Source organism: Macrobrachium rosenbergii, chromosome 33 (genome assembly GCF_040412425.1).
Source record: "Macrobrachium rosenbergii isolate ZJJX-2024 chromosome 33, ASM4041242v1, whole genome shotgun sequence".
Taxonomy (NCBI): domain Eukaryota; kingdom Metazoa; phylum Arthropoda; class Malacostraca; order Decapoda; family Palaemonidae; genus Macrobrachium; species Macrobrachium rosenbergii.
The window spans coordinates 6,119,480-6,181,287 of NC_089773.1; the positions used below are offsets into that span (position 1 = coordinate 6,119,480).

Here is a 61,808-nt window from a genome sequence, read left to right on the forward strand (position 1 = left end):
ACCCATAAGAGTGAGAGACCGATAATCATTATCGCTATCTTTAACCTCCTCCAGATAAACAGCTCTTGACCAAAGACACATTAATGGAACCGCCTAACGAACTTTTTCGTTCTTTCGCAAGTAGACGTCTGGTCTGATATCAAGGTTCTCTCTCTTGTCTCAATTTGTCTAGACTGCTTCATCGCTGAGCAGTTAGGCATATCGTGGGTTGTACTGTATAATGAATTGTATCTTCTTTCTCCGAAGTGTGAAAATTTTGTATAAATATACATTTACTAGATGAGCTGTTACAGGAAAGGTCGGGGAACTTTCTTATGTGCAAGTCTACTGCATTATACAAAGCTTTTTTTCAAGCAGGTAAAATTAAGCTTTACATTAAATTTCATAGTTATTTTGACTGTAGTTATTTAGATGTTCAGTATTACATGGAAACTAAAGTTTTGGGTATAGTCTGTGAAACTACAATTTATATCAACATTTTCATTTTGAAAAGCGAACGTAAAGTCACGTTTAACTTTATAAAGTTAGCCAAGAGCGTCTCCGTCCACATTCTCTTTCTTCCTTCTTACTTTCCTTCCACCCTCTCCTAACAATTGTTTCATAGTACAACTGCGATATTTTCCTCCTGTTACACCTTTCAAACCTTTCAACTATCAATTTCCCTCTCAGCGCTGAATGACTTCATAGGTTCCAGCGCATGGCCTTGGGCCAAAATTCTATATTCCATTCCATTCCATAAGTAAGTCCATCGTTGAAGTCAAGTTTTACCTTACAACAAGGACTAAAAACTTCCAATAAGTTTGGTAACGTGAACAAGCCCCCAGGGGAGGGGGGATGGAGACCAATGATTGGCCTAACAAGATTGGTAAATTTTCAACGCCAATTTCCACACCCCTTCCCCAGCTTGTATCTCTGTACAGTACCAGGAGAATTTCTCTCTCTCTCTCTCTCTCTCTCTCTCTCTCTCTCTCTCTCTCTCTCTCTCTCTCTCTCTCTCTCTCTCTCTCTCTCAACTCCTATGCTGATATTTTTTCCTCTCACTCAGTCGGCGGAGTGGTGCTGTTCTATTTGAAATTTAGTAAAATTAGTCAAACTTAAAGCTGGTCCGACCCTGCTATACAGTGGGATTAATAAAGTCGAACGAAGAAGAAGAAGAGGTCAAATTTAAAGCCAGCTAATTATTTGTTCAGCTTAAAATGCAACAAAACTAGATCAGTCGATGAGGTATTCTGTCGAGAATAAGCGTAGTAAGATGCAGACAAGTCACAAAAAACACGTAAATCGTTTCAGTGATTTATCAGAAGCTATATTCCTTCGGCTACGACACTCATATAGAGCATGAAAAGAGCAATTTGTGTATTTATGAAGATTTGAAAGTGCACGAATCGATAAAACAGCTTTCTGTAATTTCAAAAACATTGGATAAAGAAAAAGGAAGCGTCAAATATTTTAACCCCCAATGACAAAAACAAATAACGAGATAGTTGACGAATAAAAGGTGACAATTAGACCAATGCTTAGCCCTCACGATTTTTTCTTTTTTACAAATCCAGTTAGATTCTGGTTTCGTTATTTTTGTGCATCTTGACTCCAGTTGGTTTCTGTTATTGAAAAAGAGCGTAGTGGGAATTTTTTTGTTAGCATTTTTGTGCAAATAAGTTATTTTTTATATTTTTAACAAAAAATTGGTAAAGATCGAAGCCTACTGAAAGTTTGGGGAGATTGAAAATAAACTATTTAAGACCAACTTATATGTCATACACACACACACACACACACACACACACACACACACACACACACACACATATATATATATATATATATATATATATATATATATATATATATATATATATATATATATATATATATATATATATATAATCATAAGCCCCAAGGAGTGAGTAAAAGTGTTTTGTTATTCGACCCATCTGGGTGGCCAGCGATTAGGCTGATGTCTGTTATCTTGAAAGGTAATTGGTCCGTGACTCTCGAAATAGTTATTTATAATTACATCTGGACTTTCATCGAGGCCTTTCCCAGTCAGATTTTCCCCGAAGATATCCGAAGATTGATAATGGCTTGGGTTTACCATCACACACACACGCACGCGAGCGCGCGCAGAGGGAGAGAGATATTGTATAGATTTAGGAGTATTACGTAAGTAAAGAGATCATTTTTAGCTAATACCGTGTTATGCAAATTTATGGCAGTAACCCAATTAATAAAACGTTCATATATCAATGAGATGTTTTTCGTGACATCTCCAGTTGCCAGGTAAACTAAACGAGACCTTGGACACGTATGAATAAATAAAATTAATAAAAAAACATCAGCTACTATAAACCGCGCAATATCAGTTAATCTGTGGAGAGCTTGCGTATGCCAAGGTCATGTTGTTGAAAAGAGTGCTTCATGCAAGGGCCCTATTGAGTCACTGTGATTGTTACAATCGCAAACAATTACTCGCTCAGGGGGCAAACAGACATACATATCGCAAGTAAAAGTTCCAGTTCTTAACCTTGTGAGTTTACGGTAACCATAAAATGGCAAATAATTACGCCGTGGAGAGATAAAGAAACAAACTGGCAAGTGTTGTTCCTCTGATGCAGAGCTTTTGAATGATTTGATCAATATTTTAAAAACGAAGAAATGACATGCAGGGAATCTACTTTTTTCTTATCGTATTGTGTCTGCTCCTTTTGTCATTGGCCCTCCCGTTTGTTATATATAAAAATTAAGACGGTGGGCAAGAAATTATTTAATCAATGATTCCTTGGTTCGTCTTCATTGACCTTGGGCGTCGACCTTCCATCTGTTCGGATAGTTGATGTCCAATGGTGGTTTTATTTTGAGTTTATAGCTAATTAAATATCAAAATTATTTATTTATTTTTGTAAATAATAACATAAATATAATACTTCCACCAATATATAATATGAATAACCATTAAATGTGCCAAAACTACATATTTTATAAAGTTATAGACTTTAAAATAGAATACGGACAAACACTTTCTGCCACCTTATAGGGTATCGTTCGAATGTTGTACTAAGTGACGTGTTAAATTTATATTGATTATAATTTAAAAATTACACTAAAATAAAAATATTACACTTATTCACGAGCTAATACTTTTATTTTCCATAATAAATCACATAAATAACTCCATAACCGTCAAAATCTCAACAAAAGAAACACATCCCAAGCCAATCGATGCCATTCGAACACGGAAATCAGCTGGCTGGTTGACCGTAGTAACATTCAGGTCCTCACATCTCCTGTTGCCACTAAGGATAACGTGAGTTGTCCCCCTCGCTGTGTAATAACTTGACCCCTAGCCTCTGAAAGATGACCCTGACAGGCGTGACGAAGGCAACCAAACCCTATGAGGGACAAAAACCTGGTACAAGTGGTTTGAGGAAGGCTGTCAAAGTATTTCAGCAGGTTAGTGGGTTTGCCGGTAACGTTGATTAGTCTGGTGATTGAGACTCGAGTGATGTGTTTTGTTTATTTTTTGTTTTATTATGGTTTGTCTTCCTTATTCTACCCTGTTTTTTTATATTATATTATATTCTAAAGGCATGAGTGATTATAGCTTAGGACAGTTTATCTAAACGAGGATATTTAGGTTATAGCGTATAGGGAACGGGAAATTCAATGTTTTATATCTGTATATATTTATTTAACCTTATTAAAATACTCACGGTAAAATATTCAGAGAAACATCAGTTTAATCTTTAGAATTAAAATACTAAAATACTCAAAGTAAAATATTCAGAGAAACGTCAGTTTAATCGGTAGAATTAAAATACTCACAGTAAAATATTCAGAGAAACATCAGTTTAATTGGTAGAAATATGGAACAACTCTGCGTGGGGTATTACCTTAGAAATTTACATTTTCTACAGTATTTTGGTTGCTTATCAAGAATTTACTTCCAGTTTTTGTCAGTCGACTGTAATTAACCTTTAATTAACCTCAGAACTGATATGTTATTGTATGCTGGCCATTATGGAATGCTATCGCGCTTGTGTAACGTTATAGGGGAACTTTTGGTAAAAAGTGGAGTTTCCCTCACTGGGGATCCAGGGGCGAAGCCTCCCGGCTAAGTATCACGGCCTACTAAGTTAGGTTAGGTTAGTTTAGGGTACATTAGGTTAGTATGGTTCTTTTTATAATAGACTTCATTAGCCAATCCCTTCTTGAACATATGGCTCCCTCATTACTTGTGAATGCGTGGAACCATTCCATACGACCAACATGACAGTACGGTTTTCTCCCAGTGTATTTCCCCACCCAAAACCCCAAGTTCCCACAGGGTCCCCAACATTGTTGGGTAGAGTTGTTTGTTAATAATAGTTGACCGACAATAAACAACACCACCTCCTTTATCGGCAAATTAAAGTATAGGAAAAATTAGTTTCCAAGGTAAAAATCATGCTCAGTTATGTAGAAATACTGTTTAATCTATCGAGACGGAAAAATTAAAAAAATCTAGCAGAAAACTAGCCTAGTGTTTATTTAATATTGATATATATATATTTTTAATTATTTATTTAATATTGATGAATAGGGTTGCTTTTGAGTAGAAATGAAATTTTTTTGACATAGACTTAACAAATATAATTTTCCAATGTATTCATGTGAGCTTTGAACATTTCTGACATTCGTTTCATTGAGAACATTTCTGACATTCGTCTCATTAACAAATGAGTATTTTTAAGAGCTATTGCACCCCACCCTTTACCGTACAATCAGGGGATCAGAGGGGGAAAGCAAGGCTTATGGGTAGGGGAATACACAAAATGAGTGACGTACAAAGCCCTTAATCCCTTTGATAGTTCTTGTTCAGGTTAAGGTAAGTAGGTCAAGGTAATTAGCCTACATAAATGTTTGCAAACTTATATCATGCAAGGCTAGGTTAGGTGTGATTTGTCAGGCAATTTGCTACTGAATTAAATATCAGAAATGTTCAAGGCACATATAACAACATAGGCAAATTATATTTTTAAGTCCTAGATGTTGTACTGTTTCAAGGTGAAATTTAAAGTTTCTCCTCAAGGAAAGCCAACCCTTCCTAATTCATCTTACAGGAACCTACAAAAATCTACCAGGACGGAGCTAGCGATAATTAAAAAATATATATATATATATCAATATTAACATACAACTGTAGCCAACAATGTCGGGGACCCTGTGGGAACTCGGGGTTTTGGGTGGGGAATTACATTAGGAAATAATACTGTAGAAGCTGCTAAACAGTTAGTCAAGGTTAGTAGGTTTTAGATGAGAAGTTTGTCATTTTTTAAGTTAATCTAAATTTCATTTCATGAGAGATATATTGAAAGTTTCAATTTTATTTATAAGTGTCCAGTGTTTTTCCCTGCATTCCCATGAAAATGTTTATTTTGAAGTGGTAAATTTTTCACATTCCCACAAGTTTATTTTCTGAAAGAATCCTCCCAGAAGCGAATGTTTTTTACACAAAAAAAAAATTTCTGTACTCCAGCTTTATGTGCAAGACATTTTGCCTTTATTTTTTGTATATTGCAACAATGGCCTAGCAACATTCACTTAAACCTACATATCTAATAGTTTCATTATTTTCATTAACCTTCAAAAAGGAAAAATAAAAAATTGATAATTACAGCATTGGAACAGGGTTTTTGTCAAGGATTTCAGGGAAATGTGAACATTGATTTATCCATACTAGACATATTTAAAAGTTCTTAACCTTTTGGAACAGGTAAAAGTTTGTTAATACCTTGATCACAGAGTTATTGTCAGCCTGGTAACTGTTTGTTCTTTTAAAAGCTAATCACAGTTCTGTGGCCTTGTAAAAGTATTTTTTATTAAGAGTATTGTTGTTCCGAAGTGCACGTTTTAATTAGAACTGTAATTTGTTGATAGCTCACCCTGTCACAAGACTGTACTGGTAGGAGCCAGTTGATGTGAAATTATATCATCTTTAGAGAAATTTTATAAAAATCAGTGGGATGTATTTATCATGTTTTATATCATCTTAAAAAAAAAAAGAATCAGTAAGATGTATTTATCATGGTTTGGGAAGGCCCAACAAAGTAATGAGTATTTTATCATAAGAGATAACTATAACTGTCGGTCAAAGTGAATGATTATTAAAAGAGAGTTCAGTATGAAGTGGGGCCAGACATTGGCACGGTGCCAAGTCGGAAAGAAAAATGAATGTACTATAAATGTAGTTGTGCCTGACATTTTTTGGACACGAGTATTGCTCCCCAAAATTTGTCACCTTACTTTGACCTTGGTTACTGACTTGTTACTTAGAAGCCCTCTTCCCAGCCAACAGTCATGCTATATTTAGTTTGTATTTATGAGATCGCAGGAAGGACAAAGAGAAAAGATTTCCATTGATGTTCAACTTAGTTACAGACAAGATTGAATGATATTACCCTTGAAAACAATTAGAAATTTTATTGCAGTGTATGTGTAAATGATTTATTGGTACTGAAGATAACTTAGTGTAACTATCTTTCATTAGGATGAAATTAAACATTTGTTATGTAAAACAGTAGCTATATTTTCAAGAAGCGATAGTAATATTTTCTGCTTGTATAGTCAACCCCCGCTTATTGGCGGTTCCGGATTTACGGACTCGCCTGTTGACTGATTTCTCTGTGGAACTTAAGTACACATTATTCGTGGAAAATTCGCCTATTCGCTGTATTTTTCATAGAGAAACGTTCACAAATTACTGTATTGTCATATAATTTTTGTGACTGAATGCACTTTTTGTGATAAAACTATTAAAATACTATTCAGGTATAAGGGGTTTTAGAGGGTTTTTTGGTGTTTTGAAATATCAGAATAGGCAGTTATAAGCATTTTCAGAGGGGTTTTAAGTGTTCGCGGATTTTAGTTATTCGTGGGGGATAGCGGTATGCATCCCCCGCGAATACCGGGGGTCGATTGTACTTGTATCTTACTCTTAGAATTGCTGCCTCTTGTAAAAAAAAAAATGTAATAAGTTACAGTTAAATTTATGCTGTTAGAATTTTTATCTTTTCCGTAAATGCCATACAAACTTTGACATAACAAATGGAAATTAGATGGGAAAATTTATATTTTTTTAATATAAATGATTTCTATCAATAGAAGATTTATGATTAAATATCTTTGCAGGAGAACTACACAGAAAATTTTGTGCAATGTATCCTAAGCGCAATGGAAGGAGCCTTGCATGGGTGCACGCTGGTGGTTGGAGGTGACGGCCGATTCTTCGGAAAAGAAGCAGTGGCCATCATTATCAAAATGTGTGCAGCTAATGGGGTAAGATACTTAATTTTTTAAGTATCTTATAAGTCATTCAGCGATGCAGACACCACCCTACTTAGAAACGAGCTACATTCTGGATGGCCATTCGTATGTTGAATTGTTTTTAAGTTGGTTACTGTACTCTTCACATGTAAAGTCAATACAGTACTGTACTTTTTTTCATCTTAAAACACAGTTCACTGTACATACAGTACTGTATTTTATAGAATAGGCTCACAGAAAAAAATCTAAACTTACCGGTGGCCAAGGGGACTGCTCTGAACACAATTTTAATTTGCGATCCCGTTTGTTTGTACCTGTGATTGTTTGTAAGTTGAATGTCTGTAAGTAGGGTGGTGTCTTTATTAACTTATATGGAAAGGACACCATGGTTCATTGGTAGAGGACTGAGCTAATGTACTAGAGGTCTAAGAGTTCATTTCTCACTCCCACTGATTCAGTTGGCCTTGCTGTAAATTGTTTCCAGTGCTTAGCTTAAGGTAACTGGGGATACCTGTCTATCATGAGGAAGTTTTGATTCTGTTACTCTTCCATGTTTTAGTCTTCAGTGCTTGAGTCTAATAAAAAATATAGTTCTCTGAAATTTTTTATCCCTTGTCTTCGGCATGGTTATACAGTGACCTCATTGTGCATTTTATAAAAGAAATTTCATAATTTTCATCATCCGTTGCATTCAGCTCTTCCAAGGCATAATAGTAGATATGCATTTTGTTGTGACAACCCTGCCTTTCTTCTTGAGGTTTAATAACAGTTTTCTGGAAGTTTTATTTGTGCCCTTACCAAATTGTGGACTGGTTGTCTTAATCCTGCAGTTGAATCATTGGAGCTTCACAAGTACAAACTCTGTACAGATGCCTTATTTTTTCTTGAACAGGCTGACTTGAGTATCACATTATAGTTTATTTATTTGTCTAATTAATGTACTTATTTATAGTATTTTCAGTTATCTTATTTGTTTTTATTTCTTATTTATCTTTTATAGTTTGTTCCATACTTCTCAGTATCCATTTCTGCAGTGGGCTACTTTTTCTATGGGGACCCTTAGGCTTCCTGCACTTCAGTTTTCTAAATAGGTTTGCAGCTTGGCTGGTACAGCATTGATAATACAGTGGTTTTCAGACAGATCACATTGGTCCATCTTGTAGCACAAGTACTAGGCTTATTTACTGGTGCTTTATTAAAGCGCTTCTCTTTGCAGGCAAATGTATCACGCTGCCTTGTAAATGTATACATTAAGTGGCTTGACTAGTGCTGCATCTGTTTTTCTTAAATGTTTGAGGTTTCATAATAGTGATTTTTTGGGATTGAATTATAAAATTGTTGGCCAAGGTTTTTGAAATGACTTGTGATTTGCTCTTGAAAAATTTTCGGCCATGTTAGATTTTAAGCGGTGAAGTCCCTGATGAGATGAAAATTCAGTAACATTTTGTTTTTCGTATAAGAATGATCTCTTGTCAGATCTGTTACTGATATATATTTTTAGAGCAGAATGTGAAAGGATTTTGTGGCCTGTTGATGCTTGTATCAGTCAAGTTTTTAAGAATTTTTTTTTTTTTCAAGGTTTAGACATTAACACTACTATTAGCCCTCCTTCTTGATATACAGGCAGTCCCCGGTTATCAGCAGGGGTTCCGTTCCGACAGTGTGACGATGAGTGAAAATTGCCGATAACCGAAAATCGGTGACGCTCGGGGCTTTTTCAGCAATTTTTGGCACTTATCAGCACCGATAAGCTCTGAAAATGACTGATTTTCGTCGCTAGACAAGCCCCGGAAAACCGGACCACCAATAACTGAGCCCGCCGATAACTGGGGACTGCCTGTAATGTACTGTATATACAAATTGTCAACAGGTAGTTTAGTACTTTCATGGATTTGATGTTTGTCATTTAAACAAAGATGGTTTCATTTTACAAAATTATGGATCAGTCAGAAGTTGAATTTAATGGTAGGGGTTTATGAGGAATTAACATTAGATTTAACATGAACATTCACTTCCCTGATTTAGGTGCGTAAACTGTTAGTGGGTCAGAATGGCATCCTCTCTACCCCGTGCGTGTCCTGCATCATCCGCAAGTACAAAACTGCTGGAGGAATTGTTCTTACAGCTAGCCACAATCCTGGTGGCCCTAATGCTGACTTCGGCATCAAATTTAATATCTCCAATGGAGGTGAGGAATTTAGAATGTGCCCTTTTTAGAAAGATGATTTTCATATAAGTAACTTACTAAGTAATGACAAAGCTATAGTTCTAACTCATGTGGCAGCCTTCATTTTAAAAATTGGAGTAGCGCTTAGATAGTTTAGCGTAGGTGATAAGCCCCGCCCACCAACGGGAGTACTAGAAACGACTTAGCAGAACCTCATTCTGTTTCCTCCAGTTCTCGAGTAACAGAGGGGGTTTGCTGCAGCTATTGTTTACTGATTTTCAGTATATGGCTGGATTTCGGTGAAATATTATTGCTTTTTTGAGTAGCCTTCAAGCCTTAATAGCTTTCAGGATCGTTTTTTCTAGTTCTTTGGTTGTTATGATGTTTGATTCAAGTTCACCTGTTTTCACTATTGTAGCGAAAGTTGCAAACCAGATTATTCAATCTTCATATGATTCTCATACAGTTTGCAGTATTTGTAGTGGGCAGAAATATAGTAGGGAGAAAACTTGTGCTAAATGTAATGGTTAGCAAGAGTAGAAGTTACAAGTTAGAGAGGGATAGAAAGGAAAGCGGCCTTCAGAGCTGAGAAACGATCTTCCCTTATCCTAGAATTCTGCCCTAGCCTAGGTTAGAAGATAGCTCTGCTATTCCCTCTTCTCTCCTTCCCATCCTTTTTCCTCCTGCTTCTAGCCCTCCTATTTTTAATCCACCTGCTCCTGCACCTGGCTCCCTTGCTTCCGACCCTTGCCATTGCCAGTCTTGAGTCTAGGTTTAACAAGAATTTAATGTACTAGTGTTACAGTGAAGTGGAGGAGGTGGCTACTTGTCCCTTCGGTTCTCTTAGACCAAGGTCACTGTCATACTCCCCTAAACCTGGGAGAAGACATATCGAAAGTCCAATGGAGGCCAGGGGGTTGGCCCACAGGTAGTTGCCCCCTCAGTCAAACCTGTTGCATGTTCCCAGGTATTGGCAGACAGCCACTGGAAAGGCATCTTGACAGGAGAAAATGTGCAAGTGGAGGGGGTGGCTGCTCATCCCGCCAATTCTCTTAGGTAAAGGTCCTTGTCATACTCCCCTAAACCTGGCAGGAGTCATACTGGAGGTCCAAGGGAGGTCAGTGGGGTTTGCCATGGGTAGTCGCCTCCTTGGTTGAGCCTGTCAATCAGTCCCAGGCTTCGACAGACAGCCATTGGAAAGGCATCTCTGTGGATGTGCATCAGTTGTTGTTTGACTCTCAAGACTCCAGCCTGGACTTGGAAGCGCCATAAGCACTTTCTAGATTCGTCTCATCTATTGAAGAGGCAAGCAGGCAATGCTGGCTGCTTTTCTCCGCTGCCCAGTTAGCAGTTTAAGGAGCCGGGCACAGTCCTCAACCTTCCTGCAGCACGTGGGACAGTCCTGATTATTCCTCTCCTGAGCGTACTTCTTAGCTCCTACCAAACAAGGAAACGACAAGCATTGTCTTCAGTGAGGGCATCTTTTCTATTTCTAAGTCATTACCATAACTTAATGTTTCGTAGTAGAATGTGTCCGTGCATCCCGCCTCCTGTTAATGTGGGATTCAGTTATGTAATTACTTGGTAAGTTACTTATATGAAAATGTTATTTTCTCTCTCCTCCGACATAGCGCACAAACAGAATGAGGTTTTTTGCTAAGTCATTTCCAGTACTCCTGTTGGTGGTCAGGGCTTGTCACCTGCACCAAACTATCGAAGCACTACAACGATTTTTTAAATAAAGGCTGCCGCGCGAGTTCCAACTAAAGCTATGTAATTACTTGTTAAGTATATATGAAACTTAATTTTATCACAAAAATAACATGTTTTGCACTATTGGTCTGTTGCTGTTGGGTCACCCCAAGTTAATTGAGACATAGTGTTTTAGGATAGATTAAGAAATAAACAAAAGGCAACAGGAGATCTGTAGACACCCCTGATCAGCTGATGGCACTAACAGTCATTGTATTATGTAACTTTTATGTAAAGTAGTTTTGAGAGTACCAAAACTTTAGCCCTTAAACAGGTTCCACCTATAGATCATGCTCAAGTTCCTTTCTGTATCCTTGTGGCCCTCAGCAGTGTCACTTCTCACCTTTATTTTGTCCTACCTTGCTGTCCAACTCCCTTAAAGATAACCGTGCTTTAATCTTCACCTCTTACTAAAAAATAAGATAAATAATTCTGGCAAACTTTGTGTTTCTTACAAAGGAATAATCTAAAGCAATCTTTGAAGAAACAGATAAAGAATGAAAACGTTTTTCATTATGGACCTTTGTTCCAAGTCTTAAGTTATCTTTGCCAGTTTTCTCTGCAGTACATCTTGAGGAGTTTGGAATTATTAGGTATAATACCAGACCACTGATTAAGAATATAAGACTCACAGGATTAGCCAATAAAATAACTCTCAGTTCTTTCAGGGTTCAGCCAATTTCCAAGCCTTTCTGTACCATATGCTTAGCCATAATGTGATTTGGAGGGGCACAAAGTTATTACATAAAGAATTCAATATGTCGTGGTTTGGTCCTCACTAGTAAAGCTGTGTGTGTAATATAAAAAATTGTATATTGTATTCAAAAAATATTTTCAGTGAATTTTAAAATATTTCCACAGATTACTTAATTTTATGCCATTGCAATTTGAAAGATTTAAATAAGCTTGGAAATTAAAAATTTCTGTGGTTGAGGCCCCAGAAGGCAGAGGGAATGGGTGAAGAGTCAGTGCTGATAACTTTGCCCATAGGGGGAAGGAACTTGGTTCTGGCATTCTTCTTTCACTTATGGAATCTCTTTGGATAAAAAGTATTACCTGACACAGGGTCTTGTCTTTCACTTTGAGAATCATTAAGATTCTCGTTTGCATGTGGTCTCCACTTTCATCGATTCTCGCTTGCGTAAGATCCCCACTTTCATCGTGAAGGCTGAACCAACCTCTAAATCTTGAAAGCTGCTTAAATATGTTTCAGTCCAAACATGATCTTCTGATCATATTTGGAAATGAGTTAATTGTGCTAAATCTGTTTTCACTATTTAAGATTGCTGTATTACCCAAAACACTCGGCCAGTTAATTGTGCTAAATTTGTTATCACTATGTAAGATTGCTGTATTACCTTAAACACTCAGCCAGTTGTCACAAGATTTTTCAGATTTTTCAAGTGTTGTATGCTGTGCTTATATCATTGTGGAATAGTTTAACCAGGCAATTGTACAAAAAGCAAGTTGGTAATGAAAGTCACTGGTATATTTCAGGTCCTGCACCCGATGGCGTTACAAATAAGATATATGGTCTTTCCCAGTCTATCAGTGAGTACAAAATATGCCCAGATCTCCAGTGTGATATTTCCAAGATCGGCACCCAGGAATACGTTGTGAGTAACAAGTCCTGTGTTACTGTTTTTAAGTATAGCTGCATAAGTCTTTCTGGCAATGTTGGGGACACAGATGCTCATACGTTCAAAATAGGTTTTGATGCTACCCTTAAGTACTATACCATGTTGTGGTAGTGTTTGGAGAGTGGGTTTGTGTGATTGAATTTTTGTTTTGCTGTTGTGATGTTTTTTCTGTTATGTTTATTTTATGTCCCTTTGCCAGATCTGATTTTACAAGGCTGGGGTTGACTATCATTTTTCCCTCCCTTCGTCTGCTTGTTTTCTGTATGTCATATTTACATTGTCATTGTAACTCCTCGTAAATGATTGAAACGATTCTGGTCAAACTTGGACAATAGTAGAGCATCGTGTATAGATATTTATGAAATGGGATCACCCATTTGTCTGTCCGTCCATTGGTGTGTCCGTCAAACTGGCCTTGTTTCTTCTGTCTTTTCAGTAAGAAGAATAGAGAAGACTTTATATAAATTGAATGTCGTAGACACAGCTGTTATTTTCAATAACAATAATAATAATAATGATTCACTTTCAGTAAAAAAAAAAACACATTCAATAGTTTGCTGTAAGTTTTACCAATGCTACTAAAAGCTTAGTTTTTGAAAGGATCTTTTAAGAAGACAGTAATTTGATGGTTTAGGTTTTTCATCTCCTTTCTTAGTGGGTATTTGACTGCAAGTTGATCGATTGCATATTTGACAGGTTGATGGTAATCCATTTACAGTGGAAATAGTTGATTCAGTCAAAGATTATGTGGAGTACATGAAAGAAATATTTGACTTCGGAGCCATCAAAGATCTTCTTCACGGAGCGGGTGGTCAGCCACCTCTTAAGGTCCTCATCAACTCTATGCATGGTGGTAAGATTCTTCTTTTGTATGTAATCAAGAATACATATGCTGTTACTGGGAAAAAATGAAGCTTTGAAATTACAGTACTTTCTACCTTCTAGTAGTTTATAGACATTTGCTGAATGATGTAAACCATACACATTACTGGTCACTATTTTATTTCATAGTGGTTTCCTCATGACATCCAACTGCAGATTCATGTATTTTCAACTTCATTATCATAATTAAATAGTGTCCTTCAGCATAGTGGTTGTCTTTACAGTCACTGGTCCATACGTCAGACGAATTTTCCTCGAAGAACTTGGAGCGAGTGAAGACTGTGTTGTGAACATTGTCCCACTTGAGGACTTTGGAGGTACTGTATTGCAATGTTTTTTTTATATGGTTTTGAACTGTAAAATTGAAATTTACCAATGAAAGAGCATTTTTAATGACTTACAATAATGAAGTAGACCATCTTGGGAGAATTGTACAATATTTTGCTTATTGTGCCACCCGTTTTGTTTGAGTTGCTTCTGTGGTTTTCAGCCACATTAATCTGAATCTGAGATTGTTTTTAATGCTAGTTTTGTCAGCCTTAGACTAGTATGATAAGATTTGTGGTTTAAAATGCAATCATTTTAGAGAGTACAAGTTTTAGGTATTGATCATTGCATTTCACTAAAATGTAAGTACTGTTGGAATTCTTGTTTTCATGCTATTGTGTTATTTTGTTTGAAGTTGAAATACTGTTGTTTTTTGTAATTTTTTTATCACTTACAAAATTTAGATTCATCTCCGTATAATTTTCAGTCACGAGATATTTTAAACGAATGTCCTACAGAATATCATAAAGATAATTTATATATTTATTGCTTCCTCCAAGAAGATACACACCCCTTGTCTTCCACTCTGCATTACCCGTAAAATGGGGTTTTGTGTAGCCTTTTAATTTCATGGCCAAATTCTGTACTTCCATTAATTGTTACCCTTCTTATCTTCAGGTCACCATCCAGATCCCAACCTTACCTATGCAGCAGACTTGGTGAATGCCTTAAAAGCTGGGGATTATGGCTTTGGCGCAGCTTTTGACGGAGATGGTGTAAGTTTATGGGGAGACTTGAATTTTTTGGCTTCAGAAAGATGGGCTGCATAGGGAGGCGGTGCCATCAGTGCACCTCACGTGGTGCACTGTAGGCATTACTTAGGTGTTTTGCAGCTTCCCCTTGGCCCTTAGCTGAAACCCCTTTCATTCCTTTTACTGTGTCTCCGTTCATATTCTCTTTTTTCCTTCTTTCTTTCCACCCTCTCTTAACAATTTTCAACATTACTGTATTTCCAGCAGTGAATGACTTCATAGGTCCTAGCACTTGGCTTTTGGCTTAAATCTTATGATCCAGTTCCAGTTCAGAGAGACAGGGTGAATTATTAACCTTGTGAGGATTTGTTGCGGGGGAGGGGGGAGAGTTAAAATCTGTCTGCACCAGAAGACTCGCCCTTCACTGACTGAGTTAAAATGTTTAGCAATAATTTTCTTTGATTGCTCTTGTGATTGAGTTTCATGTTATGTTAGTGAATTTTGTGTCATTTTAAAGGTAAAGAGTTGAACTTCTTCATATTCTGAAAAATGCTAAAAAAATAATAAAAAAATGCATTGATATCACAAGTACAGTACAGTTAGTCCCTGGTTATTGGTGGGGGTTCTGTTCCAACAGTGTGATGATAAGCGAAAATCGCTGATAACTGAAAATCGGCTATTTTCGGCGCTAATAACCGGGTATAGGTGCCAATAACTGGAGATCGGCACCCCTCTGTTAGGTATGTATCAGCACCAATAACCAATTATCGGCACTGATAAGCGGAAATCGGGAAAATTGCTGATTTTCGTCACTAGACAAGCCCCTTAAAACCGGATTGCCGATAACCAAACCTGCTGATAACCTGGGACTACCTGCAATAGGTAGTTGTAATGAAAAAAAAAAAAATGATCAATCTGAGAGAATAGATAACCAGTTTCTGTTTACACATCATAAAAGTGTGATAAATTGCCTTTTTGATTAGTACATGAAATTCATTACTGTTTGAGCCACATCTGATAACACAAAGTGCATTAAAAAAATGCATAAAATATACTTCATTGGCATAATTGCACCTCGCAGAATAGCTGTTGCTTTTTAAGACTGCGCAGTCGGTGAAGGGCGAGTGTACCAGTCTTCATGAAGCATCCATACGCACCGTATTCGTATTTTGTCACGACACTTTTACAATTTATTGTGATTAAAAAATATCTTTCGCTGACGATTTAAGTCATCAAAATCTCAGTTTGGAAATAAAGATATTTTCACAGAAGTGTTGGTAATGAAGTTGTCTCAGTATTTGTAATATTTTCCAGCTTTGTGTTTTCTTTCAAGATTAATCTTAGAATGTCATACACCAGAAAGAACTCAGTGTCTGGTATCTTCTTAAGTTTTTATAATTTTGGTAAAGTGCAATAAATTGTGTTAGTTTTTTCTTGTTTAATCTAACTTAAATTTTATACTGTAGTTAAATCTTTAATGATTAGTATTTTAGCAAGATTTTATACTGTATTCGTTAAGTATAAACCCCTCAGGTCAACCCTATGAGAAAGAAAGTTAAATTAATGGTCAAATTAAACTATTAACAAATACAGACACCACCCTACATACAAACCTTCAACTTAAAAGCATTCATAGATACAAACAAATGGAATTGCAAATTAAAATTGTGTTCAGAGCTTGCTACCCATACATTCAAATTTTGTTTTGCTTGCCTATTCTGGATGTACAGTGTGTTGTATTTTATGATGAAAAAATATGCAGTACTCTATTGATTTTATATCATACTATACTTAAATATTGATGAAGAGTACAGTAACCCACTAACAAACAATTCAGCATACAAATGACTGTTCGTAACTTAACTTCTTTGTAAATAAGTAGGGTGGTGTCTGTAGTAATCGTAATTAGATTTACATCCACATAGACTCATTATTACTTTATATTTACTACTTGCTTTATTTTCCAGGATCGTAATATGATTTTGGGACACAAAGCTTTCTTCGTGACGCCCTCCGATTCCGTAGCTGTCATTGCAGATAACACGGACTGCATTCCATACTTCAAGAAGAACGGTGTAAAAGGCCTTGCACGCAGCATGCCCACTGGCTGTTCCATTGACAGGTACCTAAAGATTTTAGTGTGCCTTATGTCATGCACAGTATTAGGCCTCATGTTAGTACCCATCACCTTCATTAAGTGGCAGGCTTTGTCCACTAATGAAATTGACCATAAATTGAAAAAAATGAAACCTACTTTTGTAGTTCCTCATTCTCAAAAGGATGCTGCACTGAAGTAATGTTATCCTGCCTTAAAAATAGTCGAGCATCTTTGACCCTTGGGTGTTTGGTGAATGACAGTACAAGAACTCAGAGAAAGGATAATCCTTGCAATGAAGCATAATTGGGCAATTAATATAGTTGCCAAGTTTTCAACTAACAACTTAGACCAAAGTTTGTAAAAACAAATGCTTGAGATTGCAGACATAGTCAACATTTTCAGTTCATCCACTTGTTAAAATTTAAGCTGTTCCAATTTATTTCTAATGATCATCATTAACATTTTTATGTTAGCCTTTTTCTTTATAGGGTTAACAATTGTAATATATCAACAAATCTTTTAAATCTTTTAGGCAAGCCCTATGAGAAGCATCCATGTTAAGGCAGTGGTGTTCTTCAGCTAAAGTATTTAAATTGGTAGTAATAATGTGCACTGCATATGTTAAGCGTATTTGGAATAATTATGAAATTCAAGACCTTGATCATATCATCAGTAATAAGGTATCTTCGGACTGTCCTTCCAGTTTTGAGTTTGAATTATGAAATCAAAGCCATTTTAACAAGAAATTAAGTAATTCAGTGTGCTTTCAGCCCCAACCGTACTTTTTGCAACCATCGGTTTACTTTGGAATATTCTCTTTTTGCCGTCAAACTTCTCTAAAGTTTTCTTTCCTCAAAGTTTCACCTTATTTCAAAAAATTCTGTGAGGTAAGACTTTTGATGGTATGGAAGCGACTCGTTTGTCTCATTTGTACGAAAGAATTGTTTGATTAGATCTCTGATTAGTCGTGCAAACATAATTAAGAATGAAATTATCAAGGAATTGAAAAAATATGGCGTAAAGAATATATGTTGATTATGTATAGCTCCAATTATCAAGGAATTGAAAAAATATGGCTTAAAGAATACATATATGTTGATTGTGCACAGCTCCAAATTACTCGTTAAACGATAATCTCTTGGCAAATGACACAAATATTTTTTCCTTGCTTTCAGAGTAGCAGCAAAGAAGAATGTAGAGGTATTTGAAGTTCCAACTGGTTGGAAGTACTTCGGAAATCTGATGGATGCTGGCAGACTCTCAATTTGTGGTGAAGAAAGTTTCGGGTAATTATTTTTAAATGTTTTTTGTAGACTAAACTTGACAGAGTTGAGTCAACCTACTTCAAATTTAGAAAATGAAATACACTTCAGTAAATGCTTTAATCCCTTGTGGATGGGTAACATACATATATGTTTACTTATAGCTTTGGGGTGGATTCCGGTTAACATAGTGTGCGCTGGCGCATATCCATGTTCAAGATTTTGCACCAGCGCACACTGCCATGAGACAGTTTTACCCTCCCTATTCACCCGATCTTGCTCCCGTGAATTTGCCCGAATGAAGAAAGGAAAATGGCCATAAATTTTGAATGGCAACAAGATTTTGCACCATACAGTTTTAGCGAATTTGCAGGAAAATGGCCATAAATTTTGAATGGCAACTTTTACTCCAACTGTAACAGCTAGTCTCTGTAGGAGAGAGAGATCAGTTTGTCTTGAGATGTCAAAGGGGAGTGTTGTCCAAAATTCCCATCTCATAAATATTTTACAATAATTATACTCAGAATTTGTTACTTCTTCTAGTTCTTATCTGTTATGATATTGTGTGAGCTGTAATTATAATTTTACAAAATAAAATTTAAAAATATTAGAAAAAACTCTTAGACTTGGTAAAATTAGCATATGTTTATGACTGTCGTTTGGAATATTCACTTTCGACTTTGTCTGGAAGGTACAGAAAATTTTATTAGAATCTTTTTATCTTATACCATGTGCATATGCATATCTTCCTCTTTCCATAGATGAGTTTTTTTTTTTAAATTGGCCATCCTTAAATTTAGCCCGGTGTAGGGGTGTGCTTAATGTACATTTGTCCTGGAATTTTAGGGAAATGGAAAGAGAAACCCACAAGATTCTTGTGTATAACTTGTTTACTGGTAAATATTTACATATATTATTTTGATCTCGAGTACTTTCAGGTCCTAACTGTGACCCTTTTTCGAGAGATGAGGTAGTCAGGCTGGTTCAAGGCCCAGCAAGAATCTTGTGGGTTTCTCTTTCCATCTTCAGAAGAAAACTGAAAGAAGTTTTTTTTTTTTTTGGGGGGGGTGTTAATGTCGATGCTGGTAAAGTTAACCTGTTAATATTGGGATAATATATGTTAAATATTATTCCAGAACTGGAAGTGACCATATCCGAGAGAAGGACGGCATCTGGGCAGTATTAGCATGGCTCTCAATCCTTGGTGTTAAGAAGACAACTGTTGAGAAGGCTTTGCACAATCACTGGCAGACTTACGGACGAAACTTCTTCACAAGGTACGTACAACCCCTGTCTACATGTGACAAACTACTGTATAAATAAGAGTACCCAAAGAAGTAGGCATTGCCTTAATCTAGAAACGTAACTTTGTTAATTACTGTTTTAACAAAAGTAAAACTAATAATACATACTATATAAATAAGAATCCACCGTGCAAAACATGTTAAACTGTATATTTATGTTTTCAGATATGATTACGAGAATTGTGAAGCAGACCCTTGCAATGCCATGATGGCAGAACTCGATGCTTTGTCAAATGATCCGTCCATGATTGGAAAGGAACTGTCCCATGGAAGCAAGACTTACAAGGTTGCCAAAGTGGACAACTTCGAGTACAAAGACCCTATTGATGGGGCTGTTGCCAAAAAGCAGGTAAGAATTAGCATATTCCTTATTGAATAGGGTTTTATGTTCTAATGAGTAGAGAGCACATTTTACCACAGCAATGTTTATAAATTGTTGTAATAATTCTTAAAAGACTTCCAGCCTTTAAGTGAATGAAATATATCAATGGTTTTCTTATGTTGATGTGAACATGAAACTTTAATCTTTGATGTATCATTATAGTACAACTATTGTAATTATAGTGTCCCATGTAAGGTACTTAACTGCAGCTTCTTTAATGTACCTATCAACGGTTTTTACTCTTCACTCATGAGTCCAGAAATGAGAATTGGCAAGTGTACCAGACTGCTCTATAATCATTTGCTTGAAGTCACAACATTGTTATTTTACTTAAGCATGCTTGGGAGAATGGGTTGGCAGACTTGAATTGGTAATTACAGCAAGCAGAACTGGGTCATGCCTCCTATTTTGTAATGTGGTTTTTATACCTTATCTCAGTTTTTTGGTTTTAGTTCTCTAAGTAGAATTTTCAGTGAAATGATTATGTGAACTGCAGCTGCTTAACAGGAACAGTAATAGCAGAAAGGTCCATGGTTCATTAATTGATGTCTTCTCAGAATATTTCATACTGCAGTCTTTGGAAGACCAAGGTAGACAGTGCTGGTTTCTTTGCAGGGTTCCATCATCACTGAGCTGCACTGGTACCCATTTTAGTTTCAATCGTTTCACGTTGTTCTCTTTACATTTTGCTGTCCATCTTGAAAATTGTTTTATTTTAGTTTTTGCCCCTCACTTTGGAACAGATACTCTGGGCCAGCCTCAAGTCAATAAATTTGACTGTAGTTTGGTCAGTGAAATACTTTACCCTGCAAAAGGGTGCCTAGTTTGGTTAAACTATTGAATAATATAATAATAATGTAGTGTGCATTGCACTGCAAACTGGAGACATTACTAAACATTTTTATCATCTCTTAGACCTGAGCTACATTGATTTTTCTGATGCACTATACCATTCCACTGATCTCCCATATCAGTTTTGTTGTCATGACTTTTCTTGGTCCAGTCGCCAGACCTATTTTAAGAGCAAGTCTTTTGTGCCAAAAGCACAAGCATCTAGAAGGGATTCAGTGATGATCAGAAAACTATGACATGATTTATTGCATAGCTTGATACCAGTTTGCCTAGTCTGATGAAAAGACAGTGTCTTCTCATCACATTTCGTACTGCTACGTTTAGAAGACTAGTGTAGACAGTACTAGTTTCTCTGTGGGAGTCCATCATCAGTGAGCTGTGTTGGTATCCAGTTTACTCCATTCACCTTGCTCTCTTCACATTTTGCTTCCCATTTTGAAAATGTTTCATTTGCTTTGGTTTTTGCCCTTCTCTCTGCAACAGATGCTTAATTTCAGCCATAAATCAATAAATTTGACTATATGAGTGTGGTCAGGGAATCACTTTACCCCACAAAGACTTGGCAAGTCTGGTAATTGAACTATTTTACCCAACAAAGGGGTTCCTGTTTGGTTAAAAAATGTAATAATAATACTATACAAGTATTCCTTGCATTGCACACTTTAGACAGTACTAAACATTTGTATCATCTCCTTGACCTGAGCTGCATTGCGTTTTGTCTTGCACTATGCTATTCCAGTTACTCTTTTTCTATGTGGCTGTCATTGTCCTTTTATTGGTTCAGTTGCCAGACCACAGTTAAGAGCAAGGCTGTTGTGCCAGCTTCATGAGTGTAGCAGGGATTAAGTGATGATAATCAGAATTATTTCATCATATTTGATTATGCACCTTGATACCGGTCGGCCTTCTCTGATGAAATGAAGTAGTTATTAACTTCAATCAAAATCTAGGCATTAGGAATTGTAGTGACCTTAAAGTTTTCTCATGCAAAACATTAAATTTGGAATACAATTGAGTCATACACAAAATATAATTGTAGCTAGTTGAAAGAAGTATAAATTGTTACATCAACTGAATAGTGCTAGTTTGACTGCTATCTCGAGTCAGATGCACATACCTACAGTACATCCTGTTTATTTTTAATTTTATACATTTTGAAATTGATCTCCCATATCTGTCAGTCTGTTTAGAAATAACAAACAGAATATGGATCTCTGTATGAGTCACTTTTACATCTCCAAGTGGCTCTGTGGTTGATGTGGGCTACAGTATTCTATCCTTGCATGGAAGATTGTTGTTATATCTAGGGAGATACATCATGCAACAGTCTTCTTGAATCAGAGGTTTTTATATGCTGTGTGACCCTGCTCTTCCTTTTAACTTGTACTTCAACTTTGTCATGATGGCACTGTAGTTGCATTTTTGTATTTATGCTTGGGACATTACACTCATGACCTTCTGAATTGTACTTCGCTTTCATTGTCATTTTTGATGTAACCTAGATGTTGTAATGCCAGGTTTAATAGAGATAATCAATCAATCAATCACATAACCTTCCTCCATTTTATGCTTTCATATAAGGAGAGGGTTCCTGTGCACTTTGTTACTTTCTCCAGAGCCCTCCTTGTTACTCAGTTGTGTGGCATTTTAGTCAGGATAAACCACTTTATAACAGTCCCTGTAGGAGGGAGAGTGCTGTCACCGCACATCACACGGTGCACTGTAGGCATTATTAAAGGCTGTTTGCACCATCCCGTCCTCCCCTGGCTGCATCACTTTCTTCAGTCAAGATGTCCAACCTCTCAAACTATTACTCTGTAGTGTAGCTGTGGGGTTTTCTCTCTGGTCAACCATTAGATCCTTGCATTTCATTTCCGTTACTTTCAGGACCTGTTTATCTTGCTGCCCAACCACTCCAGCATAAGCCCTGGATGGCCAAAAATGCCCAAGTTCTTGGCTTGATAGCCCAAATTTCAATAAATTAAACAATAGCAGTATTTCTAATTATAATATTGTATCCCTAATTTGGTGATTGTCAGTTTTTTAAAAATTAAGTTTTTTTCTTTTTTTTAATGTGTGGGATCTCTTCCTTTTGTGTTTTCCTTTACCATGAACACCTTAATATTCTTTGGAAGCTTAGAGAATTTCAAGTCAGTGGCCCCTTTGGTGGGCTTGTTCCATATGAATAGGTTTCATCTTCTGAATAATAATAATAATTAACTTGACACTACAATGTTCACCCGTTTTCAGGGAGTGCGGATTCTGATGAGCGATGGGTCCCGAGTCGTTTTCAGGTTAAGTGGCACAGGTAGTTCTGGTGCTACCGTCCGGCTGTATATTGAAAGCTACGAGTCTGACCCAAGCACTTATGCCAAAGATGCTCAGGTAAGACCTTATCCCCTTTTATAAAACTTCCAACATAAAGTACAGTAACTTTTAATTTTGTAGATTTCGTATCCACCTTTGTTCCTATTAACTCACAGAAATTAACATTTTAATGAAGAACGAGACAAATATTACTGCCCAGAGCATTTTAGTTATGCGTAGAGGGAAAGTTGTACAGTACTATTTCATGCAATTTTATAGGCACAAAGTATAGTACTGGCTGCTCATCTACAGTGGACTTATAAGTTTCTGTTGAGTGAATGCCAAATTGTTAGAACTGTCAGTGAATGATTTTTCTGGTATATAGAAGTCTGTTATTGTTGATGAAAGACATTGTAGAAGTATTTTAATGAAAGATAGACTAAATGAAAAGTACAAATTATTAAAGCAAAAATGACTACACATGGACCAAGAGTCTTTTGGAGACCTAAATATTAGCTTAATTTCAGGGGGCTGTTTCATATGCTTAGTATTAAATCATGAAATGTGATAAATTGAAGTATTTAACATTTTATTACTGACATAAATACTCTGTGCATGTGGGAAGTCGCCAGATATAATTAGGAAACCTTGCCAACTAGTGAATATTAAAAGTAGCATTTTTAGTTCAAATGTCTAACAATATTTATTAGAACTTGAATAGGTTTATTTGTATGGGTCACCACCATGCAGCCTCAGAATTGGAATCATCCCATGGTGCATTTTAAATCATTTAATCTCTGGTTTTCAAGTTATGGCAAAATAACATTTTTTGAATTTATGTATTCAGTGGTGAGATTATTTAGTAGTTTTGCTGAGCAAAGAATACAGTACTGTTACAGATTTGGTCCTTAGGTGCAATCTCTTTTATCCCCTTTACTGTACTTCCATTCATATTTTCTTTCTTCCATCTTACTTACCACCCTCTCTAACAATTGTTTCATTGTGCAATTGCGAGGTTTTCCTACTGCTACACCTTTGAAACTGTTTTACTCTCAATTTCTCTTTCAGTGCTGACCTCAGAAGTCCCAGCACTTGGCCTCTGGTCTAAATTTTATATTCACTCCATTCCAGTACTATATATAGTAATGCTGTAACAGCATATAGTGAAAATACACTTAGGGTATTTCTTTTGCTTTTCAGGAAATGTTGAAACCTCTCGTTGAAATCGCTCTCCAGTTGTCCAAGCTTCGAGAGCGCACTGGCCGTCAAGAACCAACTGTTATTACTTAAAGAATCTGTCTTCATCTGTAGAAAGTGTGACTGGATAGTGTTTAAGAAACAAAGAGTTCTAGGGAAGCAATAAGGTCTTTTTTTATTTTATAATTTCATTTAAAGTTCCCGTTCCTATTTTTGTATTTTTTTTTCCAGTCTATTGTCAGTGCTCTTTTCTCTGAAGTCTTCCAACATCTCAAAAGTTTTTGAAACCTGGTTACATTCAACTGGCCTGTTAACCTTCAGGTTGGCTGCATACTCAAAAACAGAGGTGCATCTTTAGTTTGTTTTTTTACATCGTCAACTTTTTAAATTTAAAAATGAAGTTTGGGATGAATTTGTTTTGATTTTGAGGTCACTTGGACAAAAACTGTAACTTGTAAATTAAAGCGAAGTGTTTGTGTGACCTTTGCAACTCTTGAAAGCCTGTTGGCATGTGTGTGCTAATGCGATAAAAATTGCATTCTTGTTCAACTACATAAAAAAATAGGATACAATACAACCAAAAGGAAATCTGTGGCTTGGTACGTGGTTCCCAGTTTTTTAGTCTTGTTGCCGGTGGATAGTTTAGTGGTTAATGTGTAGCAACGCACAGTTGTCTGCGATAGGAATTGGATGGGTGGTTCAAGTGCTCATTTTTTCTTTAGATTTTGGCTGGAGGCATTTTTTGTATTGAGTGAGTTTATACGCTTGCAGTGTATCACATGGGGGTGAAATGTTTTTACTACGAAAGATCAAAGTATACTTTGGAATATTCATGTATATTTTATAAATAATCAATCCTAGGAAAAGATTTTCTTGGAACGCATAGTTACATGTTCTTAATTATTACATTTTTGTACTTAAATCAGTTAATGTGTTAAGGTATTCCTTGCCACAACTGACAAGTCTTAAAAGTATTGGCAACTTTTTTCAGGTGTTCAGATTATGCTATGTTTAGGCCTTAATGCTTACATGCAAAGAAATTCAGGTCCCTTCTGGAAATCGAAGCCATTCTGTAGTCATTTGAGTTCCATGGAGAATGTGGCATTAGTAAATTAATTATGTATCAAGTTAAGAGCACGATGCCAGTATTGTGTGGCTAACTGTAGTACAGTATTAGATGAAATTATGGCATACAGTATTAGATGAAATTATTGCATTTAATAAGTAAATTACTGTAATTCATAACGAGGTACAGTACATTTACGTATTGTGTTCATACTGTTTGATGCATTTTTTTGGGAAGCTCTAAAATTAAATGGTCACCAAGCAAGAGTTTCTGTAGCTTCATTTACTTTGGAAAGTTTTCTTTATGACCTACAGACAGTTGGAATATAGTCACTGACATCATGCTGTAGGTAGCCTGCATGTGACATTTCTTTGTTGCCATACTTATTGTAAAGTCACTGGTTTTCTTGTACATCACATACATTCTAGTCTTTGAAACATCAAGTATTTTTGAAGATTGTTTTTTATGAAATTATTTATAGAGGATTTAGTTACATTGCCCATGTACACTGCCAGAATAAAAAAAGAAAATCTTGATACAATGTCAGTTTCATATCCTAAAATCAAGTTCAGGCCACAAGGTGTTTGTTGTGTATGTAAACTTCAGCCAAAGATACTTATTATTTTTGACCTTCATCTGAATGGAAAACCTGCTTCATAAGGCAAACAGGTAACAGATGGAAATTAATTCACTCTGTTTTCTTCCGACTAGTATACCTTCAGATTGAAATAACTTTACCGGACTGTCTTCCGCAATGACTTTCTGGGCCTCAGTGACTTCTCCCTGCTACTTCATGTTCTATTCTGACTGAATGCTGTTCTCTGAGCAAACCATCACTACCTTGCGAGAAGACCTCAGTCCTCTTTCCAGACTCTGACCACTACTGCCTCTCCAAAATTCATTTGTGATCCTCTCTCCCCCATGCCCTTCAGTAACAAATCTTGGCAGTTTGCAGTCACACTCTTGAAAATTTCCTTATTCACTTTTAGTGACCATATGTCTAGTGCATAAAGAACTGCCAGCATCAGCCAGTACTTCAAGGAGCCCTGTAACTATATATGATAACAAGACTCCATTTGAATAGGAAGAAAATTACATGAAAAAATTTTTGGTACAATATTTTCTACAAAAGAACACTGTCAAACCATAAAGGACTTGATTATCAATACATTTGGAATATCAGAATGATAAAAAATACTTGTAAACTATCAATTATTTTGAAAAATGTAGAGGAATAATTAAGCATGGCAACAAAATTTTACAGTACAATTCATAACCTTCAATGCAACAAATTTTCACTTCCCCAAGATTTAAAACTTATTCCACTAACTACTCTCCCACCAACATACCCTAGGGGTAAAACTCAATATGCTTTTACAACATTCTGACTATTTTTATTAAGTCTTGACATACAAAAAACAATAATTCATCGTCACACAAAGCCAAACGTCATGATTCAGTCGTTACCACACGTTCCACCCGAGAGAATTGATGAATTAAACTCCTGTATTTGTAGTCTGTAAGAAACTCTTAAATACTGTACTCTTTTATAAAAAATAATCATTACAGCACTTGCAACTCAGTAACCACCCTCTCAATTGAATAGAAAAATTCCCTTTCTGAAAAGTTTTAGAATCTCAAAAAATAATAAAAGATAAAATCAGTTCCAAAGATCAACACACTCATACTTAGCTTCTTTGAACATTCACACACCACTGATTTAGATATACACAACATGAATGTAAAGGTCTCGCGCGCAACTCACTCGAAACAACTAACTCTGTATATACAGATCTCTGCACAGCCAAAAATGACCGAAGCTCAATCTAAAGAAAGTGGAAATGGTTTTTTAAAAATGCAATAAAACGAAGTAAGCTCCATACAATATACCCACTGATTGCTTACGAGCAAAGAAGAAAAAAATGACTTTTCGGGAATAGTTGATACAACTGACCCAGAGATAACATTCAGGCAGTCAGCAACTCATGAAAAGCATTGTTACATCCTAGTATTCTAATTAGATAAAAGTTTCATACATGATCCTGTCATCAACACAAAGACCAGTAGGATTTTGAACTGATACCACACTTTGGCTGGTGTCTCTGTGCCACACAAAATTAGTTGTGGAATCTCAGTGGGTTTTCCCAAGAGGTCTAAAGTCGTCAAAAACGCAAGAACATTTGCTGCCTTCAGATGAAATTAAATACTGGTTGATAAATAGCAAAGCAGATACGATAACAAATATAAATTACAATGGTGTAAAGAACTGACTTCGTTAATGTGCAGCCACAAATATAGTCTTTCTTGATCAAATATGATAGGCTCGATGGAACAACCTTGTCAACAAGAGATCAAGGCCACTAAGAGGCCTGGGTTGCCTACAAAACCAGCTTGGAGCCATGGGAAGCCGGTGTAACGTAGTGCCAACACTTTTAACTTTCTTCACACGATATAGTTCGCAGCTAGAGAATGCTGTCCCTGACACCACAGACTGCATAAATACAATTAAAACCTACTCAATACGAGGCTTGATTGCTCTTCTTATCAGCAAAGAAATTCTTGAGAATCATGACCTGCCCGACAGCAATGACCAAAATTCCCAGAGTTTCTCCCATAGCCCAGAAGAGGACGCGCTCGTTGAGGTCCTCTGCTCTCTTGCGCCCCTGTGCTTCCCGCAGCCGATGATGGGTCTGGTAGTCTAAGATGGAATTCAAGTTTTCGTGGATCTTTTGAGACGATGACTCCATCTGAAAGATGTAAACAAACTTCAATTTCTGCCATCTTACCTGTTGGGGATGAAGGGCCCTGTAGGTGGTACAGTATTTGAGGTTTTCACAAAATACACAAGGTCCTCAACTGCATCGCTTTCTGCCTTTTACTTTTTATTTACTCATTCTCTCTGGTCTCCCTCAACCTAGTTGTCCATCTTCTCTAACAAATGTATGTAATATCTTAAAGGTCATTAATATAATTTCTATGCTTATACAGCTTGCACAAAAGCTTAGTTCTCTGACAAGAGGCAAACACTAAAACTAATAGTACTTACTGAAGTTGGACAACTTTGTAATTGGTAAAACCATGTACATTTTACAGTTTATCACTATGGAACACTAGGAAAATTTTATTCATATTTTGCAAGGATAATCAAAGGAATTGATAGTATGTCTGTGTGCATGTATGTTAGAGAGAGAGAGAGAGAGAAAACAATCCCTCAGGCGTGTATGACTGTCGACATGTTTTTTACACTTGGATCTTGAGTGCAAGCAAGGAGATTAATTATGCCATTATGCCACAACACATTAACTTACTATTGGCAAACGGCAGAATTTAAAATTATAACCCAACTTTTCACAAGGAAGTCGTTTAAACAAACAATCCAAGGCATGTGTTTGTTTCCTGACATGCAGATGAGTTACTTTTACAGTGCTAAAAAATCGTAAAAAGCAGGTGTCACTCGATAGCTATTTTACTGTAACAAAAATAAGTGATTCGGCTAATCGAGTGTAAGTGAAAGAACCAGGCAAAACGTAGTGAAATAGAAAAATCATGTGAGCCCGGCCCCAGCTGGGAAATCAATGGGAAGCAGACCCCACCTCTCAACCAATAGTAACCCACCACCATCCCCTCCCTCCCCTCTCTACCGTCTAAATCCGTGCAGTCCCGAACACTCGCTCAAGTACGACTCTTTCGATTTTTTATTGTTACTGTATTGCATAGACAAGTCCCAAGGTTGCCAGATACTTAAATTCATAGAGGATTGTGAAAATTATAGTTTGGAATGTCTTGCTTGTCTTTGAGAATAAATCTGGTGATCTTGCTAGTTACCATATTTATATCAAGTAACTTAAAAAGTTGGTGGGGGTGGCATGCCTCAGTGGAAATTCACTGGGCTCACACTTGAAAGATCTGCAGTTCACCCAATCTACCAACCCCACTGTAACTATGTACCACTGTTGGCTGGGAACCAAAGGCAGGTCAGAATGCAGCCTACTTGCATGCCTCTCTATAAGACATATTCCCATGTATCATTCAATGGCATGGGACTGACAATGACTTTTGAGTTTAACAAGACTAAGCCTAACTTCAAGCCTCCAGGCTTGACCAAAGAATTAGGACGAAGGGGAAATGAGTGCTAGGTGAAGTTTACAAAATTAGATGGATAACTGGAAAGGAAAAAAGGGAATGGATGCCTAGTAAGTGGGATAAAGTAACACAGCTAAGGGGGAAAAGACACATTAATGAACCTTTAGTAGTGTCTACACATTGATAGATAAGGTACACCTCCAGCAGTACAGTACCTTCCAAGGGTCCTGTCAGTTGTTGGTAACCAAAGAATTATAGTGACAAACTTAAATATGTGGGCATTCTGTCTGCAAAATCTTTTGGTATAGGGGTATCAGTCACTCCAGAGCAAACAAGCTACATTGACAAGAATAACAACCGAAGCATATCAGGCAACTTAAGATCCAAGAGTTTAGTTATAGGTTGTTGATAGTAATGTCACCAAGTTTGATGTGCAAGCAAGGAGAGATTAGCCTAAGATTTATAAAATAGTAATTAGTGATGGGATTTGAAAACTGGGGATCCACATTTAGGAGAGTCTGACCAACCTACAGTAGTCATATGAAGAGTCTTGGTGGGGAGCATGTGAATATGGACTCCCATCACAAAAAATCAAAAGAAGGAAATGAGATAATTGTATAGAATAAAGTAAAAATTTTCTAGTGTATGAAAATGTAGGACAGTGCACAAAGAATAAGACATCATTAAGAGGAGGTGCAGGGACAGCATGTTTGTGACCTGAGGTAAACATTGTTAGATATTACAGAGTAGTTTAAGGAAAAGAACCTTAAAAGGGAAAAATCCAGTGCAATCTTTTACTGGGCTTATCTTAAGCAATCCTTCCCTAAGTTTATCCATACTCTGTTAACAATTTCAACCAACAAAAATTGAGAACACATGTGAAAGGAGAGAAATACTTTTAAAGCAAGACAATTTCCTAGTACTATTACTACTCATCTTGTAATCTTCATGATAGCCATTATGAGAAATATTACTTCTTACCATACAATTTTCTTCACACCTCAAAACAGGGTATCAATTAATCTACAAAACCATTTCATGCTTATCATTGCTCTCATCTACAAGCTGATAGGACATGCAAAGGACCAGAAGGAAAAAAGGAATGTGCAAGGAAAAAAAAAAAGTGGAGTTAAAAGCCTCTGAAATGATGAAACCTGTCTCAGGAAAAATTACAATTTTAATAAAAATTAATGCACTCTGGTTTCGTTTTCACAACATAAAATCATATGAATCAAGATAAAACTTGAAATATATTACCCTGCACCAGGAAAATTAATTCAGATCACCTCTAATTAGGAAAACTAACTGATAAAGCTAGGACACCAGTTGGTTAAATATCACTTCAACCATCGCTCAAAGTTGGCGCAAACTGTGCACACATACTAACCTGAGTCATCGCTGTATAATGATCCCCTACCCCCGGTAGCTGGGGCTCATCTCCAACTTGGAAATCTACGTAGATGAGCTTGTGGCTAAAGGTTGAAAATTCATTACTGAAGCACACCTGCAATACATAAAATTTATACAATACAACTGTTAACCACAAATCAAATACACCACAAATTCACCAACAAAATAACCAAATGTTATAGAAAAATTATTTACTCTTGATGCAATGCTACAGAGATTGAAAGAATAACACAGTGGAAAGTTCCATCTTGTAGGACAAATCAAGGGAGGGAGAGAAGGTGAGAGGGAGAAATGTATGGATGGAATAAGGAAAATAAGTGGAGGACATAACAGCCACAAGAATGCAGCACGTGGCAATAAACAGAAGAGATTGGAAGTCCATGACTGCCAATATCTTAGAAGATATGACACACTGAATTATCTCAAACATGATGCACAAGGCACCACTCTGGAGGTACATTCCTTTATGGGTTTTTACTGCATGAACTAATGTACTTCAAAGCTGCAAGGAAAATAGTCTGGTCACTTGCATAAACTACGTATACATCATCATGCTTATGGTGCAGCATTTAAATATCCTTCTCGCATTTATACACAATGTTTAATGCTACACTGTGCAAAAGTGATTACATTAGCAGGAGATTTGTAGGAACTGCCAGTCTAATCTTATCCAACTAAAACACTGGGATAAAAAATACTGATGTACAATATCTACGCAAAACAAAGGAAATATTCAGCATCAATAAAACTCCAGTTTAATGTCCAGGAAAAAACTGCAAATATCTACACTACATAAACTGAAAACACAAACTTACCTGGTAAGTTCCAGTATGCTCTGGGGTAAATTGGAATTGGCCATATTGCTGCTTTATTTCGCGATATAAAATCTGTCTGGATGGCCCCTCCAGTATCACGTCGACATCATAATGCCCCCCAGTTACAACCTGTCGAGAGCAAAATATTACAGCATTCAAAGAATTCTATTCTACAGAGGGAGATTCATCGATTAACTGACTCACTGTGCTACACCACACAATTTCATTAATGAATATTCAGTGTACAGCGAACACCCTGTATTCGTGGGGGATGCGTACCGCACCCCCCGGTGAACAGCTAAAATCCGCGAATACTTAAAACCCCTCTAAAAACACTTAGAACTGCCCATTTTGATAGTTTAAACACAAGAAAAACCCTGTAGAAATGCTTATACCTGAGTATTTTAATAGTTTTATCACAAAAAGTGCATCTATTCATGAACATTATATGAAAATACAGTAATTAGTGAATATTTCTCAGTGAAAAATACTGCAAATGGGCGAATTTTCCGCAAATTAATGGGTAGATATGTTCCACAGAGAAACCCGCGAATGCGTGAGTCCGCGAATCGTGAGAATGCGAATATGGGAGGTTTACTGTACACTTAATTGAGAGGCCAATAGCTGAGGCAACCCAATGCACTTATTTAAATCGAACCTAAAGAGAAAATTTAGGTAAAGAAAAACAATGAGGCTAAACCCTTAGGAAAATAAACAGACCCAGCTTAAATACTAGACCGCTTGCAACAGTCCAGGAATAAAGACTTTCCAAAGCCTGACAGCACAGGGAAAGAAAGAGTAGGCTCCATAATGCAGGGTTTACTAATTTCCACAATGTTTATATAATTATGGTCAAATAAAATAGTCTATGTTTAAGATGGTGGTTTCATGAGAATATATATCACAGGCATAAATACAGCAAACTTAATACTAGAGTGTCTTGAGAATTCTGGTGGGGAGGTTTTGTTTTAAATTTGCTTGAACTCAGTGGAAACAGGCACAAGACTATATTGTCTACAGTAAAACAAGCTACCCATGCCCTATTATCATCCTGCAACTTGATATATTAATTTCTTCACATATCTAAACCCTTTTCCAGGAAAAGAAGGAGCTTCAACTTGTGCTCATACACAGACAACCCCTTTTAGCAAATTTCCTGTCCCGAAGTGACTAATTATGCTGTGTTCGGCCTGAAGGCTCGCCAAAAGATGCCTACCACCTTCACTGAGTGCATCACTCTCCTTCATGCTACAAGCATTCTAGTGCTTTCAAGCTTTTATGCCTCTTTCATTCTAATATTCAAGCCATTCCATCCACTTATCACATTTAGGTAAGGTAAATAAAACACCAATCCCACCTGAAAAAAAGATCAGCATAAGAAAATTTGAAATTTTACGATAGCTTAACCATACGTTGCCCAACACAAAATGGATGAGTGCACACATACTGTACTGATGTACACCAAGAATGAATACTTAGTTTCTGATCATTATCTGGTAATTCTGACACTATTTGTTTGAAATTAATGCCTTCATATATCCTGTGTAAAATTACATACTGACTATTGCAATGCACATACAGAAGTTCCACAACAAAATCCACTTTTATTCCAAATTTCACATGGTAACCTTGAAAGGCTGAATGCAAGAGGCTGGAAGTAAAAAAAAAAAAAAATGAATTCCAGACAGGGTACTAACTCTTGCAGAATACAAAAACATTGCTAAGCTCTTTGATATTGACAGCATGCGTCTTCAGAGCCCATATAAGGCAACACATACTTCCACTTTTGTTATATGATACTTAGAATACTGTAACAACTGTGACATAACCTCAAAGATATCAGGGGCCTGTTGCAGAAAACAATGAATTAATACCAGCGCAGCAAATATCTTTCTACATAAACAACCTATGTTACGTCACTTGAAGACACCTGATTTTGTATGCACTTGGTCAAAGGAATTGGCAAAAAATAAGCATGCAGATTACTCCAGAATCCAATCCATACCCTATCATGAAAAACTAATAAAACATGACAAACACACAACTGATAAAACCACATGCAAAACAAACACCCTATAGTACGTTCCCAAGTAGTAAAATTAGTATGCATCGTATTCACTACAGCACTGTGGGGAGGTATATTCTGCATGTTGATGAAGTCTCAGGTGCCACCCTAAGTCCTAACTCATAAACAGCCTCAATTAATCTGGTCCTTGGTATACTTCCCTTTCACTTACATCATATTACTTTTTAAGAGCCTCAGAAAAACAGAATTCCAGCCATCATTTCTAAGCTGAAGGGTAAGGACTGGGGCCTATGAGGTCATTAAGAGTCAGAGGTTTGCAGGGTGTAACAGGAGGAAGACCTCGCAGTTGCACTATGAAACGATTGTCAGAAGAGGGTGGAAAGTAAGATGGAAGAAAGAGAATATGAAAGAAGGTACAGTAAAAGGAATGAAAGGGGTTGCAGCTAGGGGGCCAAAGGGATGCTAAAAAAAAACCTTAAGTAATGCCTACAGTGCACTGCGTGAGGTGCATTAACGGTGCTACCCCCTACAGGGGGGTACTGACAACATGGGGCCTTCACTCTTTAATTAGCCAACTGATTATTGAACAACATAGCAAAATACAGGTGCTGTATGTTAAAAAATATCAAAAAGCTATGGGTCAAGTTAATGTATGTTAAAAAATATCAAAAAGCTATGGGTCAAGTTAATAAGTAAAAATACTCAAGCCTGTGACGGCATATTCTGGACCATGAATCTGAATAAAAAAATAAAATAAAATAAATTACACTGTTGATGGATAAAGATATATGCAGTATTGCTAATAAGTACATGCAGGCTACTCCCTATAATAAACTAAAAATTTCAAAAACTCAATCTAATCTTACACCCATTCAGTCTGCAGTTCTGAGTGTCCTGTTATAACAACAGCATTTATGTTAAACCCAGGTACTAATAACAAACGGATTACAGTCTATTAGGCTATTCTTAAAGGGACTGCACTTCAGCTACTTTTGTTAGATAAGAATAAATATGACGTTTTAATAATAAAATAAAGTTTTATATATACTTACCAAGTAATTACATAGCTACAGTTTCCACTTGAACAGCACCTTAGATTCAAAATTTTGTCGGTAGCGCTTCAATATAGTTTGTGTAGGTGATCAGCCTGTCCCACTAACAGAATATTGGAATGACCTAGCAAACAGTTCTCATTCGGTTTATGACTTATGACCATTAGAGGGGGGGAGGGAGGGCTCTGATTCTGTAATTACTTGGTAAGTGGATATAAAACTATTTTATTATAAAAATGTCATTTTTATATAAGTAGCTTACCAAGTAATTACATAGCTGAATCCCACACTGACAGGAGGTGGAATACATGGACATAATATTCTACTCCAAAAACATTAAGTCTTGTAATGAATTTGAAATAGAAAAGTTGCTAGCACTGAATACAATGCTTGTTGTTCCTTATTAGTTAAGAGAGCCTGCAGTATAAAACTGCAATGGTTGTCGCTCAACTTGACCTGTAGTGGCGTGGCAGTAGAGCCAAGGGTCGCCTCTACTTAAGTGGGAGCTTTGTAGCGAAGGAGTACTCTGATGGCTACCAAAGCGTCAGTGGAAGTTATGCAGCTAAGGAGTTATCCAATAGCTAGCAAAACTTCAATAGGTGCCCTTGCCCTGGGCGCAGTACCAACATAAAAAACAACCAGATACACTGTCACCCACACTGAAATAACACCACAACCCATCCAATGAGTGCAGTGGGTACTCCAGGTACTTTGTACCTCCTGGCTCCTAAAAAGCTCTATACAGTACCTCACTAGAAGGTGAAGAGATAGGGGGAGGAAATCTTATGCTTCCTCCTCCCATACCATGCCAGTCACTATCCTGTAGTACTGCAGAATTTACAAGCCACTTAGCTGGCACCAGGACAGTTGTGGAAACTCATGGATTAGTATAAATATCGTCAGCAGCTCGAGGCTCTGGAAGCTCTAAAGCTGGCGCCCGAAGAGCTGGGTACCAATGGAGCTAGTAGTTCAAGCTTCATTTCTTAAGATACTGAGATGCAAAGGACGATTATACTTCTAGTAAGTCGATGCAGAATGGATACGTGGCTACGAGACGTGAAGGACGATATACTTCCAGTAGGCTGATGACAAATGGAAGTAAGGGACATATGTGCCTGAAAGCTAAATAAGTAGAGGCTGCTCTGATGACCTTAGCTTTCACTAACAGACGGCAAAGTTGTTTTCCTGAATCTGAGAGTGTTTCAGAAATTCTCTTTATGATGAAGGACAATGCAATCTAAATCCCAGGGCGAGGGGTTCTTGACCAAACATCAAAGGATAAGAAGCCCCTCTAGATTATCAAGTCCTGTTCAGGTAAATACCTAAAAAATCCAATTGGACAGAGAGTTCACTCTCTTCCCTCAGAGTTGGTGAGTGCTCCTGGGTGCTTGGAGCATGCGCTGGCACCTGGTTATAGCTGGTGTCAGGCGACCTGGACACCAGGGGAGTTATGAATTCGGGAGCTGGACGGGGCTCCTGGAAGCCAAGGATGTCCGTTAAGCTCTAAGGGAGAAAGAACAGATCCTTGTTCTTGGCTAAAATCAAAGGGGGGAAAAAAATGAGGATAACACATCCCTTGCTTCCTAGCTGGGTGTGAAAAGGGCTTGAGAGGTCAATGAAAAGAAGAAAGATCCAGGTCCCTGTGCTTAACCAGAGATAAGCATAGGTCGGTACCTCTTCAAGGAAAGTGAGAGAACTAGATCTTCTTAGAAACAGAAGTAATCTGCAGCATGGTCAGAGGTGTCGAAATAGAAGATGCGAAGAGTTTGAGACACCAGCTTTGGAAGACGACCACTAAGTCTGGGAGACGGAGGAAGAGGGTGGCTTCTGAATCTTGTAATAGCCTCTGCAACAAGTCTTGAGGACTCTTTGGAAGACAATAACTATGGACAGTCCGGCGCCTGTCTGGGCAAGGGCGGACCACCCCTGGTAGTATCTATGAAGCTAGGAAGCTATGTTGTCCACCAACAACCTTAAGTAACTGGAAACTGAGACTGTTCAGTGCTTCCTCGATCATGTAGTAGGTACCTTTAAGAGACAAACAGGTCCAAGGTTGGCTTGCGTCTTACAGTAAAGAGATTCTGACAACTCAGGGGATCGAACGACCATGATGGGAAGGACAAGCTTCTGACAGCCCAGTACGTCCTTCAACGCTTAGTCCCTGAATAAATCTAATGACTAGAAGACTTGATTGATCTGTCAACGGAGGAAGAACTCTGCTGACTGGTCAAGAGGGAATGCTGGATCCAGCTTCCTGCTTAAGTAGATGTGTTAGGACTGAGGTCTAACCCAAATAGACTACCATACAGCTAGGGTCGAGCAATACTAGAGCGTCACTAGTCTACACTGTGATCCGTAACTAACCACACTGGAATCCTGAGAGTGTCAATGGAGCCTCTTGTCCACACTGGGATCCTTGGCTTGTTCACTGGCAAGCACACCTTTATGGAAGCCTTTTCAATCGCTGTCCATCGAGACCTGCGAACAACAGGCTCAACTGAGGGGCAACTATCCGGGGGCAAAACCCTTTTGGACTCCCATGGACCAACAGTTATGCCTCTTACCAGGTTTAGAGGAGTCTGACGGGCTATCTGCCGATACCTGGGACTGCAACAGGCACAACTGAGGGGGCAACTACCCATGTGGAACCCCCAACCTCCCTTGGACTTCCAGTATGCATCCTCCCAGGAACTGTGGGGAGTTTGACAGGGACCTTCTGTCTGGGAGCATCTGGGGACTACGCTTCACTATAACAAGGTTAACATCTGTTAACCAAGACACAAGACTGGCAAAGGTATAGAAAGGGAAGTAAGGGAGCCAGGTGCGAGAGCAAGTGGTAAGACGGCTAGTAGGAGAGAATTGGCTACAGGGCGCTAACGCCGGCACCGAGCGTATGAGAGAGGGTGCTGTGGGAGAAGCTGGCGCCCAAGATCAGAGCCAGCAAGGTAGTAGGACCGTAGCGTGAGCTGGTTCTCGGCTGTCGAGAACGTCGACTTGTAGCCGCCAACAAAAACCCCCAATTCTCTCCTAACTACCTTCTGCCTAACACTTTCACTTCTGCAAAGGAAAGTGCGATGGTTATGTCAGCAAAGGAGTGTGTGATGGTTATGTCAAAAATTTTACCGGAGGCTTCCAGGAAGCATAAGTCCGGTAAATAAATCGTAACTGCAAAAGTTACAGGCCTAAAGAAATGGCAAAATACCCAAGAACTACTTTCAAGGCAATCATCGGTGGCTTGCGTGAAGCATATGGCCCATAAACAAATCATAAATTGCCAAAATTATGGCCTAATGAAAGATAATAATGCAATGTTGTAACATCTGAAAATTACTTTAAGGCAAGACCATCATCAGCGTCTCGCCAGTAGCCTATGGTCCATAAACAATTCATGAATTGCAAAAGCTAATACCTAGCAAAAAGGCGTAACATACATCGATTACTTAATAACGGAATGCCGTAACATACGAGAATTAGTTCTTTAGACAAAACTATTATCTACGGCTCGTTAGTAATTAAGGCTGTAAAAAATTCATAATTTGCAAAGGTTATGGCCTAATGAAAAGCCTAACATAGACCAATTATTTTATAATGGTGTGTCTAGACCAATTACTTTATAATGGAGTGTCGTAACACTCGAGAATTACTTTTAAAAACAAATCTATTATCGGCAGTTCACTAGTAGTTTATAGCCGGAAAACAATTCATAAATTGCCAAAATTATAGCCTAATGAAAATGCCTAACAAACAATTTACTTTTATAATGAATGTCATAATATCTGAGAATTACTTTTAAGGCAACACTATTGGTGTCGCCACAAGCACAACCGGTAAACAAACCATAAATGCAAACGGCGTCGTTTACTGGCGGCTCAATGATGACTGAATCAACGTAAAACAAAATAAGAAAAACAACTCATCCTGAAAGATTTCAGCTTGAAGGCTACAATATACGCGTTCCGATGGTTGATTTAAAGAATCCTCCATCGCAATCCGGTAAAATAACTGGAAAATAATGAAAGAAGCTCCCGCCAGACAAGCTGTTGCCACCACAGACAGCAGGAAATGAATGAGAATTGTTTCCTAAGTCGTTCCAATATTCCGCTGGTGGGGAGGGGTGATCACCTAAACAAACTATATTGAAGCGCTACCGCAAAATTTTGAATCTAAGCTGCTGCTCAAGTGGAAACTATAGCTATGTAATTACTTGGTAAATTATATAAAACAAAAAATTTTTCTGCTACTGGGAACAATGGAACATCAATGTGAAAGATTTTGCTAATTTCTACAGTGTTCAATACTTGTATGAAAAAGATTTTTAAAATTATGCCATTACAGCTCATAGACACAGTTTTCTTATGATTGCAGTGGTAGTGACCAAACCAATCTAGCATAGGAGAAACAATCCTATTCTCAAAGTCTAAGGTATAAACAGGCTTTGCAAAAGATTAAGATTTTGTGTAGTCGACGGCCAGTCAGGTAGAAAAGGGCTCCAAGTTTCATAAGGTGGGGCAGAGGTTCCAGAAGGCTCTAAGCCCCTGTCAGGTAAAATATATATCCTGAGTGAAAGACTGGAATACTGTAACTGGTGGGGTACTAGTATTGCTCTCCTAAGCAAAAGAAAAAATAAAAATAAAAAAATAAAAAAGAATACAATGCACAAGACGATAAGAATGATAACCAGTGCTATGTAGACTACCAACTATTATTGATAAACTATTTTAACAACAGTGTATGGGACTATCTGAATATATAGCAAGGAATTGGAAAATGAAATTTTTTAGCACACAACACAAGCAATCAACAAACGGGTCCAGATTTAAAAATTTAACACATTTATCAAAAACTTTTCTATAAAACAATGAAAAAGTATTTCAAATGCCCCTCCAATAATAAATAGGAATGATAAAGATAAACATGAGATAAGCAGTCAGAAAAATATACAGGTATTTGACAAAAATTGCAACACCATTACCCAAACATTTAAAGATCAAGAATTTTGGTAATATAATAAATTTTAACTTTAAACAATAATCATAATCTGTAGCTGAAAATATACTTTTCCAATGTTTTAGTATGTTTCAAAAGTTAAAAACATTCATTCCTGTAACAAATTTGTAGCTTTAGATGTACTGGACAGCATTACATCCAAAAATTATGGGGACCACAGTGATAAAGATTTTGGGTATGGGCAAAAACACAGAACTAGTGATATGCATGTATATTCTCACTATGAAAATGCTCAATAAGCCTTAAGAACTTGCATTAGTATCAGGGGATGTTAGAATACAACCTGGTAACTTATAAGTTTTGCAATTCCTCCATTGCAAAAACCAGGTTCTCACTGCGGTGTCCCACAAACATCAAAAATGTCCAAGTATGCACAAAAATTGAGTGCAAAATTTTGCAAAATAGCCAACATAACCCTTAGTACAAAAGTTACATGTCCGCAGCAAAGAGCCGTGACTGAGATCTGAGAGTATTATTTTCTTGCAATGCCTAAATTCCAAAACTTAGAATAAAAACCCGTTACATTTCATCGATGCTCACGTATCCACATTTCCAGATGAAATAACAAAAGACATTGGAAATAGGCTATTCATCCCTATCTAAGGCCCAAACTAATGCAGTAGGAAAAAAACAAAATCTGATTGGGAGTCCCATCTCCACATTTGTTGAAACAATTACTTGGAAACATTTTCTAAGTACCGATATCCATTAAATACCTCGGTAACAGTAAATTTGCAAAGGATTTTAGTAAACTTTGCGTATTAAAACACATTAGGGAGACAAGAAAAAAATTAACTTGCAACATCAAGAAATGTTATTTAATAATTAAATAATACTGACCCTACTGACATTTTTATCAATGAAATTTATCTAAGTCAGATTATGCCAATAGGATACAACCTGGGCTCCCACAGGGGGCAGTGTCCTAACCCATGGGAGTTTCTGGCTCAGTCTTGAACTTTAACAGGGCGAAGGTTATACGAGACAGACTGATCTATGTCTGGACCGTCAGACGGTACAGGTTTGGTCCACCGTACCCAAACAGGGTGTAGAAGGGAAAGACTTCACCCACACCCATGAAAATACCCACAGATCGTATATCCGTACACATGCCCAGTGCCAATACCCCCCCAAAGCCTGGCCTGAGCTCCCATAGGGCTACCTAACCTGACGTAGCCTGACCAATGTTAGTAAATAACTTTGGGTACCGACTAGTAGCGGCCGTTGCCCCACCTCACCTGGAATTCTAGGGAGGACTCGGTGCCCTTCTCGATGTCCTCGTAGAAGCACTCTTTGGCGTTGTCGGGTAACTCGAAGGTCAGTTCGACCCCAGAGGTAAGTGTCATGCAGGTCGCCAGCAGAACCACCGCCGTCGCCAGCCACCAGTTCCCTCTCTCCATATTTTGTTCTTTTCCGGCTGTTCTCTTCACTCGGAAACCATCAGCTGAACATAGTTGTGCCTCTTCTACGTCCGCTGCAGCCGCCACGGGGGTGAAAACAGGCCAAACTCCCAAAATACGGCCGAATTTTGACAGGAGGATCGCGTCTTCTGCTACAGAGACGTGGCCGGAAACACTCTATCGGACACGTTTTCACGGTGGCTGGAAGGCATTTGTGACGTCATCGAGGCCTCCAGCCAATCAGGTGGCGTTCTGGGGAGGCGCTGGCCAATCAGCGTCGCGGGAGTTGAAGTTTGAGGCGGCCGTCATGTTTACGGCGAAAACGCAACCAAAATAGAGCGGTGGTGGTGTCATCTATTGGGGAAAACAGAAAATTTTTGTCCGAATGCTTTTAAGAAATATGTTCCATACTTCACACTATAACATTCTACTTTTTACCATTTTTGACTTATGAGTATTAACATATGATAACTAATCATATAAATTTAAATATTATACGGTACATGATTTACCTTTGTTCTCAATAAGATGTCAATAAAAACATACGAATCCAAGGACACCAAACGCACCATTAATGCCGCAGGAGCTGAGATGCTGACGTTGAGCGGTTGCCGAAAGATATTTCTATTAAACCGGCGTCTTGTAACACTTGTTCAATCACCTATACAAACCACGACGGCAATTACTCCTCGTGCAAACCTTACGTGACAAAATTAGTTGAAAAATACACCTACTCGAACATAACTAATATCTATCAGATGTGAGAACAATGACTTGAAAAATAACGAGGATAAATATGCTCCGATTACAGGAAAATTCTTTAGTCATTAACGAATACCTGATCTGTTTTCATTTCTGTCATTCATATGGTCTTTATTTACGTTTATTATTGCCTCTTCTGGTCAAAAGTGTTTTCTGGTAAGAACGTAAAGACTCCCTAAGTGAAAGGCCAGATTTAATAAATGGCACAGTTGATTGCGAAACATACATCACGCCTTGTCGCCGTTTTCTTTATGCTTTCGTCTAAACATTTTGTTAATATTTTTACTTTTATTCTCTTATTCTTCCTCAACTCCTTCCTAAATATAAAATAGCTACACAAAAATCCTTTAAATCACCAATAATAAATATAGAGGGACCAGCTTGAGGGGCCGAATGGGATTTAATAGCAGACCCCCCAAAAAAAACAGATGTGTAAGGTGGATACAATAAAAAAAATCATTCAATTCCTGCTCTCTCAACATGACCTGACCACCTAGAGTCGCACGCTTTACCATCTTCATGTGACCTCTGATCTTATCCGGCTTCATTGTGACCCACGCCAGGCCCACCAATCTCTTTTGACCTGCCGAGAGAATTTTAACAATATTCCCATCTTTAGCTGATGGGTCAGAATGAGGAACAAAAGTCGAGCGTTGATAGACCCATGTTGCCAGCTGTTACTGTCCATCTCAGTCACAATGAGGCCTGTAAAGCCAATTTTGTGAGTGAATGAATAATCTGTCCTTTTCAAACGTTTGTAATTATTTTCTGTTTGTGGGGACAGGGGAGGGGGTGTCAGATGGCAACACTTATATGCATGCCGTGAGGATATGTGCTCGACTGAGCCATAGTCAAGAAGTTTAAACATTGCCATAGCGGCGCTCTGAAGTTTACGGGAAGTTTTAATCTACTGTATAGCTATAAATTGCCTTTATTTGTTTTATATTAGGTTTACCAGCGTACCCAAACCGTCAGCAATAAGGGTATGAAAAGAGAGGGTCGAGAATTAGATACATCTTCAGTCTGCACACTTAAATCTGGGCAAATTGTTGAGTAACACCCGTAGCCTATTCCAATATTATACAAAGGGATATTATATATATATATATATATATATATATATATATATATATATATATATATATATATATATATATTATATATATATATATATATATATATATATATATATATATATATATATATATATATATATATATATATATATATATATATATATATATATATATATATGGGTGAAAAGCCATCCTCGATTTTTTTGCCTAACTTGTAGAATAGGAACGACTTAATCTGATTAATACGTGGTGCAGGTGTTCATAGTCATTAAGAACACCTGTTCTGATAAAAATATAAAAGTATATATACACAACACATATATATATATATATATATATATATATATATATATATATATATATATATATATATATATATATATATAAAATGTATTAAAATGTAATTATTTTGAAATGTTAACCCACCAGTGAATTCAATTCCAACATCCTACACCTGTTAGGCCACGCCATCTCACACGTACCCCTACGTTCAAACTCCACACTTTTATCCCATTTGGAGTAAATGGCTCATCACCCAGTTTCTTTGTTACCAAGCTTAGGAATTTTCTCCTTTTTTTTTTATATTTTTATGATATTGAAGGCATTATAAACAACCACCCACCTGGGTTTAACGAATTTGTTCTGGAAGAATTTGACTCTTTATGACTCATTAACCCCATGTTATCAGCAATCAGCTGTTTTTGACAAAGTAAGTATATCTTAGTTTAACCAGACCACTGAGCTGATTAACAGCTCTGACAGGTGACAGGTATTGCCACGGAGTGGAGGCGCCGGGAGGGGGTCTGACCTCATTAGCCTATGTATATATATATCGACCTTACTTCCAATTATATGGTGATTTAGAGGAATGAACTCTCAGTTTGGGGTGTGACGCATTTGTGGTATAGCCTACGTATCTTATTTGTAGGCCTATATATGGAATATCTGTATCCATATATGTATCAATATATTTCTATATATCTATATATCAGTATCTCTACATATGTTATCTCTCTCTCTGCATTTCTATACTGCTCACTCTCTCTCTTTCCATATGCTCACATTAACTCTGATGCTTTTTCATTTTTAAGCCTAAATTTTTTGATGGCCCGCTCTGTTTAGATTAATCAGGATTTGAATTATATAATCCATAACGGGGTATGCTAGGCTAGGCCTAAGTGTCAAACTAGGATGAAACGTAGGCCTGTAATTTACTTCAGAGGCATTAGGATTTTGTTTATATAATCTTAACGCTAAATGCTCTAGGTTTAACTGTACCAAATTAGGTCTAGACCTAAGCCTAAGATTATATGCCAAATACCGAAAACTAAAATTACCACAATTCCACAAAAGTCAGGGGGTTTAAATAGTAGCTTACAGAGACTATACTAAGTTTTCATGAAGTTTGTCACCCACTTGAATAGGCCTAACTGGCCCATGCATTAAGCAAAGATTTTTTCCATTTTCAGGATCCCTGTAAACCTCAAACTGTTGTTACCCAACCAATCTTACTTTTTAAGATGGAAATTCCCTTTAAAACAAAGCTTTCAATGAGTAAGGGAACTACACTTAAAATGCACTAGGTTAGAATTTTTTTTTTTCCAAATTCACATTGTTACTGGGTAGCCTAATATGAATATCTGGTTTCCTCAATATATTTTCCTTAGTTTTAGCAGCAATCCAGAAAGACTGAACTGTACAAGAGTTTTCCTGAAAGCATTTTACAAGTTTTCACCACCCATTGTTTTGTAGTTTGATCAGGCCTAGCTGTGGTCATGTGCTGTAAGATTTGTACAGTGAATCTAGTCACGTATTTTAAGAAGCTTTTCTATGATGGAGCTACCGGGCCATTGAAAGTGAGGTGAACGTTTTATATAAATGTTAGTACACAATGTTTCCTTTCCACTTCCAGTTGGAAAATGTTAATTGTATTTCACCAGTCTACATTTAAAGGTGATTTTTATCTTTAGTGTCCAGTGAGTGCTGTTTATCATTACTGCTGTTTATATTTATTGTTTTTACTACTTGCAACTCAAAGTACATTTAATTAAACTGATTTACAATGTTACACTTACCGCATTTAAAATTGCTTCATTTGGTTTGATAATTAAATATTCCTTCAACTCTTACGAAGTCTCAAAAGTATCCAAACTCGTTTGGATACAAGGTGACCAAAATAACAGCATTTGGTTACACATGGCAATTATACGCAAAAAGGTAATAAATAATTATATTTTGAATTTAACTTTATAAATATGTGAAGTCTAAAATATTGAACACCTGACGAAATATATTAAATACTATGGAAACACGATTAGACAAAACAGCAGCAACCACCGCTAGACCAACATCAAATTCTATATCATTCCGTGAGGATGGCCAACAGCATTTTCTCGTAGTAACCGGAAGTATCACCCTGTAAGAATACAGCAACTTTTAGTTTTGATAAATTAAAGCAATAATTCGGCAACAGACTAAGATGATTCGAAAATTAAGCTAAAAAGCACATTTCATACTTCACAACGATAGTTAAATTAAGGAAATTCGACAAGTATGAGATTACGATAATTTTATCAAGCTAAAGCAAGCATTTTCCACAACTATGAAAAATTTAGTTTGATAAATTACGCTAAACTAAGCAAAGTCGACAACTGTGTGCTTAATTTGCTAAGTTAGGCCAACTTAAGCAAATTCGACTAAATTTAGCTTGGTAAATTAGGCTAAAATAAGCAAATTCCACAACTATGAACTTGAAGTTTGGTAAATTAAGCTAAATTAAGCTTTTCGGCATCTATGAGACTAGAGTCACTTCACAAACCGAAGCCACTAAACAGACGAATCATTTTCTTTCTACCGACCTTGATATCCTCCTCTAAAGATTTGTTGAAGATAATCTTGTACTCTCTCTTGATAGAGGCTAAATCAATCTCGCTCCGGGAGACCAGGATCCTGATAAGGGCCTTATCGTCAGTCCCTAGTCCTTCAATGGCTGTGTTGAGAGCTTGGGCGAAGAAGGCGGGAGTGTTCTGGATGCTATTGTCTATAAAACCATTTTCTTTATTAGTGAGTAAAGCTCTGCTGTCTGGGAAACTTTAATGGTTCTCAATTAGTGGGACTAGAACTCTTAAAGGGATGAAACTTTATAAAATATCTTTAATGAAAGACGAGTTTAAAAAAACCTGCCATAAGTTCTGGATTTACCATATCCTACAGCTGCTTTACATCATCCTACAGCTGCTCTGTCAGTACTATGTTTCCAAAGGTTTCTTTTACATTTTAACAGTAAGCTATTCTACAGGAGTCTGAGGGAGTTTAAGGGGCTTCAGTCAACCCATACAAATGCTAGAGAATTCAGCGTTCTGTACCTTCCCTAATCAACGAGTATGCGAAAATTCAGTTATCATTATTAACGCAAAAAATTTTAACATTTTTAATGAAATGAACCTAAAAATTTTAGCGGTATAATGTCAGTTTTGAGTGAAACTACTAAACATTTTAGTTAAAACTAGCTCAGAAGTCAAACTCAAAGGAATCCGCAGGCTTCAGACCTAAAACTTTAAACTTCTCTAACTTAAGTACAGCCTTTCCTAAGACAAACGGGCAAGCCTTAATTCCTTCATAATAAAAATTAATCAAAATTCAAATAAACTATCAAGACTCATTTCATGTTCACAGCAAAATATTAACCGACTTAAAATGTAGGATGGTAGCTTCCAAACCAAAGTCTCAAGACACTTAAGACTTAAGCCTACTTGAAGAGGCGTTCAGCAACAGTCTACATAGGCCTATGTGGCAAGATTGTGATCCAGTTTCACAGGATTATCTAAACTCGTACTTACACAAGGCCAACATAGCTTTCTTAAAGTCTCCTTCCAGTTCCTCCTCCATGACTTCCGCAAGTGTCCTCCCGTATTCCTTTCTGTAGGATTCAAAAACGAGGCGCAACGTCGAGTAGGAGTGATTAGCCAGGATTCTCCTGATTTCGTCTTCATCGGTGCCTGCTCTTCCTTCGCCTGGGAGAACACGGTTAGAGAGTAAAGTGCCAAAGCCAGCAGAGAATTAAGTGTCAAGGAAACAGTGTTTAGTGGTTATCCCTGTTTTAAACTCAAACTATCAATCTTTACCAAAGTTGAGTAGGATCAATTTTGACCCAAACTAAGATTTGTCATTAAATTGACAAAAAGTATTAGTTCATTATTCCAACTATACAGCCCATATTAAACACTACTAAAACTTCGCATTTTTTTTTCTTATCAAAATGTAGAATCATTGCCAAATTTAGTTCACAATTTATTGCTTTTAAGATACCTTAGAATTGGAAAAGACTCTGGTTGGTTACTTCTTACTGTAGATCAGAATTCTAATAACTGAATATAATTTAAGCAATGAAGCTTTTAGGTAACAATGCTTGAGCTTTGACAGCCTACACCAGACCTCCCTTTTTTCTTGCGGGATGCTCTGAGCAAGGGCCCGTTCTGGCATCAAGCCAGCTTAAAAAAAATGAGCCCCCTTTCATTACCTGTTAAGCTTTACCTTTAATTCCACCTTGCGTGCCAATTGCTTTTGACAAGATTGATAATCTAAACACTTTTCTGAAGTTCCTGAGCATTGAAACCACATTCTCTATCATACTGAATATTTTTTGTATATTAGCCAATTAAGTAGACCTGTAGCAACCTCAGACTAAATACATGCCTAATATTCTATGCTAAATTAGGACTAGACGTAGGCGTAACATTGAAACTGTAACAATCTTAAAAAATTATCCAGTAAGTAGACCTGTAGCAACCAAAAATACACAACCCTAAGATTCTATGGTAAATTAGGACTATTCTATGCTAAATTCAGAAGCGACTTACGCCTAACATTTCATGTTACACAGGTCCCTACAACCTAACCAACAGACAAGGTTGAAAAACGCCACCACCTCCATCATAACCAGACCATCTATGTATGTTACTAACCCGCCCTGTAGAGCTTCTTCACAAGGGTAGGAGCAACCTCTTCGTCAGCAGGACCTTCGGCCCTGTCCGTGTGGCACAAGTCGATCAGGAGCTTCTCGAAGAACTCGTCAACGTTCTCCCTCTTCAGAGACATCAGGAGTGACTTGCCGAAGAGAACCTCGTAGCTCTTGCGGATTTTTCTGCAGAGAGAGAGAGAGAGAGAGAGAGAGAGAGAGAGAGAGAGAGAGAGAGAGAGAGAGAGAGAGAGAGAGAGAGAGAGAGAGAGAGAGAGAGAGAGAGAGAGAGAGAGATTTCAAATGCTGTATTATTAAACAGTTTGTGGTCTAGTGGCCTTAGGCTAACCTACATTGGTAAGGTTAGTAAAGTTTTCTATAGTTCATCTTAATGGTAAAATATAGTCCTATAAAAAACAGGCACATTTGGGCCGAACATGACTAATTGGATACCTTGACAGGACACTTCTAAATCTCTGCTTCATACCAACACTCAAGCAGAGTTATCAATAGACCAATATCGTAAATCATATACTTTATGTAACAAGTCCCCTAGAGTATTAAGCATCCTAAAGTTTTAATGAACTTAAATTTAACAACCTGAAGCCCAGAGGAACTTACCACAGAAAACCCTGAACTTTAAGAAACTTGAAAGCACTAAAGACCTATTAAATACCTTACACTCTAATGTCCTCCTGACGAAAAGGAAGCCTGGTGGTGGAATGACGAAGTGAAAGAGGTGGTGAAAGCCAAAAATGCAAAAAAGATCTGGAAAAATATGGACAGCAAGAGGATAAGTAGAGGTACCAAAGAGACAAGTAAAGAAGGCAGTCGTACAAGAAAAGGCAAGAGCATTAGCTGACATGTACGAAGAGCTGGAAACACCCGAGGGGGAGAAAAATTAACAATTGCAAGATAAGAACATCAAAGACTACTCCCATATAAACAGGTTAAGGATGGAAATTGAGTGGTTTTATGCAACGAGGATAAGATAGAGGGTTTGAACATTATCAACACCTGTTACATGAAGAAATTCCTCAAAAACTTTGAAGATTGATTCCAGAACCTTGGTTTGTGACAAACTATTAGCAGGAAGGAAGTAAAGGCAATAAAGAAAAATGATAAAGCTATAGGACCAGATGGAATTCCTGCAGAGGTGTAGAAGAGCCTGGGAGAAGAAGGAATAGACATGTGGGGCCTAGCAAAGAAAATTTACTGTCAAGAAATACCTAAGGAGAGAAAGCTTTATTGTTCCTATCTATAAAGAAAAAGGTGACATCCAAGAATGTGCAAACTACAGAAATAAAGCTCACGTCTCACACCATGAAAATCTGGGAAAGAATAATGGATCAAAGAATTAAAGAAACATCTGTAGGTGAAGAGCAGTTTGGTTTCATGCCGGGAAGAGGAACGACAGACGAAGCGTTTGCCCTGCTACAGATGGAAAAACACTGGGAAAAGCAGAAAGGACTGCAAATCAAAGCAACTGCCAGGAACTCCCTTTAAATGGGGTTGCTCAATGATATGAGGGGTGGCTCTGACCAACAAGAAACACGAATTGGGAAACTAGTTGCGTATAAGCAACAACAAAATCACATTGACATATGTATGACTGATCACCCAGCAGTGCATATTTGAGATTGTCCATGCTATTTTCTTCTCTGGTTTATTTCCTCTATGATCTATTAATAATGGCGCTTAATTTTAAGAAATAAAAAAAATTTAGATCAAGCAGTACAAATTTTCACTTATCCTAGTAGTAATATATTTGTTACTGTTTTTAGGGGGTGCTGGACTGGCTTGACCTGACTACAGAGTGTGCCAAGGTCAGAAAAGGTTGGGAAACACTGGTCTAACGTTAGACTCATAACCAGTGTTATTCCCTTCTCACCTCAAAGAATCATTATCCCTCGTGCAGATTATCTCCACGATAACATCCTCGTTTCCAGGTTCTTCCAGAGCTCGGTCCAGCTCCTTGGCCAGGAAGTCCTCCAGAGGAGTCATCAGGGCCACCACCAAATCCTCAAAATTTCCGCTCAGGTCTCCTTTGATGTCACTGACCAAGTCCTGCAAAGGAATTTACTCTGGTGAGAAGACAGTAGTAAGACTAAGTAGTTAGCTAAATCATCCATGCTATACAAACCAATGCACGAGTAAGAGGTACTATAGTACTATGAAAACTAATTAGTTTATCAGAAACTTAGAATTTTCTTAAGACTTTTGGAGATTCTAATCTTTTAAAAAATTTCAGTAAAGACTGGTAAAATTCCTTACAGTTGCTTGACGTAGATTTTAAATGAAAGACTTCAGGTTTTTAAAAAGAGCAGACTAATTACTAACAATTAACCAAGTCATGAAAATCATATTTCCAACTGAGGACACCAAGTACCTAACCCAGCTCAGGCAAGCAATTTAACGCTGATAAAATAGTTATAAATATACAATTATGCATTAGGTGAATTTTATTCGAATGGGACAACTTCGAAAGAATACAGTGTACAATATTCACTGCAGGAGAAGATCCCCAACTTACCCCAGCCACGTTGTACGCCCGCAGAATAGCTTTCCGCTGGTTAGACGTCCTGTTGGTGAGAATATCTATGACCATCTTCTCGTCTGTGCCAGTGCCCTCTAGAGCAGCTCTCAATGCTTTGGCGTCCGCATCGGGGTCAAAGTTCGGGGCGGCAACGATTGTAGGATGCATCTGGAGACAGTAATATGGAGTATAATTTGGTTTGTCTCCTAGATTTGGTCAAATTCTAGATCTTGGTTACCGTGAAACTGTGCAGTCTTCCTCCCTTGAGTGTCTAGTTCAAAACTTCAGCATACAGGACCCAACACAATGTTGATGAGCCTCAAAAGCAAAGTTATAGCAACTACCAATAAACAGTGACTTCATAAAATTATGATAGCATACTACAGTAAGTCTAGCTTTCTCGAGAAACCTAGAAAATTTACCAGCCTTCACCAATTGAGGTTTAAATTCTGAGGATCAAATAACCGTCGCACTAGAACTCTGAGAAACTTGTGAAAATATCCACTAATGGTTTCGTGACTCTTCTTAAGAGCAACCTGTTATTGTTATATAGGCCTAAAATTAAATGTGGCCTACGTTATGCTTTAGACAAGCCCCTTGCTTGACTTAAGAAATTTCAGTTAAAAACTAAATTACCAAAAATTGGGATATCAAAAAAAATTGAGTTATCCAGTTCTCAACTGGATACAGTCCCTGGAAATTTCAGTTAAAAACTAAATTACCAAAAATTGGGATATCAAAAATTCAGAGTTGCCCATATAAAAATTTGGAAAATGGAACCATTTATTTGTATAACTAAGCACTTCCAAAATTACATAGCCTATGCTATCTCACTGGGGAACCCGGTTAACATTTTGAAATAATTCTGAAACACTAAGTTTACATTACACCAGTTCACACTTATACTCTTAGACGTGAAATCTGCCAAGTTCAAACGTATTTAGACACTAACAAAGCAGCGGTTGTTTGTTTGTAGTCAAATTAGGGTTATGGGACAAAAACAATTCGATCAATAGAAAAAGGTCTGACATTAAATTTAACTAATTATGATCGCACAAGCACAATTTCGACCAGGCTTAATATAATCCTATCATTTTACTGAACCGAAACACAAAAATCAGACTAGACCTACTTAAAAGTTCACATTCCTTAACATAAATCGTAGTCCTACCAATATTTCGATAAAGAAACCAAAGTCTAAAAATGAAAATAACACCAACTCACGATTCCGAACTCGAGAAAAACCAGCAGAAACAAATAAACACACAAAAATATCAACGAGCGCAAAACTTTCACTAATTTTCGTGGTGCTTCCAAGCTCAATTTGTCGACCTTGTTTTGGGGCGCCAAGGAGTTCCAAAGAGCGAGACGACTATTCTGATGGACTTGAGACTCCTTGCAATGTACCGGGCCGATTTTGAAAAGTTTCGTTGTTATTTTTATTATTTATTTTGTGTCATTTATTTGTTATTTCACGTGCCAATGACCCAGTTATGTAAGGTTTATATAATTACTATTTCATATTGATCGTTGTTTATTTTCCAAGCCTGATATTACTCCTCCTCAGCCACCATCAATTTCAATTTGACTATCAGGCCATGAAGAACAGACACAGGAAAATCTGTATAGATATTAATGAAGACTAGCATGAAACTTGACAGGATTAAAGACAGCAGGATTGATTTTAAACCCTGGTAGTGACTTCCATAGCCTTTTAAAAGTGCAGGGCACATAATTCACTGCTTAAGCCAACAGAAGCTCAGTCGGATTTTAATAGGGGTTGCCAATCTCATGCTTGGCAGGGAGTCAAACATAGTTCCCCAACCCACTCTGGTCTTAGCTTATGAGTCTAACTTGTTGGGGGGGGGGTGCAAGATTCGTTGATAAAGAATCTCAGTAAATGAAATTCTTGTACTCCTTTACAGTTTTCAACTCATTAAGGGCTCATTAAGGGCTAATAGATAGCGCCCACCTCCCAACGCTTCAAGGATCATCAGACGACACTTCCAAATGCACAGGGACGAGTCGGTAACCCTGCAACCCCTATGATGTGTATATGGGCCTACAAGTTCCCCAAGGCGAGTAACCAGACCCTTCCAATTCTCAGCGGCTATCATATATGGCTCTTCTAAATTCCCAGTTACAAGTAGAATATTAAATAGCTCCTACAAATTTCCCAGGGACAAATGAACGCCCCTTCAAATCGTAGGGACAGGGACAAGTGGACAGACCCTCCAAATTACGAGGGGACAAGAAGATAACCCAGGCAGAGTAGATAGCCGAATCTTGGAGTCCTCTCACGTACTATGGCTTGCTTTTATCTTGCATGAGTCACCTACACCAGCCTCTGATTCATTGCTCATTCATGACAGGTAAATTCGCCCTGGGCAGGTGTAGTTGGCCGTCCCTGCTTGTTGATTGTGGGAAGACATACGTACGTGCATACAAACATTTCTTAATGCTTTTATTATCTTGTTATTTTTCAGATTTCGCAGCCCAATGCGTAAACACAAAGTATACAGGGAAAAACTAATATACTGTCTAACTTTGGAGTATTTAGACCCTAACTAAATATACTTCAACTATAAACGGCTTATGTTGTATGGTAGATTTTTTCCCTAAATCTCACGGCATGGAGTTTAATGAAGCTTCATCTAGTCCAGTGGTTCCCAACGTGATAGGCCTATAGTATAAATACTTAAAAATACTTGTGTATGAACATATGTAATTACATATGCGCTGTATATAATATATCATTACCATCATATTATTACAACCATCAAATGGCTTTCATAGTTTCAATGCAGTACAAAGAGGAACTCTCGGAAATACAAAATGATGACTCAGTAAAGTTGTGCCTAATACAAAATCTCTCTGCAACAGGCATGAATCACAAGGCTCTCACCTAGACTAACTTTGGTAATCTTATCTTGAGCTCAGATTGTATTTTGCATTTGATAGATACCTTTATTTTACTGTGCAGTAATTCAAATTATCGAAGTATTACAGAAAACAAGCTTATATTTCAAATGATTTTATATTGTGTACATTTCAGTTCTCTATTGTAACTTTTGAAACTTTATTTGTTGTTTCCGTATGAGACAGTCCGCAGATATCTTAAACCTATCTAATGGCACGGGGGGCATCAGGATTTTAGAGGCGATTAGGTGGGGCATGGCCAAAATAAGGTGGGGAACCGCTGATCTAGTCTAACTATTACGTTTTTCTAAGAGAGTGTTGTTTGTAATCTGTCTATTTTTTCATTTAAGTGGTTCATAAAATGGGCGGAAATAAAACACAGTGCCTTTCAAAATAATTCCAAAAATATTTCATAACTAAATATTGCTCGGTTCTATAATATAGTACCCAAAAAAAGGAATAAATGAGACGTTGACGTTCTTTTGCAACGCAATGAGCTGCTCCAGTGAGCGGTTGATTGCAACTGTTGCATCGATTGAAGATCAGCCATCTTCTCGTAGCATTTGATAATCCCTCGGTTACCCATACCGATAAGAAATGGCCTATCCGATCTTAAGTTAGACAAAAATGGCAAAATAGACAGAGCTCGTTGTCACTGAAGGGCGTGAAATATCAGAAGATCCGTCCCCGTATCTTACTAAGGTGGTACAGAGCAAATTTTAAATGGTTACGTTGGTAACAATAATAATTGAATGGAATAGATTAAAGATATTAGCATGTTTTATGATATGTAGCTGCACCAGAGTTAATCCATTCTTTTTAAGTTGTAATTTTTAAAAATACTTATTTATTTTTTATAGTAATACTAAAAATCTCTTTTCGTATTGTGGTACTGAAACACTGAACGGTTCTGGTGTCAGGCCATTAGACCAAACATTCATAAATCAATCAATCGATCTTCTTTCAGTATACTTCTTCTGCAATAGCGTCATTTACCTTCACTGATGGCAAAAATAAAGTCATGAATGTTCGTCCTCCAGTGAAACTACTTTAACGAAGGTGCAACACATGCATATTTTAACGAAACTGACAAAAAACATCTCTGCTCCTTGATTCAAAGTTTAGCGCCGAGATGCCACGAAACCTTTCCGTGTGAGGGTTTATATAAACCTTAAGAAAACGTTTCAGAGTGAATTAAATACGTTTTCACTGATATCTGAAACGCCTCTTTCAAATTAGGTTCAATTTGTACCAAAAATAAAATGCAGGGTTATTACTAATTCCTTTTATTTGTCACAAATCGGAGGTTATCACCTGACTTTCAGAGATAGCATTCGGAGTCAAATCTTTGGTCGTATGATAAAGCCTTCTTGAAGCTTTTTCTTCTTCTTCTTACGTTCCAAAACGAATAATTCACTCATTGATGAGGGCCAACAGCATCTTTTCGTAGTACCCTGATGTATCACCCTGAAATTATAGATAAAAAATACAGTTAAAATGTATCATATGCTTTTAATCTGGTTCTACAGACTTATTTTCATTAGATGTTCACATATCACCACAAATCTTTACAGCAAGACCAGACTAAATTTTCTGAATTAATATTATGAAAACCAAACAGTTCATGATTGAATTATTAATATTTCTCAGTTTACTAACATTTAACTTTCAACATTCTCATTGTACAAACCTTTATCGCCTTCTCTAGAGATTTGTTATAGATAACTTCATACTCTTTCTTGATGGAATGGAGGTCAATCTCGCTGCGAGAGACCAGGAGCCTGATCAAGGTTTTGTCATTTGTGCCCGTGCCAGAGATGGCCTTATGTATAGCTTGAGCGAAGTAGGATGGCGTGTCCCTTATGCTTTCGTCTGTTGGTCAAAGTGTGTTTGAAAGTCCGGTTTAATAAAATTCAGGTTATTTTTTGGAAAATGTAATATATGAGTCTAGACTTAACCGCTAACCTAACATACCATTAGCAACCTCAAAAACTAGACTCATATACCTTTAGACCAACCCACCCTAACTTATTACTTAATTTACCTAGGGCATGCACTGTCTCATACCCTGAGCAGTGTGGATTTGCCCTTTTGGGGTCCCCTTACACTTGTAATATGGTACTAAAACTTCTGTTCCCTACGATAGAAGTTTCAATTCTACTTCCTTTGTAAAAACTTCAACTGAACTTCATTGACAAAGCCTTCAAGAGCTTTTCATTGTTAGAGAATGAACCCTAGTCTCACCACCTTAACAGCTGTGTGCAAGATCAATCTGGCTACCAGTAATGTCCACACAGAGCAAATCTCATTAGCAAGATGCAAGAAGAAGCCAGAAAATGTGCTCGAGAGACAGACCACATTTGAATGTGTAAAAAACCGGATACTTACAAACAGCCAACATTCCCTTTTTGAAATCACCCTCCAGTTCTTGTTCAATGACCTCCCCGAAGGTGTTCCCTGTCTCCTTCCTGTAGAGGTCGAAGACGAGGCGCAAGGTCTCGAAGGAGGAGTTGGCCAAGATCCTACGGATCTCGTCCTCGTCTGCTCCTTTCCTTCCTTCTCCTGCGAGAAGAGGAAGACGTAAAATGGTTACGCGTACGAGTTACAGAATACGTGAGTTCGGGAGGTGCTGTTACATAGGCTATGCCTCCAATGGCCGACTGGTGGATATTGTTTGTTGTCAATCGTGAAAATTCAGATCTAATGCTATTTAATATATTTATACTTCTGTTTGTTTCTATCTTTTCCGTCAATTCATATTAGTTTATTTTCTCGTTCTTTTGTTATATTGAGGTTGACTGAGTTGGGTAATCTAATGACCTTGTCTAACCTGACCTGAACATAGCAATAACTCCTTGTCCTAAGACCACAAGACTTAAGAAAGTAGAAGCAGGGGAGGGAATTCAAAGTTAGCTGCTTCCTGTCTAAGCCTGGGCTACTCATGGACATAAGCACCCCGTCCTCTCAGCCTTTACATGGAAAAATAGAAAGAAAGAATACTTACCAGCCCTGTACAGCTTTTTGGCAAGAGTGGGGGCCATGTTTGTGTCTGCCGGCCCTTCAGCCCTGTCGCAGCGACACAGATCCAAGAGGAGTTTTTCAAAGTCACTCGAGGTCTCCTTCTTGACAGCCAAGTACAGGCTCTTGCCGTAGACGGCCTCGTAAGCCTTTGAAATGTCCCTGTGGAGATGAAGACAAAAGGTGAATATGTTTATAACAAAGATCCAGGCTGAAATGCCATTGGCAAGACGACTGATGCCAGACTAAGATATCAAGAACTCCTTGATATTAGATTTAAACCAGGGTAAGTGCTTTGTAGCAGTGAGGTGTCTCTGACAAGCTGAAATATAAGGATGTAGGCTACATCACCAGACCAGTCAGCTGACCATCTACCAAGAGATCACATAAAACAGCAGGATCTAAGATGTAATTCAGTAGCTGAGGCTTAACTGTTACTGTACGTTCTGAGATCAAACTTGGGCGCACAAAGCTGCAACAGTGCCCCTATTTACAAAGCTGCTTCCCCAAGAAAGACAGTCTGAGAGGCTCACTCAGTGATTTACCTCAGCGAGGTGTTGTCCCTTGTGCAGAGGATCTCAATGAGGACATCCTCGTTTGTGCCCGCACCCTCCATGGCGCGGTGCAACTCCGCAGCGAGGTATCTGTCCGTGGGGGTCATCAGAGCAATCACGAGGTCTTCGAATTTGCCGCTCAGGTCCTTCTTCAGGTCTTTAATCAAGTCCTGAAATGGTTTAGGATTAAGTTGAGGCCTAGGGAATGTAATGGGAGCAGAAGGGGCCACAGTGAGACCCAAAAAAAGCCAACAGTGCTTGGTAGAGTGAGGTTGCCGTAAACTTTTCTTTAACAGATGTTAGAGCAGGTATGTTAATATGGTTGGTAAGCCTTCACAGGCAGAATGCCAGTGTGTGAACAAAGTACAGAGAAGAAGAAGAAGAAGAAGAAGAGAGATGTAGAAAATATTTTATATTAAAACCAATTACTAGATTTTAATGTATATATTAAGTAGCAAACAACATTTAATGAAACTTACTATATTACTGAAGGCCAACAAGGAAAGGAAAGTGTATTTTTTATTACAACCTCAGTCAAAATGCTCAAGACAGGAATGCCAGCTTACAGAGGCAGTGGCTCAAAAATGCTGTAGGTTACAGAGTCTAAAAGTCTTAAATACCAGTGAAAAATGGAATATTTTAGACTAAACATGAGCAAAAGACAGTCTGGAGCATTTGAACAGCTGCACAAGAGCGGAGCCTCTGTTAAAACTGATATCACTTGGGGATTAACAATGACACCAAGAGTGTACGAGTAGGAATGAGAAGTAAATCCCCCAGACAGCCTCACGCGATCAGCGGCACAGCGGAACCAGAACTCACCCTGTCCTCATTGTACTCTTTCAGGATCGCCTGTCGCTGTGAGGACGTCCTGTTCGTGAGGATGTTGATGATGGTCTTCTCGTCTGTGCCAAGGCCTTTCAGGGCTTTTCTCAGAGCCTCGGCGTCTTCCTTCGGGTTGAAAGAAGGGGCGGGAGTGATTGTTGGCACCACCTGGAGCGGAAGAATGTTTAGACGTTAAGAGCAGCACAGTGGGACTAATAAGGCCGAAAGGAGAAGAGCAGTTCCCGTGGGCCAAAGATGTCGACTCTCTTGGAAAGTAGCTGTGTTATGTTGTCATAACACACAAAGTAATCTGAGTTCCGACATTCTCTACTTTATGCATAAATACGACTTAGAAAAATATCACAAATTAAATTAATCCTCTTCTAAACATGGCAATGGAGAACATTTTCATTTCAAATTTTTGTGATTCTTTAATATCATGACATAAAAGTATTAAGAAAAACCTAAATGTAATAATTTCCAGGTATTAGACTACATTTTAATATAATTATTGCATTAAAAAAAGGAAAACCCACTAAATCGGGGGCGGGGGCGGCGGTTACTAGCTGATGTTACACAATTTTCTAGGGTTGTCTAGACATGTGTTATGAGGCGTTACATAGGGGAGGGGGCAAAAATTACCAAAAAAAGTGTTACGTAATTTTTGAACGGTCCCTAAGTGGTATCAAATTTCATTAGAAAATGAAAAGTGGTTTGGTTCAATGCTTTGAACTGACCTTGAAATGAACACCAGGAAATCTTCCTTTGAAACTGGTATTTTCAATCGTCAGTTAAAATTTAACTTAACTCTTAAAGTGATACTTTATTTCAAGCATTGGCTGAAATTGTCTTTGCAGAAAATATGTAATGAGACATTGTTCAAGAATGAGAATATATATAAGACTCATTTTCCCCCTTACACACAGAAAAATAAAGATAAAAATCTGTCTAACAACTACCTACAGCACACTGTGACAGCCGCACTGTAAGCTTTACCCCTTGTGGGATCGATTCTGAGAAGTAACGTTAATTTAGGCACTGTGTCTCGATTAAGGAAAAATGATAAGTTGTATCCAAGTTGACAGAAATCATTGAGAGGTTTGAGCCTGTCTTATCTATAGGTTTTTGAATGAAGCAAGTGACAGACAGACACACACGGGCAGAGAGACGCAGTGACAGGTAAAGAGATAAGACATGGCCTTTTTAATGCCTTTAGCTCCGTTACCCACCACAGCCAACTGACCATCAGTTACAAAACTCAATACTAAGTCTAAACAGGCATGATTGGTATTTCAGTAAACTGACCTAAGTTGCTTCGCTCCTGTGGGATTGAATTCGGGCTTCTCGCCTCGTGAGTCGATGCTGAAGCCACAAATTCACAGAGGTCCTCAAATGATTATAAATGACCACATAAATAATTTATATATTTAAAAAATAAAAACAAATTCAAGCTTCATGGAAATCTGTTTAACCGTTCTCAAGATACCATGAAAGACATGATGAATTTTGTCACTTATTATTATTATTATTATTATTATTATTATTATTATTATTATTATTATTATTATTATTATTATTATTATTATTATTATTATTATTATTATTAATCAGAAGATAAACACTATTCGTATGGAACAAGCCCACCAAAGGGGCCATTGACTTGAAATTCTTTAAGCTTCCAAAGAATATTACGGTGTTCATCAGAAAGAAGTAACATGAGTACAGAAAGGAGAGACCAGTTATTATGAAAAAAGATACATTAATAAATAAATAAATAGAAAAAATTACTAAAATACAAGTAGAACTGTTTCAGGCTAGTGGTGCATTTGGTCAATTGGATGACATCCTCTGTAGAAAGACTGTTCCTCAGTCCAACAGCGTGAGGAGGACCTCTGGATCTGAGAAGTTCGACAGTGAGGCGCATTTACTGCATATTGGTGCTTGTAGATGGCTCTAACTTTCATGAATAAGGATAAAACAATGGACAATAACCTTAGTATCTTACCATTTTCTCGCTCTGCGTGACTCGGGGTTCAAACCTAACGGAGTTGCACTGGCAGTATGGCTTGGCGACCTGACCCCTATTTATACCTGAGTCTTATCAGGGAATGTGGGCGGAGCCTTCCTCTGGGGACACAGAACCCACTGGCGTTTCATTGGCTGGCCTTTGAGACTCTTCAGTTGATAAGCAATTACTAAGCTGTATCGGAATTCAGTGAGGTCTCAGCTTTTTGTAGAAGCTTGGATCCATTTCCTGTTAGATTCTGCAGTTTCTGTAGTGCCTCTGTTGATTTATGTAGTGAATTATGGCCTTGTGGGTTTGTTAACTGTTGTGGGTTGCAGACAGCAGTGTGGAGAAAAGGCATAGGTCTAGCAACCTCATTCCAAAAAATTAGATACCCAAAAATACACAAAGAATGGTACTATCGGGAAGCATTTCCTGTAAAATATATATATACGAGTATATATATGATATCACTGAAGTAATACAGCTCTTGGTTCACATTGGCTAGGTCAGTGGTTTACTCCAAGCCAATGCTCTACCGGCCCACCTAACTATACATGGATACCAACATTGGGAAGAATGGAGGACGATGCGTCCTTTGTCAAAGAGAAATGCATCTTACCTAATTTCTTATCTCTTTAAAATTTCCTTATGAACATAAAGTTAACTGTTTTATTCACACAAACACATTGTTCTTTTCATTTAGAGAGAGAGAGAGAGAGAGAGAGAGAGAGAGAGAGAGAGAGAGAGAGAGATAAGATAACATCGGTGAATCAACGAAATTTATTCATAGACCAATAATGCTTTATCACCTAATCTCCACTGGAGTATCCCACACACACACTCACACATTCTTCCTATATTATCTCACGGCTTCTGCAACGCTTTTTTTTTTTTTTCTTCTTCTTCTTCTTCTTCTTCTTCTTCTTCTTCTTCTTCTTCTTCTTCTTCTTCTTTGTTCTTGAGAATGACACTCTCATCGAAACCGAGATAAAACACTCACCTTTGCGAAGTGACTCAAATACCACGCGATTAGATTGATCGACATTTCCTGTGTCTTATCTGTGAACATTCAATAAAAACGTCAGTCACTCCAGCCTTTTTTAATTCTACACTGCAACTGTTGCTCCTTTTTATTGTAATAATCCTGGTTATTCTTTTATTGACATATTCTTTTTCACATTTTGATTGGCGTATTCTTTTAATTAAATATTCAGCTCCCACGAACAATCATATTCTTTCACCCCGGCTTGGATACAAGATGACTCACTTACGTAAGTGCAAGGGGTCGGTCTCTTAAGGTGTAAAGGCGATAGATAATATAACTATGCGTTCAAGAGTCCAACGTATATTTCCGGTTTAACCATTTTTTAAAAATACGTTTTGGACAAAGAATCACAGACATGTTTAATGTAAAAAAATGTAAAGCCATGCGTCTAGGAGTCACTAAAAATAAGTGTTGGCTTCACCTAGGCCTAACGCCTTATATACTGTCGAGATTTAAAATTTGGCAAACCATTTTTGCATAATTTACTTTATTTGATGTATAAGTTCTTTGCTATCCTCACACTCAAGTCGAGCCTGAACTACAAGAGGGCATCAAATGGTTGCCCCTCCCATTAGTGTTTTTGCTATAAAAGAGAGCACGGTCTTTGAGGTTGAGATAGAAACAGTTACTATTCCCATATCTTGGTTATATTAGGCCCCCGTGCCTAAGAGGTAAATCCACTCTCAGCACCGTGAACAAATCCTGGGGTTTTAAGGATTACAGATAACAACATTAAGAGACTCCTATTATCCTTATTGTGTATGTGGGCGTTCGTGAGAGCCTGCTTAGTTTATTCCGGGCACACGAAACAGCTTCATTTATTTATTTATTTATTTATTTATTTATTTATATTATCAAATTACTAAACCAGGCCCGAAGCAAAGAAACACTGAACCCCTCTCTTGTCAGGCGGAAGGTTATAAGGAATCCTATAGGCCTATTACCGACTTCAATTATTGAAAGCAGTTATAAAATGAATTTTGAGTCAAATTATTTTGCTACATATTATCACATGACACAAAAGGAGCCTTGTGGGAAAAAGTAAGAATGGAAGAAAGATAAAATTAACTGGCAACTCTGCAAGC

At 37.6% G+C, this 61,808-nt stretch overlaps 5 protein-coding genes across 5 annotated transcripts in view; 1 reads left to right on the forward strand and 4 right to left on the reverse strand.

Moving 5' to 3' along the window:
* LOC136855852 (probable 4-coumarate--CoA ligase 3) overlaps nt 1–23 on the reverse strand; it is a 16,050-nt gene extending 16,027 nt beyond the window's left edge. Inside the window, exon 1 of the mRNA XM_067133230.1 lies at nt 1–23. This exon is cut by the window's left edge and continues 93 nt beyond it. The gene's annotated coding sequence lies outside the window, so the exon portion shown is untranslated.
* Nucleotides 24–2,401: 2,378 nt separating this feature from the next.
* On the forward strand, nt 2,402–25,771 carry Pgm1 (phosphoglucose mutase 1). Its single transcript, XM_067133232.1, has 13 exons — nt 2,402–3,450; nt 7,168–7,314; nt 9,328–9,490; nt 12,719–12,837; nt 13,558–13,714; nt 13,968–14,060; nt 14,689–14,786; nt 16,730–16,884; nt 18,036–18,146; nt 19,259–19,399; nt 19,592–19,775; nt 22,911–23,045; nt 24,168–25,771. The coding sequence occupies exons 1-13, from the start codon at nt 3,355–3,357 to the stop codon at nt 24,255–24,257; spliced, it is 1,689 nt and encodes a 562-aa protein (XP_066989333.1). The 5' UTR covers nt 2,402–3,354; the 3' UTR covers nt 24,258–25,771.
* A 564-nt stretch (nt 25,772–26,335) lies between these two features.
* Nucleotides 26,336–41,228, reverse strand: p24-1 (p24-related-1). The gene is made up of 4 exons (XM_067133233.1): nt 40,862–41,228; nt 31,539–31,667; nt 30,701–30,817; nt 26,336–27,977 (listed from the first exon to the last, which is right to left on the reverse strand). Exons 1-4 carry the CDS (start codon nt 41,021–41,023, stop codon nt 27,747–27,749), a joined length of 639 nt encoding a protein of 212 aa, XP_066989334.1. The 5' UTR covers nt 41,024–41,228; the 3' UTR covers nt 26,336–27,746.
* A 3,849-nt stretch (nt 41,229–45,077) lies between these two features.
* Nucleotides 45,078–51,712, reverse strand: LOC136855855 (annexin A3-like). The gene is made up of 7 exons (XM_067133235.1): nt 51,579–51,712; nt 50,352–50,522; nt 49,710–49,885; nt 47,826–48,004; nt 46,701–46,874; nt 45,720–45,901; nt 45,078–45,277 (listed from the first exon to the last, which is right to left on the reverse strand). Exons 2-7 carry the CDS (start codon nt 50,520–50,522, stop codon nt 45,224–45,226), a joined length of 936 nt encoding a protein of 311 aa, XP_066989336.1. The 5' UTR covers nt 51,579–51,712; the 3' UTR covers nt 45,078–45,223.
* A 2,831-nt stretch (nt 51,713–54,543) lies between these two features.
* On the reverse strand, nt 54,544–59,812 carry LOC136855856 (annexin A3-like). Its single transcript, XM_067133236.1, has 7 exons — nt 59,676–59,812; nt 57,668–57,838; nt 56,837–57,015; nt 56,278–56,453; nt 55,662–55,835; nt 54,964–55,145; nt 54,544–54,740 (listed from the first exon to the last, which is right to left on the reverse strand). The coding sequence occupies exons 1-7, from the start codon at nt 59,676–59,678 to the stop codon at nt 54,687–54,689; spliced, it is 939 nt and encodes a 312-aa protein (XP_066989337.1). The 5' UTR covers nt 59,679–59,812; the 3' UTR covers nt 54,544–54,686.
* Between the last annotated feature and the right edge of the window lie 1,996 nt (nt 59,813–61,808).

What these genes read in the sequence shown, in the direction of transcription:
- LOC136855856 (XM_067133236.1), bottom strand. An exon ending in AGGGACAACACCTCGCTGAG is followed by an intron (nt 56,454 to 56,836) that starts GTAAATCACTGA and finishes TCATCTCCACAG; the next exon opens with GGACATTTCAAAGGCTTACG. An exon ending in CAAAAAGCTGTACAGGGCTG is followed by an intron (nt 55,836 to 56,277) that starts GTAAGTATTCTT and finishes CTCTTCTCGCAG; the next exon opens with GAGAAGGAAGGAAAGGAGCA.
- Pgm1 (XM_067133232.1), top strand. Translation starts at nt 3,355, where the DNA reads ATGACCCTGACAGGCGTGACGAAGGCAACCAAACCCTATGAGGGACAA. An exon ending in CATCAACTCTATGCATGGTG is followed by an intron (nt 13,715 to 13,967) that starts GTAAGATTCTTC and finishes TTGTCTTTACAG; the next exon opens with TCACTGGTCCATACGTCAGA. An exon ending in CAGCTTTTGACGGAGATGGT is followed by an intron (nt 14,787 to 16,729) that starts GTAAGTTTATGG and finishes TTTATTTTCCAG; the next exon opens with GATCGTAATATGATTTTGGG.
- p24-1 (XM_067133233.1), bottom strand. Translation starts at nt 41,023, where the DNA reads ATGGAGAGAGGGAACTGGTGGCTGGCGACGGCGGTGGTTCTGCTGGCG. An exon ending in AGTCCTCCCTAGAATTCCAG is followed by an intron (nt 31,668 to 40,861) that starts GTGAGGTGGGGC and finishes TGCTCTCGACAG; the next exon opens with GTTGTAACTGGGGGGCATTA. An exon ending in AGCATACTGGAACTTACCAG is followed by an intron (nt 30,818 to 31,538) that starts GTAAGTTTGTGT and finishes TATGTATTGCAG; the next exon opens with GTGTGCTTCAGTAATGAATT.
- LOC136855855 (XM_067133235.1), bottom strand. Translation starts at nt 50,522, where the DNA reads ATGCATCCTACAATCGTTGCCGCCCCGAACTTTGACCCCGATGCGGAC. An exon ending in GGGCGTACAACGTGGCTGGG is followed by an intron (nt 49,886 to 50,351) that starts GTAAGTTGGGGA and finishes ATTCCTTTGCAG; the next exon opens with GACTTGGTCAGTGACATCAA. An exon ending in GAAAGCTATGTTGGCCTTGT is followed by an intron (nt 45,902 to 46,700) that starts GTAAGTACGAGT and finishes ATGGTTTTATAG; the next exon opens with ACAATAGCATCCAGAACACT.